Here is a 68990-nt window from a genome sequence, read left to right as displayed (position 1 = left end):
CTACCTACCCCTCCACCTATCTTTGTATCATCTGTAAATTTTGCCACAAGGCCATTAATTCTATTATCTAAATCGCTGACAATGCGACAAGTAGCGGTCCCAATACTGACCCCTGTTACGAACCCACAGGTTTCGTTTACTGTGGACTGTCACTTTAAGAGCGCCTGAGTGAGGCGGGACTATGACGTCAGTCACAGGCTGCTGCGAACTTAAACTCATAGAGAGAGAGAGAGACAGAGAGACAGAGAGACAGCGAGAGAGAGACAGAGACAGAGACAGAGACAGAGGGAGAGAGACAGAGAGGGAGAGGGAGACAGAGAGAGAGAGAGAGAGAGAGACAGAGAGAGAAAGAGACAGGGAGAGACAGAGAGAGCGAGAGACTGAGGAAGCCGGTAGCTTCAGCTTGTCACAGCTGGGGCTTGGAACTCTCTTGTGCCCACAAGGGTGGGTGAAACATCGGCACGGAGTGCATAACGAATGTGTGACTGTCACTGTTTGGGAGTATCTTGTGGGACCATTTTTGTAGCCCTTGCCTGGGTATGTTGTGTGGTAACCACTGGAAGACGATATTCCCGTGACGGGTCACTTTCGGTGATCATTCGGATGTGGATTTGGAACGGCAGGACGGAGAGGATCTGCGGGAACTGTTATCTCGTTTTACCATCGTGGAATCTGTGGAATACTTCGTACTTACCTTGTCTCTGCGTTTCACCGTGGATTACAAATATCTGTCTCCCATCATTTATCACGGGGATTACTGAACTTCCCTACTGTGCCATCTCAAGTCTCTAAACCTTGTTCCACTAAGCTCAATGGTTCGTGAGTTATATTTACACACATATAGACACATAACACTGTTAACTTTTGTTTATCTTTGTTAAGTTACTATATTATAAATAGTTACTGATAAAGATGCAAACACGAGGAAATCTGCAGATGCTGGAATTTCAAGCAACACGCATAAAAGTCGCTGGTGAACACAGCAGGCCAGGCAGCATCTCTAGGAAGGGGTACAGTCGACGTTTCGGGCCGAGACCCTTCGTCAGGAGCGATTTTAACATCAAAACCAGACTCAGTGTAAAATCTCTTGCTGCTGGTTTGTTTCAAAACGTTACAGTTCGTAACACCCCCGAGGAACACCACAATTCACTGACTGCCAACCAGAAAAAGCCCCTTTTATTCCCAGTCTCTGCCTCCTGCCTGTCAGCCATTCTGCTACTCATGCCAGTATATTTCCAGTAATGCCATCGGATTTTATCTTGTTAGCAGCCTCGTGTGGCATGCCAGAATCAAGTGATTCTTGAAAGATCATAACCAACGCATCTGCTCTCACTTCAGCAACCTCTTTCAGAACTCTGACATGTAGTCCATCTGGCCAAGGGCAGATTCCGATATCCGGGACCTTCACCGATCAGAGGGCATCGGCAAGGAGAGAAACACAAACCAGGATTCCGAGGGAAGAGAGAGAGGAAAATGGTTGGCCGGTGAGAATTTTCTTGGGTGTGGAGGTTAGCAGAGACAATTGCATTAATAGTCACGTTAATTATCCAATAACTTCATCTGTTGATAGAATACTAACCTTAACAAACAGTATTTAAAATTATTGTTCAGAAATTGATTTAAATGGATGACTCTACACGGACTGTAGCAGCTGGAGACGCTCATTCCACTCTTTTCAAGGACAATCGGTGGGCAGTAAATGTTGGTGCTGCTGTCGATGCCCACATTCCGTAAACAATGAATTCTTGCCCGTTTTTATACTTTGACAATAAATTTACCCTACAATGGTGCCCCCTGAACTGGTGTGGATGACGTCACTCTCCTCAGCTCTGAACTGATTCCACCAGCTTTCCAGCACTCCAGCATTTATTTATTATTTGTATCTCTGACTGGACGCCTGTGACTAGTGATGTGGCCCAGGGATCGGTGCTGGGTCCATTGTTGTTCGTCTTCAATATCAACGATCTGGATGATAGTGTGGCAACCAGAGTCATCAGATCGGGGCACAGTGGACAGCGAGGAAGAATATCAAAGCTTACAGCGAGATCTGGTCCAGCTGGAAAAAATAGACTGAAAACGGCAGATGGAATTTAATGGAAACAAGTGAGGTGTTGCACAGGCACCACACACAAAATGCTGGAGGAACTCAGCAGGCCCGACACGTCGACTGTACTCTTTTCCATAGATGCTGCCTGGCCTGCTGAGTTCTTCCAGCATTTTGTGTGTGTCACTAGGACTTACAGGGTGAATGTTAGTGCACTGAGGAGTGTCGTATAACAGAGGTATCTGGGAGTACAGATCCGGAATTCCCTGAAAGTGGCGTCTCAGGTACAAAGTTTTTAAAGAAAGTATTTGGCACAGTGTCCTTTTAGAAATCAAAGTACCCTTTGAGTTCTGGAGTTGGGATATTATGTTGAATTTGCATAAGATGTTGGTGAGGCTTAATTTGGAGTATTGTGTGCCCTCCTGGTCACCAACCAACAGGAAAGATATTAATAATATCGAAAGAGTATAAAGAAAATTTAGAAGGATGTTGCCAAGACGTGAGGACTTAAGTCATAAGGAAAGGTTGAATAGACAGGGACATAATTCCCTGAAGCTCAGGTGAATGAGGAATGATTTGATGGAGGATTATGAGAGGAATGGTATATATCGGGAAGTTATGCAGGCATCCCCACTGTTTATGGATGGGACTACAACTAGAGTTCATAGGTTAAGGGTGAAGGGTGAAACATTTAATGGGAAGCTGGAGGGGAACGTGTTTACTGAGAGAGTGGTGCGAGTGCTGAACGAGCTCTCTGTGGAAGTGGTTCGATTTCAATACTTGAGTTTGGGTAAGTTCATGCATGGGAAGGGTATGGTGGACTATTATCCAGGTGCGGGTCAGTGAGACTCGGCAGAATACCAGCTCAACACGGACTAGATGGGCCGAAGGATCTGTTTCTCTGCTGTTGGTGGTGGCATCAGCAGAGACCATGGATCTGCGGCTGGAAAGTCTTGCTTCAGTCTGTGTTGGTAGAGCAGCGTCTGTTGTCTGCTGTAGTGCTCTATGATTCGATGACTATTTGCAGAAATTGTCCTCTTTTGCACATTGATTGCTTGCTTTGTCTATGTGTATTTTCCAGCGAAATTGGATTGTTTTTACTTACTTCACTGTGAACGCTGACAAGAAAATGAATTTTAAGTTAGTACATCGTGACGTGCACGCACTTTGATAATAAATCTGTGGTGGCCAGTGCTATCATGTTTGCTGTGTGTGCTGGGGCAGCATGCTAAGGGTAGCAGACACCAACAGAATCAACAAGCTCATTCGTAAGGCCATTGATGTTGTGGGGATGGAACTGGACTCTCTGACAGTGGCGGCTGAAAAGAGGATGCTGTCTAAGTTGCATGCCATCTTGGTCAAGGTCTCCCATCCACTACATAATGTACTGGGTGGGCACAGGAGTACACTCAGCCAGAGACTCATTCCACCGAGATGCAGCACTGAGAGTCATAGGAAGTCATTCCTGCCTGTGGCCATCAAACTTTACAACTCCTCCCTTGGAGGGTCAGACACCCTGAGCCGATAAGCTGGTCCTGGATTTATTTCATAATTTACATATTACTATTTAACTATTTATTACTATTTTTCTATTAGTATTCTATTACTAGTTATTATTTCCATGACTATTACTATTTACTATTTACTAATAGTAGTATTACTACTACTATTTCTATTACTATTTATTATTTATGGTGCAACTGTAACGAAAACTAATTTCCCCCGGGATCAACAAAGTATGACTATGACTAATTTGACTTTGCTCCAGCAGAGAGTTGCACTTTGAGCCTGCCCTTCCTGCAGTACCGGTTTCCAGCAGCAGGTGGCGATGCCGCGCTGCGAAACTGCACTGATCTTCAGGCTAAGACGTACAAAACGTTGGTGGAACTCAGCAGGTCGGGCAGCATCCGTGGAAACGAACAGTCAACGTTTCGGGCCGAGACCCTTCGTCAGGACTGATCTTCAGACTGCTCCCCATCCCATCCTCACAGTGAATGCAGCACTGTCATAAACTGAACCTCCTCACATCGATCAGCTGGATTGGCGGGATCCTGAATTCAGGACATTTATAAAGATGAACTACCGTTTTACAAAATAGCAGAACATCAGATCGGACAAATTTCCCAACTTCCACACCCATCTTCACTTTCCACACAGGCATGTAATCAGACGCTGCCAATCCCCCATGACTCCAAACACAATCACTGATCCTTAAGGATATCTTTCTATCCCTAGTTTTAGTTTTGCTCTGAACGTGAATCTAAAATCCGCCATGACAAACATTTACAAATCACAGAAACTGCTGGTGAAGGTGCGCTTCCCTGCGTGGCCAGCAGGTGGGAGAATTGCTCCAGTTATTCGCTCTCATACTCTGTTTTCACCCATCCGGGACGGAATGTACTAGCAGATGCTAAGTTCAGCTCTCTAAGGTTGGCGTGTAGAATACTTCGTTCATGAGAATAAAACAGCTCCCAGCTTGAACTGTGCTATATTACTGAAGCCCCCCAGTCACGGTAACACTCTCATGGAGAGGCGACTTTTCCAACTTAGTGATACCTGAGTCTCTGCACCCTGAGATACCGATCTGCGCCAAGGAGCTACCGTGAGGGTCGGGCTTTCGTTGGCATTGGAGATGGTCCAGAGAAGGTTCACGAGAATGATCCAGAAATGAAAAGCTTAGTGTATGAGGTGTACACGCTGGAGATGATAAGGATGAGGGTGGGGGCGGTTTTATCTCAGTGAAACTAGCAAATATTGAAAGGCCCAGATAGAGTGGCTGTGGAGAGGATGTTTCCGATTGCGGGAGAGTCTATGACCAGAGGACACAGCCCCGGAATAGAGGGACAAAGGGCAACAGAGATGAGGAGAAATTTCCTGAGTCAGAAGGTGGTGAATCTCTGGAGCTCATTTCCACAGACTGTCATGGAGTCCGAGTCACTGAGTATATTTAAAGTAGATATGAATAGGTTCTTGGTTAGTCAGGAGATCAAAGGTTATGAGGAGAAGGCAGCAGAATGGGGTTGAGATGAAAAATCAATCGGCAATATTGGAAATGCTGAGCTATTCGATGGGCCGATTGGCTTGCTTCAGTCACTCCATCTTATGGTCCAATTGAGACTCTTTTTCCCTTCCCACTCCCTCTTCCAACATAATAATTATCTGAGACTCGGCCCTGTGGGGTTCTCCGCCCTGAGACTCTGCACCGCGGGGTTCACCACCCTGAGACTCTGCACCGTGGGGTATTCCGCCCTGAGACTCTGCACCGTGGGGTACAATACCCTGAGATCTGCGAGTAGGTTAGGGTAAACTGGGCATCTCGGGTTTGCTGGGATGGTGTGGCTCGGAGGGCCGATCCTACACTGGATTGTTAAATAAATAATGATAAATTAAAATTAATCAATAAATTTCCATCCATTGTAAAGCACATCGCCTGTATGAGGAGTGTTCTGTAAATGTTATTATTATATGGGCGCAATGACCTGTATATCCCCGACACCCCCTGTGACCCCCACCCACTCTTTTCCTTCTCCAGTCCTCAATGCCTCACTCAGGCTACATTCCACACAACCCACACGCTGTCTCCAATCCCCTCAGCTCTCTTCCTCGACACCCAAAGCACCCTGGCCCTGGTTCACTCACCTACAACAACTTGTACCCCTTACTGTCACCCTCATCATAATCCCAACGCGCCCCCCCTCTCAGCATTCTCAGTCTGGCGGTTTGTTAATCTGCTCACTTATCTCTCTCCATGCACTTACCACAGCAAGCAGAAGTGCTACACCTGCCCATTCACTTCCCCTCTCACCTCCAGTCACGGTCACAAACAGTCCTTCCAGGTGAGGCAGCACTTCGCTTGCAAATCTGTTGGGGTCGTCGGATGTGTCCAGTACTGCCGACGCGGCTTCCTGTACACTGACAATTGGGGGGACCACTCTATCGAGCACCTTCCCTGTATCCGTAAAACAGTAGGATCTCCTGGTGACCATGCATTTTAATTCCAATCCGCATTCCCATTCCGACATGTCAGACCATGACCTCCATTTCTGCTATGGTGAGGCCACTCTCAGGTTGGAGGAGCAACACTGATATACCATCTGGGTAACCTCCATCTTGATGGCATAAACATTGATTTCTCTCACTTCTGATAATTTAACAATAAAATAAAATTATTAACAATAAAGGCAGGCGTTGGCTCTAATGCTTTCCCAAATTAACAATTCCACCCACTCCTGCGGCACCATGTTGATTATCTGTCCACACCGCTGATGAGGGTTAGTCTCCTCCCCACCCGACCCCTCACACTCCCGCGGGTGAAGAAACCTTTACCGTGGTCCTTCCAATAAGAACAGATACTTTTTTCCCAAAATAAAGTTATTTACATTTAAGAAAAAACATTCGTTGACTGAGTCCTTATTCAATAAAGTTATTTACAACAAAATTATGCGTTGACTCTCTGTTCATATACAAATGAAAGATGTTTACAATAAACCCTTCATTTACTCTCAACCCTTGGTCGAGAGTTAAGACTTATTAACAATAAAGTTATCAACAATAAAGCCAGGTGTTGGCTCTAATGCTTTCCCAAATTAACAATTCCCAATTTAACAATTCCACCCACTCCTGGGGCACCATGTTGATTATCTGTCCACACCGCTGATGAGAGTTAGTCTCCTCTCCACCCGACCCCTCACCCTCCCACGGGTGATGAACCTTAAACTGTGGCCCCTCCCCACACGCAACGCCTGGTACTCTTCACACTGCGGACGTTTAAGGACGCCAGCTCAAGGTCCACCACCCTTTATAAATCCTCGTCCACTTCGCCATCCAGAGGCCTCATACCCATAGTCCTGGTGAAGTCTTCCACCTGCTGAGGGTTCAGGTACTGCTGGTACTCCCCGCCAGGGAGGGGCACCACCGGTTTGGCACCAAAAGGAACCTCCGGGACTGCCCCTCCATCTGGCTGCAGACCACCAGAAGTATTACTGCTCCCGGATTCCCGGAGCTGAGGGACACTGCTGATCCACCGCCCCCCCCACCCCCCGCGACTGGGAGGTGCCCAGCATACTTTGGCTCTTCCCTGACTCTCCTCCGCCCGATTAACCCGCCTCTTCCTCTGTCGGAGTTTCTGGCCACCCCCACCGCCCTCCTCCTCCGAGGAAGACAAGTGCCCAGAGGACGAGTGATTTTTTTAAAATTTCAAAATATACTTCATTCAAAAATAAATATATACAATAAACCATTCAATAACTTTTAATCCTTTACATACGTTCACATTATAGTCAGTACATATCCGTATTTATAGCCACCCACGTGGCACTCCAGTAGTGCAGCTTACCATATCATTGCATTGTTGAGGGGTATACTCCCCGCCCCCCGACCACTCCCACGGGTGGAAAAACCTATACCGTGGTCCTTCCCCACCGGGCCCTTGCGGTGGCTGCACCGAGTTTCAGTGCGTCCCTCAGCACGTACTCCTGCAGCCGAGAATGTGCCAGTCGGCAGCATTCTCCCACGGACATCTCCATGTGCTGGTAGATCATTAAGTTTCGGGTTGACCAAAGAGCGTCTTTCTGCGAGTTGATGATCTGCCAGCAGCATCGGATGTTGGTCTCCGTGTGCGTCCCCGGGAACAGCCCGTAGATCAGAGAGTCCTCTGTTACGCAGCTGCTGGGGATGAAACGTGACACTAGCCCGTCCATCCTCCTCCACACCCTCTTTGCGAACTGGCAGTGTGCAAAGAGGTGGGTCACAGACTCCTCCTCACTGCAGTCCTCCCGTGGACAGTGGGGTGTGGAGACGACGTTCCGGGCGTACAGGGGGGATCTGACTGGGAGGGCCCCTCTCACCGCCAGCCAGGCGAGATCTTGGTGCCTGTTGGTGAGATCTGGCGATGAGGCATTTTGCCAGATGAACTGGACAGTCTGCTCAGGGAACCACCCCACTGTGTCCATCACGTCCTTCTCCTGCAGTGCCTGCAGGACATTACGTGCTGACCACTGCCTGATGGCCCTGTGGTCAAAGGCGTTCTCCTGGAAGAACTTTGCTACGTAGGACAGGTATGCCGGCAAAGACGACCTGACTGGGGCGTTGCGCGGGAGTGGGGCCAGACGCATCCTTCGTAGCCAGGGCGACAGGTAGAACCTGGGCACATAGTGGTACTTGGTGCCCACATACCTGGGTTCTACACACAACCTGATGCAGCCACATACGAAGCTGGCCATCAGGGTGAGGGCGACATTGGGGACGTTCTTGCCCCCGTTGTCCAGGGACTTGTGCATGACGGTCCGTCTCACCCGCTCCATCTTGGATCCCCAGACGAATCTGAAGACAGCCCGGGTGATTTCCAAGCTGTAGGAGCGGGGGACGGGCCAGACCTGCGCCAAGTACAGCAGCCCTGAGAGCACCTCACACCTGATGACCAGGTTCTTGCCCGTTATCGACAGGGAGCGCCCTCCCCACAGTCCCAGTTTCTGTTTCACCTTGGCAGTCCGCTCCTGCCAGTTCTTGTTGCACGCCTCGGCCCCTCCGAACCAGATCCCCAACACCTTCACGTGGTCAGACCTGATGGTGAAGGGGACGCTGGATCGGTCGGGCCAGTTGCCGAAGAGCATGGCTTCGCTCTTCGTGCGGTTGACCCTGGTCCCCGACGCTAGCTCGAACTGTTCGCAGGTGCCAATCAACCTGCGAACTGACCTCGGATCAGAGCAGAAGACGGTGACGTCGTCCATATACAGGGAGGTTTTCATTTGGGTCCCTCCACTGCCTGGCAGCGTCACCCCTCTTATGCCCTCATCCTTCCTGATGGCTTCCGCAAAGGGTTCTATGCAGCAGACAAACAAAACAGGGGAGAGGGGACAGCCCTGCCTGACTCCAGACCTGATGGGGAAGCTGTCTGTTTCCCACCCGTTGACTTGGACTGCACTACGTATATCTGTGTAGAGCAGTCTAATCCAATTCCGGATTCCCTCCCCAAATTCCATTTTGGAGAGCACGTCCGCCATGTACGTGTGCGAGATCCTGTTGAAGGCTTTCTTCTGGTCCAAGCTGACCAGGCAGGTGTTCACCCCCCTGTCCTGCAAGTAGGCGATGGTGTCCCTCAGCAGCGCGAGGCTGTCCGAGATCTTCCTGCCCGAAACAGCACAGGTTTGGTCCGGGTGGATCAGCTGTCCCAGAGCAGACTTGACCCTGTTGGCGATATTCAGGAGAGAGACGGGTCTCCAATTTCTAATGTCCTCCCTTTCCCCGTTCTGCTTGTAGATGAGGGTGATGATGCCCTTCCTCGGGATTCTGCAGGGAGCGCTCATGGAGTGAGGTCGTCTCTTTGGCTTCGCTCCATTCCCGTTATCCTTTTTTTTAACCTATGATCTCCTTGATTTAATCAACTTTAAGTACACCAGAAGATTTACTTTATCTTCTTGATTTACTGATTAATTGATTTCCTTTTGTCAACTGTAACTCTCGAGCTTAGAGAAATGAGTTGAGATCTAGAACTAAAGATGGGAAAGATGCTGATGGGAACGGAGGAAAGAAGAAAGGGGCTTCCAAACAAACGGAATTAACTTACGAAGTTATGGAGCAAATGTTTGAGCAGCATCGGATAAAACTATCTGAAAGTTTAACTGCTCAATTTGAACAACATCGCCAAAGCCTCAATGAAGATTTAAAATCAATCACGGACTCTTTGAAATCCCTGGATTCTGATGCTCAAAAACACGATGCAAAAATTTCTGAACTGGATACTAAATCTCAGAAGACGGATACAAAAGCTGAGATCTTAGAGAAGAATCTAGCTTCGACTACTAAACAACTCCAACAACTTAAATCCAAAGTTATTGATCTTTAGAATCGATCGGGAAGACAAAAGTTGAGTTTAGTTGGCTTACCCGAGTATGTTGAGGTTGGAGACCCTGCAATATTCTTTGCTCAACTTTTAAAGGATTCGGTCCGTTCAGTTTTTCCCAACGATCCTCCATTACTCGACCGCGCCCATCGTATACCGTGGATAAAGCCGGCAGCGGCTGTTTCCAAACCCAGACCAGTTAATCTTCGTTTCCATTATGTCAATGTTAAAGAACAACTTCTCCAGACTGCTCGTCGACAAGGGATGATCAAGTATCGCTAGCATTCCTTCAGGATAGTTCAAGACTACAGTCCTGAAGTGATGAAGGAACGACTGACTTTTAAACCTCTAATGTCGGAATGTTATCAAAAAAATCTCAAACCGGCACTATTGTATCCTGCACGACTCAGAATCTCTCTTCCCGATGGAAATGGTCGTGTTTTCCACTCTACAACTGCCGCTCGAAGCGTTTTGGATGGTAATTTCCCATCTGATACAGACACCCTCTCTTCATCTGTGTCGGGTGCTTCCAGCACCAATTTTTTTTTCTTTCTGGTGTTTTTTTAAAAAAAAACCTTTTACTACCGTGTGATGAAGGTTTTTTATAAGTCCAAGATTTTTGTTCTTTGTTTAATACTATAGTTGTTATTCTATAACTTATATAGAATACTTATCTCCTGTGAATAATATCATTTCCCTTTAGTTAATCTTTTGTTTTAACTTTTCCTTTTTCGTTATCATTAATGATCTGATCCGACGATCATTTTTAGTTATATGTTTCCTATTTTTGGTTTTCGCATAATTAAAATGGCGACTTGTCTTTCTTTTTGTATAACCTCCTTTGTTTTTTTCGGGACGCCATGTTCTTATGCTTCTTCTTCCCATAATCCTTTTTTTTCCTTTTGGAAGCGATTTTTTATTTACTCGTCTATAACTAATTATACGTGTTGACTAAGTTTTTTAAATTTCATATATTTTAGTAATTTTTACTATGTAGACATTATTATACTGGTTATTTTTTACATATATTAGTCTCTGGGAGGTCACCTATTTAACATATATTTTTAGAGTTGCCCCCTGCAGAAATGGGGTTAGAGTTAGTTTTAGTTAGAGCTTTCTTCAGCCGCCTTTGGCTTAGTTCGGAGTTCTTGGGGTTGGGGGATGGGATAGTCTTTTTCTTTTCTAATTTTTTCTATTGGGCTGATTCAGAACTACAAAGATGTCCGCAGGGTCGAGATTTCCCGTTCCTCTCTAATCATGTATTCCTCTTCCGATTTCATGAGCTCACATTATGGTTAACCCCTTACTCACCAAAGGGTTAATTCTCAATTATGGCTCATACTATTAATTTTGTCTCTTGGAATACAAATGGTTTAATCCATCCAATAAACGGAAAAAGGTTTGCAAAGTGTTTCAAAGACTGAATGCTCATATTATTTTTGCACAAGAGACTCATGTAAGGAAAGAGGACAATCAAGGCTTCTTTAAGTTTTGGAAAGACCAACAATACCACTCAAATGCTCAAGCCAAAATTAAAGGCGATTCAATTTTTATTGATCCTTCAATTACATTTATTCATCAAGACATTATTTCAGATCCTAATGGCAGATTTCTCTTAATTACTGGGGTACTTTTTAATAAAAAGGTCGCTATGGTTAATGTTTACGCTCCGAATGTGGATTATCCTGAATTTTTTAAACACTTATTCACTTCCTTTCCTAACTTAAACGAGTATGTGTTGATAATGGGCAGTGATTTTAATTTATGTTTGAATCCCATGTTGGACAGATCTATAGCTAGTCCGGCTTTACCGAATAAGTCGGCTACTATTATTAACTCTTTTATGTTGGATTCTGGGATTTCAGTAATTTGGAGATTTCTACATCCAAATGATAAGGAATTCTCCTTTTTTTCACATGTTCATCGTTCTTTTTCCCGAATTGATTATTTCTTGATTGACTCTCGTTTGATTCCATATGTAGTTGATCGTAATTATGACATTATTGCTATTTCAGATCATGCTCCAATGAAACTTTCCATCAAGTTAATGGACACCTCTTGTACTAGCAGACAATGGCGATTTAACCCTATTTTGCTTCAAGATCAGAACTTTGTCAAATTTATAAAGGAGCAGATTGATTTCTTCTTTTCAACTAATACTACGGAAGAAGTTTCCAATGGAACTGTTTGGGACGCCTTTAAAGCTTATATCCGTGGTCAGATTATTTCCTATTCGGCTGGTTTGAAAAGACGTGTTAACAATGAAATACTTTTGTTGGTTGATAAAATTAAAGAAGTCAATAAAAAATATGCTATTTCTCCCAGTAAGGAGCTGTACAAACACAGAGTTGAACTCCAATTGGAACATAGCTTATTATTAACATCCTCGATCGAAAATCAATTAATGAGAACTAGAAGTGATTTTTATATTCATAGCGATAAATCGGGTAAATTACTGGCTAACCAACTGAAATTTGATTCAGTTAAACGTCAAATTACTAAGATTCGCAAACAGGATGATACTTTCACAGTTGATCATGCTGGGATAAACCAAACCTTTCAAGAATTTTATACCTCTTTATATCACTCTGATTTTCCTCATGATTCTAATTTCATGCATGATTTTTTAAGTAAATTGAGTTTTCCGAAATTATCACCTGAAGAGCCCCTATCATTATAAACTTCCATTTCGGAGTAAGAAATAATAACTGCAATCTCATTATTGAATTCCGGTAAACCACCCGGTCCGGATGGGTTTACAGTGGAATTTTTAAAATTTTTTTCCTCCATTCTTTCTTCTAAGTTGTCTAGAATATTTAAGGAAGCAATTAGTTTAGGTAAATTACCACAATCGTTTTACAAAGCCTCTATTTCCTTAATTCATAAAAAGAATAAAGATCCTACTGATTGTGCATCATACAGACCGATATCCCTTCTGAATGTAGACTCTAAATTTTTTTCAAAAATTCTAGCTACTAGACTGGAGAAGGTGTTACCTCAAATTATTTCTATGGATCAAACCGGATTTATTAAAAATCGCTATTCATCCTTTAATATCAGGAGGTTAATTAATATTGTTTATACCCCCTCATTTACTACCCCGGAATGTATTATCTCTTTAGATGCTGAGAAAGCCTTTGAGAGAGTTGAATGGCCTTATTTATTTAATGTTCTTGAGAAATTTAATTTTAATTTGACATTTATATCTTGGATTAAATTGTTATATTACTCCCCGGTAGCCTCGGTTTGTACAAATAATTATAGATCTCATTTTTTTCGTCTTTTTCGTGGCACTAGGCAAGGTTGCCCTCTTAGTCCTTTACTATTCAATATTGCTCTTGAACCTTTAGCAATTGCTATTCGCGACTCGCCAAATATTGTTGGTATTACCCGTGGAAATGAAATACATAAATTATCATTATATGCAGATGATTTGTGGTTATACATCTCTAACCCGGAGAAGTCAATTCCTGCTATCTTAGATCTGTTAGCTCAATTTAGTAACTTTGCTGGTTACAAATTGAATCTAATAAGAGTGAATTATTCCCTTTAAATAAGCATGTACCTATTTATGGACGTTTACCATTTAAATTGGTTACTGATTCATTTATATATTTAGGGATAACAATTACGAAAAAATATAAAGATTTATTTAAAGCTAATTTTTTACCTTTAATTGATCAGATTAAACTTTTATTTACCAAATGGTCCCCAATCTCTTTGTCTTTGATTGGTCGGATTAATGTTATTAAGATGATCATTTTGCCCAAAGTTTTGTATATATTCCAATCGGTTCCAATTTTCATCCCAAAATCTTTTTTTGATAACGTAGATTCAAAAATTTCCTCATATATTTGGCAGAATAAAAATCCTAGATTAGGTAAAAGGTATCTACAGAAATCTAAAAAGGAGGGGGGGGCTCGCCCTCCCGAATTTTAGATTTTATTACTGGGCAATTAATATTCGATGTTTAAAATTGTGGTTACGAAATTTGGACGTATCTTTAAACCCTCATTGGGTAAATCTTGAATCTAATTCATTACAAGGGTTTTCCTTGGGTTCGGTTTTAGGAACTTCACTTCCTTTTACTTCTTTTAAATTATATAAACAAATGAATAACCTAATAGTTAAGCATACTTTACGTATATGGTTTCAATTCCGAAGATTTTTTGGGTTTAATCAATTTATTCTAGCAAGTCCCATTATATCAAATTTTCTTTTTCAACCTTCCACGATGGATCAAGCTTACTTTGATTGGAAAAGCAAAGGTATAATATCTTTTCACGATTTATTTTTGGATAATTGTTTTATGTCTTTTGATCAACTCTCTAATAAATATAACTTACCCAGATCTCACTTTTTTAGATATTTACAGATTAGAAACTTTTAAATTACTGTTTCCCCTAATTTTCCACACCCATATCCAATGGACATTTTGGAAAAAATCTTAGATTTAAATCTCTCTCAGAAAAGTGTAGTAGCAATTATATATAATATAATTATGAATTTATGTCCTGATGCTTCCAATAAAATTAAAGCTGACTGGGAAAGAGAACTTGAGATTAATATACCGACTGAAAAATGGGAAAAAATTCTTCAGTTGGTGAATTCATCCTCTGTATGTGCTAAGCATAGGTTGATACAGTTTAAAGTAGTGCACAGGGCTCATATGTCCCAAGATAAACTATCTCGTTATTACTCTTATATTAATCCAATATGTGACAGATGTCATTCCGAGATAGCTTCTTTAACCCACATGTTTTGGTCATGTCCCTTGTTGGAGAAATATTGGAACGATATTTTTGATATTATTTCAACGGTCCTAAATATAGACTTGCAACCTCATCCAATTACTGCTATCTTTGGACTACCAATGATAGACTTAAATAATTTAACCTCTTAATCACGAAGGATGATTGCATTTCTTACTTTAATGGCTAGAAGGTCCATTTTGTTGAATTGGAAAGAGATTAACCCTCTTTAGGTATTTCATTGGTTTTCACAAACTATGGTGTGTTTGAATTTGGGGAAAATTAGAAGTGCAGTTTATGACCCTTCCATTAAGTTTGAAAAAACTTGGAGGCCATTCATTCAGCATTTTCATTTGATGTAATTTGATCATTTCCAAACTTGTTTTATCTCTCTGTACTGTTGTTGGAGGGGAATGGAGTCATCGACACTAAGGTTTTCTTCTTTTCCATTTTTAAGTTGTTAGTTTTGCCCAAGTCTTTTAGTTTAGTTGATTAATTTTGTTTTTCTTTGGGGATGGGGTTTGTTTTTTTTTTTTTGGTTTTTTTTTCATGATTTTTTTTCCAGTTTTTTTTTGATTTGTCTTATCCGTTGTCAGTTCTGCATGATTGGGAGCTTTGTTAGCTTACACTATTTGATTTTACAATTACTTTTCTTAAGTGTAACAATATATCTCCTACTATTTGTATTATTGCTATGTTTTGCTTCTATATTTCGAAATTAATAAAAGATTGAATAAGAAAGATGATGCCCTTCCTCATGGACTCAGACATACTGCCGGTCAGAAGCATAGCGTTGTACACTTCCAGCAGGTCTAGGCCCATCCAGTTCCACAGAGCCGAGTACAACTCAGCCGGTAAGCCGTCGCTTCCGGGAGTTACCCGACCCAAGGGAACGGATGGAGCCTATCAGATCGTCCAGGGTCAGTGGCTGATCCAGACTCTCCCGCTTGCCGTCGTCTAAGACCTGCATGATAGACGACAGGAAGTTGCGGGAGGCTGTGGGTTCTGTGGCCTTTTCGTCGTACAGACCGGCATAGAAGGACTTGCAGATCCTCAGTATGTCGGTCTGCGAGGACGCGACTGAGCCGTCCTCTTCCTTAAGGTTGTGGATCACAGAGCTCCCCCTGTGCACCTTTTGGAAGAAGAAACGTGAGCACGTCTCGTCCTGCTCCACGGTTTGGACCTTTGATCGGAAGATGATCTTGGAGGATTCGGCGACGAGGTGCTGGGCTTGCCGGCCCGTCACCTCTCGCAATTCCTCCCTGACATCCACCTCCTTCGACTGCAGAAGAAGTTGCTGCAACTCTGTCTGGAGTTTACGCAGATCCCTCTGCTCCTGCCTTGCCTTCTGGATACCCTTGCGGATGAAGAACCTCTTAATGTTCTCCTTGGTTGCTTCCCACCAGTGAACCGGGGAATCAAAGAAGTCTTTCAAGGGTCTCCAACCTGTGTACTCCCTCTCTAGTTCCTCGATGTTCTCTGGGGTCAGGAGCTTTACATTCAGCTTCCAAGCCTCCCTGTCGGCCTCCTGGTCCTCCCGTAAGAGACAGGTGGCTCTCAGAAGGCAGTGGTCAAAGAAGAACACCGGCGTGACGTCGGTGGACCTGACCGTGAGGGACTCTGACAGGAAGGGGAAGTCGATCCGGGAGCGGGCTGAGCCGTCCGATCGTGTCCAGGTGGCTTGTGGCTGTGCTCCACCCGTGGGGTTGCCAAAGGCGTCGCGCAGCTTGGCTATCTTCACCGTTTCCCTCAGGAGTCTAGAGGGACTGTCCAGCCTGCCGTCAGCGCTGCCGGATCCTCCAGCCACATCAATGGTGCAGTTGAAGTCTCCGCCAGAACGACCGGCTGGGACGTCGTACATCGTGACGTGTACGCACTTTAATAATAAATTTAATTCGACTTTGCTCCAGCAGAGTTGCATTTTGAACAACACACATAAAAGTTGCTGAGATCTCTTACTATCTCTTCTTTCAGTTAGTCCTGACGAAGGGTCTCGGCCCAAAACGTCGACTGTACCTCTTCCTAAAGAAGCTGCCTGGCCTGCTGCGTTCACCAGCAACTTTTATGTGTGTTACTTGAAATTCCAGCATCTGCAGATTTCCACGTGTTTGCGTTTTGAGCCTGCCCTGCCTGTAGTACCGGTTGCCAGCAGCAGGTGGCGATGCCGCGCCGTGAAACTGCACTGATCTACAATCTAACACGTCCAAAACTTTGGAGGAACTCAGCAGGTCGGACAGCATTCGTGGAAACGAACAGTCAACGTTTCGGGCCGAGACCCTTCGTCAGGACTGATTTTCAGGCTGCTCCCCATCCCATCCTCACTTTGAAAGCGGCACTGTCATAAACTGAATCTTCTCACATCGATCAGCTGGATTGGCGAGATCCTGAATTCAGGGCATTAATAAAGATGAACTGCCGGCTTACAAGACAGCAGAACATTAGATCGGACAAATTTCCCAACTTCCACACCCATCTTCACTTTCCACACGGGCACGTAATCAAACCTCGCCAATCCCCCACTGGTCCACACACAGACACTGATCCTTTAGGATATCTTTCTATCCCCAGTTTTAGTTCTGCTCTGAATGTGATTCTAAAATCCTCCATGACAAACCTTTACAAATCAAAGAAACTGCTGGTGAAGGTGCACTTCTCTATGCGGCCACCAGGTGGGGGAATTGCCCCAGTTACTCGCTCTCACACTCTGCTTTCACCCATTCGGGACGGAATGTACCAGCAGATGCTCAGTGCATGTCTGTAAGGCTGGAGTGCAGAATACTTAGTTCATGAGAATAAAACAGTTCCCAGCTTAAATTGCGCTATATTACGGAAGCCCTCCAGTCACGGTAACACTCTCATGGAGAGGCGACTTTTCCAAATTAGTGATACCTTGAGTCTCTGCACCCTGAGATGCCGATCTGAGCCAAGGAGCTACGGTGAGGGTCGGGCCTTCGTTGGCATTGGAGATGGTCCAGAGAAGGTTCACGAGAATGATCCAGAAATGAAAAGGTTAATGTATGAGGTGTGTAAGATGGCCCAAGCCCTGTTCACGCTGGAGATGATCAGGATGAGGGTGGGGGAGGTGTTATCTCAGTGAAACTAGCAAATATTGAAAGACCCAGATAGAGTGGCTGTGGAGAGGATGTTTCCAATAGTGGGAGAGTCTATGAACAGAGGACACAGCCCCGGAATAGAGGCAACAGAGATCAGGGGAAATTTCCCGAGTCAGACGGTGGTGAAACTCTGGAACTCATTTCCACAGACTGTCATGGAGTCCGAGTCACTGAGTATATTTAAGGTGGAGATGAATAGGTTCCTGGTTAGCCAAGACATCAAAGATTATGGGGAGAAGGCAGCAGAATGGGGTTGAGATTAAAAATCAATCGGCCATATTGGAAATGCTGAGCTACACGACGGGCCGATTGGCCTGCTTCTGTCACTCCATATTACGGTCCAATTGAGACTCTTTTTTCCTTTCCACACCCTTTTCCAACATAATCACTGCCTGACACTCTGCTCTGTGGGGTATTCCACCCTGAGACTCTGCACCGTGGGGTATCCCGCCCTGAGACTCTGCACCGTGGGGTACTTTACCCTGAGACTCTGCACCGTGGGGTATTCCACCCTGACACTCTGCTCTGTGGGGTATTCCGCCCTGAGACTCTGCACCGTGGGGTTCACCACCCTGAGACTCTGCACCGTGGGGTTCTCCACCCTGAGACTCTGCACCGTGGGGTCCTCCACCCTGAGACTCTGCACCGTGGGGTATTCCACCCTGAGACTCTGCACCGTGGGGCTCACCACCCTGAGACTCTGCACCGTGGGGTTCTCCACCCTGAGACTCTGCACCGTGGGGTATTCCACCCTGAGACTCTGCACCGTGGGGTTCACCACCCTGAGACTCTGCACCGTGGGGTTCTCCACCCTGAGACTCTGCACCGTGGGGTTCACCACCCTGAGACTCTGCACCGTGGGGTTCTCCACCCTGAGACTCTGCACCGTGGGGTATTCCACCCTGAGACTCTGCACCGTGGGGTTCTCCACCCTGAGACTCTGCACCGTGGGGTTTTCCACCCTGAGACTCTGCACCGTGGGGTTCACCACCCTGAGACTCTGCACTGTGGGGTACTTCACCCTGAGACTCTGCACCGTGGGGTACTCCACCTTGAGACTCTGCACCGTGGGGTATTCCACCCTGGGACTCTGCACCGTGGGGTATTCCACCCTGAGACTCTGCACTGTGGGGTACTTCACCCTGAGATTCTGCACCGTGGGGTTCACCACCCTGAGACTCTTCACCGTGGGGTTCACCACCCTGAGACTCTGCACCGTGGGGTTCACCACCCTGAGACTCTTCACCGTGGGGTATTCCACCCTGAGACTCTGCACCGTGGGGTACTCCACCCTGAGACTCTGCACTGTGGGGTACTTCACCCTGAGATTCTGCACCGTGGGGTACTCCACCCTGAGACTCTGCACCGTGGGGTACTCCACCCTGAGACTCTGCACCGTGGGGTTCACCACCCTGAGACACTGCACCGTGGGATACGCCACCCTGAGACTCTGCACCGTGGGGTATTCCACCCTGAGACACTGCACCGTGGGGTTCACCACCCTGAGACTCTGCACCATGGGGTTCACCACCCTGAGACTCTGCACCGTGGGGTACTCCACCCTGAGACTCTGCACCGTGGGGTTCTCCACCCTGAGACTCTGCACCGTGGGGTATTCCACCCTGAGACTCTGCACCGTGGGGTTCACCACCCTGAGACTCTGCACCGTGGGGTTCTCCACCCTGAGACTCTGCACCGTGGTAATGCTGGTTGGAAGTCTACACTGTGAGGTACAACACCCCAAGTCTCTGCACATGGGGTACTGCTGATTGGGAGTCTACACTGTGGATTACTTCACCTTGCCACGCAGTGCCAGTGAGGGACCAGCCTTTGTGCATTGTTCTGACTGCTTATTTCCAGGCTGCACCATCCCTTCCTGACTCTACCCAACTACACTAACCCTAAAATTAGAAGTTACATTTTCATCAGGGGGACCCAGGAGCTACTCGTAGATGAGAATGTCAGCAAACTTCGTCAAGGAGGTCATTCGAAGTTAATTAGTGCAGAAGGGTAGCCGCATTTTTAAAATGGAAACCGAAAGAGGAAACTGCAGCTGCTGGAAATCTGAAATAAAATCAGAAACTGTTGGAAACACTTAGTAGGCCAGGTAGCCTCTGTGGAGGGGGAGGGGGGGACCAAGCTAATGCTTTAGGCCAATGCCAGTTTTTACTGGAATTATTGATTGCGTTTTGTTTTCTCATCAAAATGTGTGTGAAGAAACAAATCTCGGTGGAAACTGGCCAAAGTATTACCAGCACCTGCCGAACCCCATCAAGGCACATCGACAGAAAGGGAGCTGGAAAAGGGCTGATAACTTCATGAAGGATCCCACCCTCCCTGTTGATGGACATTTGCTCCACACTCTCACCAGGGAGGAGGCACGTAGCATCCACGCCCGGACAGCTAGACCCAAAAATAGTTACTTTCCCCAAGCAGTAAGTCTGATCAACCCCTCCACACCCCATCCACCACTACATCATCATTTCCTGTCGGTCACTTTCTGCCTGTGGTCACTTTATGGACACACAATCAATCTGTGTCGATAAGCTATCCCATGTAGTTACATTGATTGTGATGTTTTATTATTATTGTGGTGTTTATCTCATTGTGGGTTGTTCTGGTGCTGTATTGGATCCAGACTAACAGTCGTTTCATTCTCATTTATACTTGTGCACCAGAAATGTCTTTAAACACTTAAATCTTTATGCTGGTTATGTGGTTTTTTCAGAAAACTTTCCGTGTGTTTCCACGTGAACAGATAGGAACTGAAGGATGACTGAGCGGTGCGTGGGCGTCAGCGAGTTAGGCCGGCGGGAAGAATTTAAAAGGAGAACATTTTTTCTTCAGCGGTTTGATCGAGGCACAACTGCACAGGCGCATGGACGTCAACGAGTTAAACCGCTGTGAAGAATTTAAAAAGAAGACAGCTTTATAGAGCGGGTGCCGGTGTAGAGGGAGTCAGAGAAGGAGGGCTTTAGCTCAACAGGTCCTCGGTGATAACAGGTCGATGCGAGGCAAGTTACTTGTGAAGAATCGCAATAGTAAGTATGTCTGTGAGGCTGGAGTTCTTTACTGGGTGGTAGATGTCGGAAGTCCGGGAGACTCCCAGGCTCCCGGACGGCCACATCTGCACCAGGTGTGTCGGGCTGCAGCTCCTTGGGGACGGGGTTAGGGAACTCCAGATGCAGCTCGATGACCTTCGTCTAGTCAAGGAGAGTGAGGATGTGATAGAGAGGATATCTAGGCAGGTAGTCTCTCCGGGGCCTGGGGAGACATATAAGTGGGTATCCCGACGGGAATCTGATGTTCCGCTGTCACGCAAACATTTGGCAGTCAAGTGGATCTTGGAATCGCTTTATATCACCAGCGATCACTGATCAGAGTTCGATTCCCGACACTGTCTGTCAGGAGTTTGTACGTTCCACCTGTGACCATGTTGGTTTCCTCTGGTTGGGACCGTTTTCTCCCATTGGATTATGGGCAGATTCCGATGTTTGGTGTCTTCAACAGCTTGGGATCACCGACGGGAACAGAAGTACAATACAGGGTCGAGAGAGAGAGAGAGAGAGAGAGAGAGAAAGAAAGAGAGAGAGACAGGGAGAGAGAGAGAACTCCAGAAGCCACCTCCCTGAAGAACAGGGATATCACTGTGGATACTGTGAGGGGACGGGGCGTGGGATGACCGAGCAGTAGAAAGTGACAGCGGTCAGGTCTCTGGCACTGAGTCTGGCTCTGTGACTCTGAAGGAAAGGAGGGGGGAATGGTGAGCTGTGGTGATGGGGATTCATTAGTTCGGGGAACAGAAAGGACGTTCCGTGCTCAAGAATAAGATTCCCGGATGGTTTGTGGCCTCCCAAGTCCCAGGGCACGGAGATCTCAGAGCAAGTCCCGAGTGTTGTTAAATGGGAGGGTGAACAGCCAGACATCGTGGTCCGTGTAGGTACCAATGACACAGGTAGGAAGAGTGACGAGTTTCTGTGAAGTGAGTTCAGGGAGTTCGGTGCTGAGTTAAAGGACAGGACCCAGGGTTCTGATCCCAGGATTGCCACCCATACCACCTGCTGGAGAGGCCAGAAGTAGGAAGATCAGACAGTTTCACGCCTGGCCAAGGAGCTGGTGTAGGAAGGAGGCCTTCAGATTTCAATGTTTAAAGTACATTTATTATCAAAGTATGCCTACCTTATGGAACCATGAGGTTTGTCTCCTTACAGGCAGCCACAGAACAAAAACACAACAGAACACATTTTAGAAAAAGACATTGAACACCCAATGTGCAGAGAGAGAGAGAACAAATCATGCAGACAACAATAGTATTATTTACGAGTGATGAGGCTCTGCACAGGGAGTTAGCTGATGAGTTAAAGGGCAGGAGCTCCAGTGTTGTGATCTCAGTATTGCTACACATGCCACGTGCTCGTGAGGCCAGAACTAGGGAGATTATGCAGTTTAATACGTGGCTAAGAAGTCGCTGTAGGAAGGAGGGCATAGATTTTTGGATCATTGGGCTCTCTTCCAGGGAATGTGGGACCTGTACAGAAGGGATGGTTTGCACGTGAACTGGAGGGGGAATAACATCCTGGCAGGAAGGTTTGTTAATGCTGTACTGTGGGGTTTAAACTAGAGTTGCGGGGGAATGGGAACCAGAGTGCCAGAACAGTTCGTGGAGAGGTTGTGGAGGCAGATGTTGGTAAGAGCTCAAAGTTGGGAATGAGAGGTTGAGCACTGTGCGCCCAGTGCGCTGAGTTGTCTCTATTTCAATGCAAGAAGTGTCAGAGGAAAGGCAGATGACAGTGCTGAAGATGAGGTCGCTGGTTCACAAACAGAGGCAATGTATAGTGAGGAGAGGCTGTTGATAAGGCAAAACTAAAATCAACTGGATGAGTTGTCATGTAAAAGGCGGACAAAATTGAAAAGGATACAAGACTGAAAGTGTCATATTTCAATGTGTGCAGTATACGGAATAAAGCAGATGAACTTGTAGCACAGTTACAGATTGGCAGGAATAATGTTGTTGGCATCACTGAATCACGGCTGAAAGAAGATTATAGCTTGGAGCTGAATGTGTAAGGATAAATATTGGACAGACAGGAAGGCAGAGGGGGTGGGGTCACTCTGTCGTTAATAAAAACTGACATCAAATCATTAGAAGGAGGTGACATGGTGTAGGAAGGTGTTGAATCAGTGTGGAAAGAGCTAAGGAATGGCAAGAGTAAAAAGACCCTGATGGGAGCTGTATTCAAACCCCCAAACAGTAGTAAGGATATAGTCTATGAATCACAAAAAGAGGCTGAAAAAGCATGCCAAAAGGGTAATATTACAATCGTCAAAGGAGTTTCAATATGCAGGTATATTGGTGTTGGATTCCAGGAGGGAAATTGCTAGAGTGCCAGTGAGATGATTTTTTTTACAGCAGCTCATGGTTGGGATCAGTAATTCTGGATTGGGTGTAGGGCACTGAAGCAGAATTGATGTGAGAGCTTCAGATAAAGTGATCATAATATGATCGAATTCACCCTGAAATCTGAGAAGGAGCTAAAGTCAGATTTATCAGTAAAAGCCAAAGAGAGGGTATAATAGTGAGAAAAGTGGGAAGAGTATGAAAGCGAGCAGAGTTTAAAAGGTGATGGTTATTTCTTCAGCGGTTTGAATGAGGTGCAACTGCGCAGGTGCGAGGAGGTCGGCCAGTGAGAACAGCAGGAAGAGTCTAACAAGAAGACAGCTTTACAGAGTGGGCGTCATATTAGAGGGAGACAGATTAGCAAGGCTTTTGACCAACGGGGCTCCGGCGATAAAGTTCCGAGGTGAGGTAGGTTATCTGTTTAGAATACAGCAAGTATTGTGTGAGTCTGGTTTTCTGTGCTTGGTGTCAGATGTGGGAGATCCCGGACACTCCCAGCCTCCTGGACGGCCACATTTACACCAGGTACGTCGAGCTGCAGCTCCTTGGGGATCGGGAAACGGAACTGGAGGTGCAGCTCGATGACCTTCGTCTCGTCAGGGACAGTGAGGGAAACTGGTCCAGGAGCCCGATGGCTGCATGCCGTAACCACGCCGTGAGTTCAGTGCTGAGGAGAGTGTCGATGGTTGTAACTTGTTACAGACAGCGGCAGGAATTGAACCCCGGTCACTGCCACTGTAAAGCATTAACACTAACCACCATGCTACCATGCTCCCCGTACTAAAATCATTCTATACTCTAAAATCAGCTCGTTGAGAGGATTCAGAGGGTGATAGTGGAGGTTTGAGTTTCAGACTAGAAGCCTGTACCACTGCGATCAGTTCCGGGTCATTGTTGTTACTCGTGTCCTATATATTAATGATGAGAGTGAGAATGCAGATCGTCTGATTAGTAAGTTTGCAGATGACACCAAATCAGCTGCACATCATCAATTAGTCTGAGAGTTGATTCTGAAGTTCAAAGCCCAAATGGTCTTTGGGAAGTCCGGAAGTTGCAACTGGATGGCCAACTGCTGGACAGGAGGCCCAGAGGCCTGTCCTGTAGTTGTAGGGATTTGCGTGTGAGAGGGTGAATAGGAGAGCAACAAGGGGCTTGTTTTCCTATTGTTGTTTGTTGTGTAGTGTTGTCTTTGTGGTCTGTGTAGCTTTACTGAACATTGTGGACACGCAAATACCATGTTGGTGCTGGAATTTGTGGTGACACTTGCGGGCTGCCCCCAGCACATCCTGGGGTTGTGTTGGTTGTTAACACGAACAATGCATTTCACTGTGTGTTGTCTTGTAAATGTGATAAATAAATCTCAATCTGAATCTGAAAAAAATCTTCAGATCTCAGTCTGAAACATTGACTCATTATTCCTCTCCGTGGATGCTGCCTGACCTGCTGAATTCCTCCAGCATTTTGTGTGTGTTGCTCTGGATTTCCAGCCTCATCAGAATTTCTGATGACTCTGATCCAACTGCTATTCCAAAATCCCGAACCCCCCCCCCCCCCCACCCAAACCATACACCACCAGGGCAAATATCCTCTCAGCATTTAACCTGTCAGGTCAACACAGCATCTGAAATGTTTCAACAAAGATTTCCTCTCAAATTCAAGTTTATTGTCATCTGACTGTCCATATATAGAACCGAATGACACAACATTTCTCCAGACCACATGCACCCACAAAGCATGTATCACACACGGAACATAAAACGGCACATATTACCATAAATAAGGTAATACAATATAATTAAAATGTGCGTAGGCAGTGGAGAAGCGCCCAGTGGGCCCGGAGGCACAGGAGTTGGTGGAATGCTCACCTTCCTCTCACTTCTGCTTTAACCATTCCTCCCCATCTCTAATTCTGTCCCGTTCCTCCTCCAGTTAAATCCTCATTCCCAAATCCCAGTAGAAGCTTCACCGGTACACTGGTCCATTGGAGAGACTGATGGCGGGAGAGCTGCATTGCACTGGTTACGGGGAGGTCTAGGCCGAGGCCGAGGCCGAGGCTGCGGGGTGGCCTGTGGCAGTCGCTCAGGGGAGGAGACGCTGAGGCGGTGCTGCCCTCCTGTGTTCGCTTATTGCTGTCCTACCCTGTGGTGTTCACTTTTGCTGCCCTCCGGCCAGAGAGGGAACCATCTCTGGCTTCTCCTGCTAAGCCAGTGTTGATCGAATTTCTTACTTCATCCTGAATGCGTTCTAATTAAACTGTGGATCTCATTATCCCGTTGGCCCTTGTTTCTCCATCTGAATTCAGCCTCCATTATCTCACTGACGTCTAACTTGTACCATATTCCATCCCTATAAAGCAGCTTTCAAATACTTCCTTGCAACAGTTTTAATTTCTTTGGGTCAAACGTTTTTCATTGCAGTCTCTTGTCAGTCAGAGCGTTGAGCACAAGCCAAGGTTACACATCAAATAACACATAATGCACAATCAAAACTCCGTTAACAAGGATATTTGGGAAACCTGTAAGATGAATCACCCTCTCTGGTCGGGTCAGCCAGAAAGTTCAAACATTCAAAGTAAATGCATTAACAAAGTCTGTCTGTGTCACCAAATTCTATCCTAACCTGAGATTTATGTTCTTGCGGGCATTCACTGTATGTACACGGAAACACAATAGAATGAAAATCCACACAAAGCCTGGTAAACAACCGATGCATTGTGAAAATAATAAATGAATAAATAAATAATCCTGAGCGCATGAGTTGTCGAGTCATTGAAAGTGAGTCCAGAGGTTGTGGAATCGGTTCAGCGCCGAGGTGAGTTCATTCCATTGCCGTTTGTAACCAGACGGTGGCGATAGCGAGCGGCCCAACGATCTGTGCAGATTCACGTTGCAGGATCGCCACCTGCTGCTGGACACTGGTACTGCAGGAAGAGTTAAAAACAAAATGTTGCAGGCAGGAGATTGTGCAGTGTGACGGTGGAAAAGGGATTCGCGTAGAGAGAAATCCCTATAGTTAACTGATGTTCGGCTGTTGTGTGAACATTTATGATAGTTGGACACTGTAACCTGGCGGTAGTGCAATCGCTTTACCGATTGTCTGTAAGGTATTTGTTCCCGTTACCGTGGGGAGTTCCTCTGTGTGCACCGGTTTCCTCCCATATTCCGACCACGGATGAGAGACAAGCTCAGTTCTTGGCGACTGCGGATTTTTTAGCGAAACTAAACAAAACAAAAGAGGTGGTTGTTGACTTCAGGAGGATACGGAGCGACCACTCTCTGCTGAACATCGACGACTCCCCCGTAGAGAGCGTTAAGAGCACCAAATTTCTTGGTGTTGACCTGGCGGAGAATCTCACTTGGTCCCTCAACACCAGCTCCATAGCAAAGAAAGCCCAGCAGCGTCTCTACTTTCTGCGAAGGCTGAGAAAAGTCCATCTCCCACTCCCCATCATCACCACATTCTACAGAGGACCGAAGCATTCGGGCTCTCACGACCAGACTATGTAACAGTTTCTTCCCCCAAGCCATCAGACTCCTCAATACCCAGAGCCTGGACTGACACCAACCTACTGCCCGATACTGTGCATATTGTCTTGTTTATTATTTATTGTAATGCCTGCACTGTTTTGTGCACTTTATGCAGTCCTGGGTAGGTCTGTAGTCTAGGGTAGTTTTTGTGTTGTTTTACATAATTCAGTGTAGTTTTTGTACTGTTCATGTAGCACCATGGTCCTGAAAAACCTCTCATTTTTACTGTGTACTGTACGAGCAGTTAAGGTCGAAATGACAATAAAAAGTGACTTGACTTGAAAAAAAACTCAGGGGACTGGGGCCTCAAGCCGCGGGGTCGCTTGCGGCTGCGTAGTGCATTTGTGGCGACTGAAGATTTAAAATGGACTGAGTAGTTTGGACTATATAAATATATATTTGTCTGCTTCTGTTTTTACTAGTATCTTATATGTGCTTGCATATGGGAGAACTGGGCCTCAAAGCCACGGATTCGTCCAGCAGGAGTCGGGCATCGGGCGAGGACTGAGGCTCAAAGCTATGATGTCGCCTCGCGGGCGTCGGAGGCCAGGCGACAGATGATATCCATAAGACGACAAGACGGAGGAGCAGGATTAGCCCATTTAACCCATCGAGTCTGATACACCAGTCCATCCTGACTGATCCCGAATCTCACTCAACCGCACACACCTGTCTTCTCGCCATATCCTTTGATGCCCTGACCGATCAAGAAACTATCTATTTCCGTCTTAAATATCCCCACGGACTTGGCCTCAACCACAGTCTCTGGCAGAGTATTCCACAGATTTACTACTGTGGCTAAAAAAAGATCCTCTTTGCCCTTTTTCAAAAGGGTTCCCCTCAATTTTGAGGCTGTGCCCCCTAGTTCTGGATACCCCGACCATAGGAAACATCCTCTCAACATCCACCCTATCTCAGCCTTTCAACATTCCGTAGATTTCAATGAGATTCCCCCGCCCCACCTTGCATTCTTCTAAGTTCCAGTGAGTTCAGGCCTAAAGCTGCCAAACGCTCCTCATATGTTAACACCTTCATTCCCGGAATCTTCCTGGTGAACCTCCTCTGGACTCTCTCCAATGACAACACATCCTTTCTGAGATAAGGGGCCCGTTACGTCAAGTGCAGCCTGACTAGAGTCTTATAAAGGCTGAACATTACTCCTTGTTTTTATCTTCTATTTTCCTTGAAATTAATGTCTGCATTGCATTTGCATTCTTTACCACAGATTCAGCCTGTAAAATTACCTTCTGGCAGTCTGACACGAGGACCCCAAAGTCTGTTTCCAACTCTGATGTTTAAATTTTCTCCCTATTTAGATAATAGTCTGCACCTTTTTTCCTTTTACCAAAACGTATTATCATACATTTTCCAACACTGTATTCCAACTGCCATTTTTCTGCTATTTGTCCAAGTCCTGCTGCAATCGCATTGCTTTCACTACATACCCCTCCACCTATCTTTGCATCATCTGTAAATTTTGCCACAAAGCCATCAATTCTAGTATCTAAATCGTTGCCAATGCGAAAAGTAGCGGTCTCAATACTGACCCCTGTTACGAACCCATAGGTTTCGTTTACTGTGGACTGTCACTTTAAGAGCGCCTGAGTGAGGCGGGACTATGACGTCAGTCACAGGCTGCTGCGAACCTAAACTCATAAACAGAGAGACAGAGAGACAGAGAGAGAGAGACAGAGAGAGAGAGAGAGAGAGAGAGAGAGAGAGAAAGAGAAAGAGAAAGAGAAAGAGAAAGAGAAAGAGAAAGAAAGAAAGAGAGAGAGAGAGAGAGAGACTGAGACTGACTGACTCTGGGGAAGCCGGTAGCTTCAGCTTCTCACAGCTGGGGCTTGGAACTCTCTTGTGCCCACAAGGGTGGGTTAAACATCGGCGCGGAGTGCATAACGAATGTGTGACTGTCACTGTTTGGGAGTATCTTGTGGGACCACTTTTGTAGCCCTTGCCTGGGTATGTTGTGTGGTAACCACTGGAAGACGATATTCCCGTGACGGGTCACTTTCCGTGATCATTCGGATGTGGATTTGGAACGGCAGGACGGACAAGATCTGCGGGAACTGTTATCTCGTTTTACCATCATGGAATCTGTGGAATACTTCGTACTTACCTTGTCTCTGCGTTTCACCGTGGATTACAAATATCTCTCTCCCATCATTTATCACGTGGATTACTGAACTTTCCTACTGTACCATCTCAAGACTCTAAACCTTGTTCCACTAAGCTCAATGGTTCGTGAGTTATATTTACAGACATATAGACACATAACACTGCTAACTTTTGTTTAACTTAGTTAAGTTAGTATATTATAAGTAGTTACTAATAAAGATAGTGGTTTTCACATCAAAACCGGACTCAGTGTAAAATCTCTTGCTACTGGTTTGTTTCAAAACGTTACAGTTCGTAACACCCCCAAGGAACACCACAATTCACTGACAGGCAACCAGAAAAAGCCCCTTTTATTCCCACTCTCTGCCTCCTGCCTGTCAGCCATTCTGCTATCCATGCCAGTATATTTCCAGTAACGCCGTCGGATTTTATCTTGTTAGCAGCCTCATGTGCGGCATGCCAGAATCAAGTGATTCTTGAAAGATCATAACCAACGCATCTGCTCTCACTTCAGCAACCTCTTTGAGAACTCTGGGATATAGTCCATCTGGCCAAGGGGACTTATATTCAGGACCTTCACCGATCAGAGGAGAGAAGCACAAACCAGGATTCCGGGGGGAGAGAGAGGAAAATGGTTGGTCGGTGAGAATTTTCTTGATGTAGAGGTTAGGAGAGACAATTCCATCCATACTCACGTTAATTGTCCAATAACTTCATCTGTTGATAGAATACTGACCTTAATAAACAGTATTTAACATTATTGTTCAGAAATTGATTTAAATGGATGACTCTACACGGACTGTAGCAGCTGGAGTCGCTCACTTCGCTCTTTTCAAGGACAGTCGGTGGGCAGTAAATGTTGGTGCTGAAGTCGACGCCCACATTCCGTAAACAATGAATTCTTGCCCCTGTTTTTATACTTTGACAATAAATTTACCCTACAATGATGCCCCTTGAACCGGTGTGGATGACGTCACTCTCAGCTCTGAACTGATTCCACCAGCTTTCCAGCACTCCAGCGTTTATTTATTATTTGTATCTCTGACTGGACGCCTGTGACTAGTGATGTGTCCCTGGGATCGGTGCTGGGTCCATTGTTGTTTGTCTTCAATATCAACGATCTGCATGATAGTGTGGCAACCAGAGTCATCAGATTGGAGCACAGTGGACAGCGAGGAAGAATATCAAAGGTTACAGCGAGATCTGGTCCAGCTGGAAAAAATAGACTGAAAATGGCAGAGGTAATTTAATGGAAATAAGTGAGGTGTTGCACAGGCACCACACACAAAATGCTGGAGGAACTCAGCAGGCCGGATATGTCGACTGTACTCTTTTCCATACATGCTGCCTGGCCTGTTCAGTTCCTCCAGCATTTTGTGTGTGTAACTGGGAATTACAGGGTGAATGTTAGTGCACTGAGTGTCGTATAACAGAGGGATCTGGGAATACAGATCCAGAATTCCCTGAAAGTGGCATCTCAGGTACAAAGGTCATAAAGAAAGCGTTTGGCACAGTGTCCTTTTATATATCAAAGTACCCTTTGAGTTCTGGTGTTGGGATATTATGTTGAAGTTGCATAAGATGTTGGTGAGGCCTAATTTGGAGTATTTTCTGACCTCTTGGTCATCTACCTGCAGGAAAGGTATCAATAAGATCTAAAGAATACAGTGAAAATTTACAAGGATATGCCAGGACGTGAGGACCTAAGCCACTGGGAAAGGTTGAATAGGTGAGGACAATTCCCTGGAGCTCAGGTGCACGAGGACCGATTTGATAGAGATCTACACAATTATGAGTGGAACAGTGTATATCGGGTAAATACATGCAGAGTTCTCTACTCTGTTTGGATGGGACGACAACTTCAGTTCACAGGTTAAGGGTGAAGGGTGAAACATGTCAGGGGAAGCTGGAGTGTTTACTGAGAGAGTGGGGCGAGCGCGGAACGAGCTGCCTGTGGAAGTGGTTCGATTTCAAAATCTAAGTTTGGGTAAGTTCATGCATGGGAAGGGTATGGTGGACTATTATCCAGGTGCAGATCAGTGAGACTCGGCAGAATAACAGCGCGCACAGACTAGATGGGCCGAAGGGTCAGTTTCTCTGCTGTAGTGCTCTGTGATTCGATGACTATTTACAGAAACTGTTCTTTTACACATAGTATTTGTCTATCTATAACAAACAAATTACCCAAAATTCTATTGTATTTACTTATTTCGCCGTAAACGCTGACAAGAAAATGAATTTCAAGGTGATACATCGTGACGTCTGCGCACTTTGATAATAAATTGACCGGTCCTGCAGAGTCGCGGCATTTCGAGCCTGCCGTTCCTGCAGTACCGCTTCATAGCAGCAGGCGGCGATCCTGCGCCGTGAAACTGCACCGATACTGTATCGAAACCATAGAAAAACTACAGCACAGAAACAGGCCTTTTTCAGTGGAAAAAGCCTGCTTGCATTCACTGTATCTATACTCATAATAATTTTATATACCTCTATCAAATCTCCCCTCATTCTTCTACGTTCCAAGGAATAAAGTCCAAAACCTATTCAACCTTTCTCTGTAACTGAGTTTCTCAAGTCCCGGCAACATCCTTGTAAACCTTCTCTGCACTCTTTCTACCTTATTTCTATCCTTCCTGTAATTTGGTGACCAAAACTGAACACAATACTCCAGATTCGGCCTCACCAATGCCTTAGACAACCTCATCATAACATTCCAGCTCTTATACCCAGAACTTTGATTAATAAAAGCCAATGTACCAAAAGCTCTCTTTACCACCCGATCTACCTGTGACGCCACTTTTAAGGAATTTTGTATCTGTATTCCCAGATCCCTCTTTTCTACTGCACTCCTCAGTGCCTTACCATTTACCCCGTATGTTCTACCTTGGTTTGTCCTTCCAAAGTACAATACCTCACACTTGTCTGTATTAAGCTCCATCTGCCATTTTTTAGCCCATTTTCCCAGCTGGTCCAAATCCCTCTGCAGGCTCTGAAAACCTTCCTCACTGTCTACCGATACCAATATTTTAAATACATCTGCCAAGGCCCATGCAATTTCAACACTAGTCTCCTTCAAGGTCTGAGGGAATAGCCCTGTCAGCTCCTGGGGATTTATCCACTTTAATTTGCCTCAAGATAGCAAGCACCTCGTCCTTTTCAATCTGTACAGTTTCCATGATCTCATTACTTGTTTCCCTTGATTCCATAGACTTCATGTTAGTTTCCCCAGTCAATACAGACGCAAAAAACCCATTTAAGATCTCCCCCATTTCTTTTCGTTCCGCACATAGCCGACCACTCTGATCTTCAAGAGGACCAATTTTATCCCTTACAATCATTTTACTCTTAATATACCTGTAAAAGCTCTTTGGATTATCCTTCACTTTGACTGCCAAGGCAACCTCATGTCTTCTTTAAGCACTCCTGATTTCCTTCTGAAGTATTTACTTGCAGTTTTTATACTCCTCAAGCACCTTATTTACTTCCTGTTTCCTATACATGTCATACAACTCTCTGGTCTTCTTTATCAGAGTTGCAATATCCCTTGAGGACCAAGGTTCCTTATTCCTTTTCACTTTGCCTTTAATCCTGACAGGAACATACAAGCCTTCCACTCTCAAAATTTCTCCTTTGAAAGCTTCCTACTTACCGATCACATCCTTGCCAGAGAACAACCTGTCCAATCCACGCTTTTTAGATCCTTACTCATTTCTTCAAATTTGGCCTTCTTCCAGTTTAGAACCTCAACCCCAGGATCAGTTCTATCTTTATCCATGATCAAGTTGAAACTAATGGTATTATGATCACTGGACCAAAGTGTTCCCCTACACACACTTCCGTCACTTGTCCTAACTCGTTTCCTAACAGGAGATCTAATATTGCATCCTCTCTAGTTGGTACCTCTATATATTGATTTAGAAAACTTTCCTGAACACATTTTACAAACTCTAACCCATCTAGACCCCTGACAGTATGGGAGTCCCAATTAATATAAGGAAAATTAAAATCCCCTACCACCACAACTTTATGTTTCCTGCAGTTGTCTGCTATCTCTCTGCAGATAAGCTCCTCCAATTCTCGCTGACTACTGGGTGGTCCATAATACAAGCCCACCAATGTGTCCATACCTTTCCTGTTTCTCAGCTCCACCCATAAGGACTCAGTAGAAAAGCCCTCTAATCTGTCCTGCCTGAGCACTGCTGTAACATTTTCCCTGACAGGCAATACTGCCCCCCCCCCACACCCCCAGCTTTCATTCCTCTGCCTCTATCACATCTGAAACATCGGAATCCTGGAATATTAAGCTGCCAGTCCTGCCCCTCCTGTAGCCAAGTTTCACTAATTGCTATAACGTCGTAATTCCACGTGTCAATCCACGCCCTCAACTCGTCTGCCTTCCCCGCATTGAAATATATACACCTCAGAAGATTTTTACCATCACTCGCAACCTTTCTATCTGCGGCTTTGCTTGAACTTTTAACATCATTTATTTTCCCCCCAGCCCCACTGTCAGCTCTGGCACTCTGGTTCCCATCCCCCTGCAAATCTAGTTTAAAGCCTCCCCAATAGCACTAACAAATCTCCCGTTTTGAAACCATAGAAACCATAGAAACTACAGCACAGAAACAGGCCCTTTGGCCCTTCTTGGCTGTGCCGAACCATTTTCTGCCTAGTACCACTGACCAGCACACGGACCATATCCCTCCATACACCTCCCATCCATGTATCTGTCCAATTTATTCTTAAATGTTAAAAAAGAACCCGCATTTACCACCTCGTCTGGCAGCTCATTCCATACTCCCACCACTCTCTGTGTGAAGAAGCCCCCACTAATGTTCCCTTTAAACTTTTCCCCCCTCACCCTAAACCCATGTCCTCTGGTTTTTTTCTCCCCTTGCCTCAGTGGAAAAAGCCTGCTTGCATTCACTCTGTCTATACCCATCATAATTTTATATACCTCTATCAAATCTCCCCTCATTCTTCTACGCTGCAGGGAATAAAGTCCTAACCTATTCAACCTTTCTCTGTAACTGAGTTTCTCAAGTCTCGGCAACATCCTTGTAAACCTTCTCTGCACTCTTTCAACCTTATTTATATCCTTCCTGTAATTTAGTGACCAAAACTGAACACAATACTCCAGATTCGGCCTCACCAATGCCTTATACAACCTCATCATAACATTCCAGCTCTTATACTCAATACTTCGATTAATAAAGGCTAATGTACCAAAAGCTCTCTTTACGACCCTATCTACCTGTGACGACATCTTTAGAGAATTTTGTACCTGTATTCCCAGATCCCTCTGTTCTACTGCACTCCTCAGTGCCTTACCATTAACCCTGCATGTTCTACCTTGGTTTGTCCTTCCAACGTGCAATACCTCACACTTGTCGGTATTAAACTCCATCTGCCATTTTTAAGCCCATTTTTCCAGCTGGTCCAAGTCCCTCTGCAGACTCTAAAAACCTTCCTCACTGTCTACTGCACCTCCAATCTTTGTATCATCAGCAAACTTGCTGATCCAATTAACACATTATCATCCAGATCATTGATATAGATGACAAATAACAGTGGACCCAGCACTGATCCCTGTGGCACACCACTAGTCACAGGCCTCCACTCAGAGAAGCAATTCTCTACCACCACTCTCTGGCTCCTTCCATCGAGCCAATGTCTAATCCAATTTACCACCTCTCCATGTATACATAGCGACTGAATTTTCCTAACTAACCTCCCATGCGGGACCTTGTCAAAGGCCTTACTGAAGTCCATGCAGACAACATCCACTGCCTTCCCTTCATCCACTTTCCTGGTAACCTCCCCGAAAAACTCCCATAGATTGGTCAAACATGACCTACCACGCACAAAGCCATGTTGACTCTCCCTAATAAATCCCTGTCTATCCAAATGCTTGTAGACTCTGTCTCTTAGTACTCCCTCCAATAACTTACCTACTACCGACGTTAAACTCACCGGCCTATAATTTCCCGGATTACTTTTCGATCCTTTTTTAAACAACAGAAAAACATGAGCCACTCTCCAATCCTCCGGCACTTCACCCATAGACAGCGACATTTTAAATATTTCTGCCAGGGCCCCCGCAACTTCAACACTAGTCTCCTTCAAGGTCCGAGGGAACACTCTGTCAGGTCCCGGGGATTTATCGACTTTAATTTTCCTCAAGACAGCAAGCACCTCCTCCTTTTCAATCTGTACAGTTTCCATGGTCTCACTACTTGATTCCCTCAATTCCATAGATTTCATGCCAGCTTCCTTAGTAAATACAGATGCAAAAAACCTATTTAAGATCTCCCCCATTTCCTTTGGTTCCGCACAAAGCCAACCACTCTGATCTTCAAGAGGACCAATTTTATCCCTTACAATCCTTTTGCTCTTCATTTACTTGTAAAAGCTCTTTGGATTATCCTTCACTTTGACTGCCAAGGCAACCTCATGTCTTCTTTTAGCCCTCCTGATTTCTTTCTTAAGTATTTTCTTGCACTTCTTATACTCCTCAAGCACCTGATTTACTCCCTGTTTCCTATACATTTCATACAACTCCCTCTTCTTCTTTATCAGAGTTGCAATCTCCCTTGAGAACCAAGGTTCCTTATTCCTATTCAATATGCCTTTAATCCTGACAGGAACAGACAAACTCTGCACTCTCAAAATTTCCCCTTTGAAGGCTTCCCACCTACCAATCACATCCTTGCCAGAGAACAACCTGTCCCAATCCACACTTTTTAGATCCTTTCTCATTTCTTCAAATTTGGCCTTCTTCCAGTTCAGAACCTCAACCCTAGGACCAGATCTATCCTTGTCCATGATCAAATTGAAACTAATGGTGTTATGATCACTGGAACCAAAGTGCTCCCCTACACAGACTTCTGTCACTTGCCCTAATTCGTTTCCTAACAGGAGATCCAATATTGCATCCCCTCTAGTTGGTCCCTCTATATATTTATTTAGAAAACTTTCCTGAACACATTTTACAAACTCGAAACCATCTAGACCCCTAACAGTATGGGAATTGTCGCCAAACAATTGATACTAGAACGTAGAATCATCACAGCGATATTTGATTCTGCGCTACCCGTTCCCTGGATCTACCGGCTGTTCATCATCCTCATCCTCACAGTGATCGCGGCACTGCAATGAAGAGAACTTTCTCACATTAATCAGCTGGATTGGCGGAGTCCTGAATTCAGGACATTCACAAAGGTGAACCATGGTTTTACAGATTGTAGAACATCAGATGGGACAAAAAGCGGATGTTGGAAAAATCAGTAAACTTCCCACTTTCCACACCCATCTTCACCTTAAGCACAGGCACGTAATCAGACCTCGCCAATCACCCTTGGCTCCACACACAGACACCGATCCTGAAGCGGACCTTTCTATCCCCAGTTATAGTTTTGATTCAAATCCTCCATGACTCACCTTTACAAATCTGAGAGGCTGCCGGAGAAGGTGCATTTCCCTGTGCGGCCAGCAGGTGGGGGAATTGCTCCAGTTATTCTGCCTTCACCCTGTCGGGACGGAGTGCGTCAACAGATGCCAGGTACACACTCGCTGCTCCCCACTGTCCAGCAGGAGTTGTGGAGAATTACTCTCCTTGTTCTCAGTGTGGGAATGTCAATACCGGGAGTAAACACTGCTCGGGGAGAAGGGTCTGCACTGCGCAGGCGCGTGACGTAGCGCGCCAAGGTTTAAAAGCAGACCTCCATATACAGCGGCCATCGTCGGAGTGGACTGAGTCAGAGTGGGACGGCTTTGGCTCAACAGGCTTCAGTGAGAACAGGCAGAGGCCAGGGTAGGTTCCGGTAAGTTTTTTGTTCAGATTGTTTAGAGTAGAGAGAATGCCAGGCAGGATGTCGGAATGCTCCTCTTGCAGGATGTGGGAAGTCAGAGAGCCCTCCAGTGTCCCTGACAATGACACCTGCAAGAAGTGCATCCAGCTGCAGCTCCTAACAAACCGCGTTAGGGAACTGGAGCAGGAGCTGGATGACCTGCGGATCATTCGGGAGAATGAGGAGATTATAGATCGTAGCTACATGGAGGTAGTTACGCCAAAGGAGCAGAGCACAAGAAATTGGGTCACTGTCAGGCGAGGGAAGAGGAAAGGGCAGGCAGAGCAGGGTTCCCCTGTGGCCATTCCCCTCAACAACAAGTATACCGCATTGGATACTGTTGGGGGGGATGACTTACCTGGGATAAACTGCAGTAGCCGGATCTCTGGCACTGGGTCTGGCTCTGCAGTGCAGCAGGGAGGGTGGAAGAAGAGGAGAGCGGTAGTGATAGGGGACTCGATAGTTAGAGGTGCAGATAGGAGGTTCTGTGGTCGTGACAGAGAATCCAGGATGGTTTGTTGCCTCCCAGGTGCCAGGGTCAAGGATGTCTCTGATCGATTGCATGACATTCTGAAGTGGGAGGGTGACCAGCCAGATGTCGTGGTGCACATCGGTACCAATGACATAGCAAGGAAGAGTGAGGAGATCCTGGACAGTGAGTATAGAGAGCTTGGTAGGAAGTTGAAAAGCAGGACCTCAAGGGTGGTAATCTCAGTATTGCTACCTGTGCTAGGTGCCAGTGAGGTAGGAATAGGATGCTCTGGAGGAGGAACAAGTGGCTGAGGAACTGGTGTAGGGGGCAGGGTTTCAGATTTCAGGATCATTGGGACCTCTTCTGGGGCAGGTGGGACCTGTACAAGAGAGACCGGTTACACTTCAACGACAGGGGGACCAATATACTTTCAGGGAGGTTTGATAGTGCTATTGGGGAGGCTTTAAACTAGATTTGCAGGGGATGGGAACCAGAGTGCCAGAGCTGACAGTGTGGCTGGGGTGAAAATAAATGATGTTGAAAGTTTAAGCAAACCTGCTGATAGAAAGGTTGTGAGTGGTGGTAAAAATCTTCTGAGGTGTATATATTTCAATGCTAGGAGTATTGCGGGGAAGGCGGATGAGTTGAGGGTGTGGATTGACACGCGGAATTATGATGTTATAGCAATTAGTGAAACTTGGCTACAGGAGGGGCAGGACTGGCAGCTTAATATTCCAGAGTTCCGATGTTTCAGATGTGACCGAGGCAGAGGAATGAAAGGTGGGGGAGTAGCATTGCTTGTTAGCGAAAATATTACAGCAGTGCTCACGCAGGACAGATTAGAGGGCTTGTCTACTGAGTCCTTATGGGTGGAGCTGAGAAACAGGAAAGGTATGACCACATTAGTGGGATTGTATTACAGACCACCCAATAGTCAACGAGACTTGGAAGAGCAAATCTGCAGAGAGATAGCAGGCAACTGCAGGAAACATAAAGTTGTGGTGGTAGGGGATTTTAATTTTCCATACATTGATTGGGACTCCCATACTGTTAGGGGTCTAGATGGTTTAGAGTTTGTAAAATGTGTTCAGGAAAGTTTTCTAAATCAATATATAGAGGGACCAACTAGAGGGGATGCAATATTGGATCTCCTGTTAGGAAACGAGTTAGGGCAAGTGACGGAAGTCTGTGCAAGGGAGCACTTTGATCCAGTGATCATAACACCATTAGTTTCAATTTGATTATGGACAAGGATAGATCTGGTCCTAGGGTTGAGGTTCTGAACTGGAAGAAGGCCAAATTTGAAGAAATGAGAAAGGATCTAAAAAACGTGGATTGGGACAGGTTGTTCTCTGGCAAAGATTGATTGGTAGGTGGGAAGCCTTCAAAGGGGAAATTTTGAGAGTGCAGAGTTTGTATGTTCCTGTCAGGATTAAAGGCAAATTGAATAGGAATAAGGAACCTTGGTTCTCAAGGGATATTGCAACTCTGATAAAGAAGAAGAGGGAGTTGTATGAAATGTAAAGGAAACAGGGAGTAAATCAGGTGCTTGAGGAGTATAAGAAGTGCAAGAAAATACTTAAGAAAGTAATCAGGAGGGCTAAAAGAAGACATGAGGTTGCCTTGGCAGTCAAAGTGAAGGATAATCCAAAGAGCTTTTACAAGTATATTAAGGGCAAAAGGATTGTAAGGGATAAAATTGGTCCTCTTGAAGATCAGAGTGGTCGGCTATGTGCGGAACCAAAGGAAATGGTGGAGATCTTAAATAAGTTTTTTGCATCTGTATTTACTAAGGAAACTGGCATGAAGTCTTTGGAATTGAGGGAATCAAGTAGTGAGATTATGGAAACTGTACAGATTGAAAAGGAGGAGGTGCTTGCTGTCTTGAGGAAAATTAAAGTGGATAAATCTCCGGGACCTGACAGAGTGTTCCCTCGGACCTTGAAGGAGACTAGTGTTGAAATTGCGGGGGCCCTGGCAGAAATATTTAAAATGTCGCTGTCTACGGGTGAGGTGTCGGAGGATTGGAGAGTGGCTCATGTTGTTCCGTTGTTTAAAAAAGGATCAAAAAGTAATCTGGGAAATTATAGGCTGGTGAGTTTAACATCGGTAGTAGGTAAATTATTGGAGGAGGTACTAAGAGACAGAATCTACAAGCATTTGGATAGACAGGGATTTTTTAGGGAGAGTCAACATGGCTTTGTGCGTGGTAGGTCATGTTTGACCAATCTGTTTGAGTTTTTCGAGGAGGTTACCAGGAAAGTGGATGAAGGGAAGGCAGTGGATATTGAAGGCATGGAGAGGTGTTAAATTGGATTAGACGTTGGCTCAATGGAAGAAGCCAAAGAGTGGTGGTAGAGAATTGCTTCTCTGAGTGGAGGCCTGTGACTAGTGGTGTGCCACAGGGATCAGTGCTGGGTCAATTGTTATTTGTCATCTATATCAATGATCGGGATGATAATGTGGTAAATTGGATCAGCAAATTTGCTGATGATACAAAGATTGGAGGTGTAGTTGACAGTGAGGATGGTTTTCAGAGCCTGCAGAGGGACTTGGACCAGCTGGAAAAATGGGCTGAAAAATGGCAGATGGATTTTAATACAGACAAGTGTGAGGTATTGCACATTGGAAGGACAAACCAAGGTAGAACATACAGGGTTAATGGTAAGGCACTGAGGAGTGCAGTAGAACAGAGGGATCTGGGAATACAGATACAAAATTCCCTAAAAGTGGTGTCACAAGTAGATAGGGTTGGAAAGAGAGCTTTTGGTACATTGGCCTTTATTAATCAAAGTATTGAGTATAAGAGCTGGAATGTTATGATGAGGTTGTATAAGGCACTGGTGAGGCCAAATCTGGAGTATGGTGTTCAGTTTTGGTCACCAAATTACAGGAAGGATATAAATAAGGTTGAAAGAGTGCAGAGAAGTTTTACAAGGATGTTGCCAGGACTTGAGAAACTCAGTTACAGAGAAAGGTTGAATAGGTTAGGACTTTATTCCCTGGAGCGTAGAAGAATGAGGGGTGATTTGATAGAGGTATATAAAATTATGATGGGTATAGATAGAGTGAATGCAAGCAGGCTTTTTCCACTGAGGCAAGGGGAGAAAAAAAACAGAGGACATGGGTTAAGGGTGAGGGGGGAAAAGTTTAAAGGGAACATTAGGGGGGCTTCTTCACAGAGCGTGGAGGGAGTATGGAATGAGCTGCCAGATGAGGTGGTAAATGTGGGTTCTTTTTTAACATTTAAGAATAAATTGGACAGATACATGGATGGGAGGTGTGTGGATGGTCCGTGTGCAAGTCAGTGGGACTAGGCAGAAAATGGTTTGGCACAGCCAAGAAGGGCCAAAAGGCCTGTTTCTGTGCTGTACTTTCTATGGTTTCTATGGTGAGAGGAGAGGTTTAGAGGAGATTGATGAGGTACACAGAGAATGGTCGGTGCCTGTAACGTGCTGTCAGGGGAGGTGGTGGAAACAGATACAACAAACAACATTTCAGTGACATTTACACAGACACATGAACAGACATGGAATGGAGGGTTGTGGACCAGGTACAAGCAGATGGGATGGGATTGAATTGGCACAATGTTCAGCACAGACTTATGGGCCAAATGGCTTTTCCTGTGTTGTATTGTTCAATGTTCTATGTTCAGCAGTGTGTACGCAGTAGTCAACAACAACTGGTATTTAGGTACAGTCACTGTGTAAATGCAGTAAAGTGTCCCGGGTGCTTACACAGACGTGTTTCTCACTGGATACAAATACAATGAATACAACAAACTCTGCATACTGTTACATGCATTGGGGACAGTGGACTGAATACAGTCAACACGGGGTACAGAGGATGCTCTACACAGAGTGCATTGGTTACCACTCCCCTGTGTAATCCAACAGACTGAAGAACAAAAAATTAATAAAAGACAGAAAGATCAATTTGTGTTTCATGAAAGTAAGAAACAGGACAAGAAGTGGCCATTCGTCCCCTTTCACCTGTTCTACTCTTCACTCAGAACTTGGCTGATCATTGACCTCTGTGCCAATTTCTTGCAGCATCCCACCTTCGCTGTGCCCTTTAAATCCAGAAATCTTTTGTAGAGAATTCCACTGCACACTGGGAGAGGAATTTTTGCTCATCTCAGTCCTGCTGAGGCAACCTCTGATTGTGAGTCTGTGACCCCTGGTTCCACACCCCATCCAGGGAAAACATCATTCCTGCCTCTACCCTGTCAATACTCAGTGAGACTGTGTCTGTGCCAGTGAGACCACCTCTTATTCTTCGAATTATGAGACAGTCTGAGTCAGTGTCATCTCCCTGAGGACCTAAGTAAAGGGTAAAGCCTTAAAGTAAGAGAGTCAAAGTTGAACCGGGATGTTCAAGGCATGTGTACGGACACAATGGGTGATATCTTCCTGGAATGTGCGGCCAGGATGGGGAGTGGTGAAAGCAGATACAATCGTGATGCTTAACAGACATTTAAACAGGGAAATGAACAGACAGGAAATGGAGGATATGGATCATTTTCAGACAAATGTGATGACATCATGGTCAGCATAGAGAGCGTGGGCAGAATGGCCTGTTCCTGTACTGTACTGCTCTGTGTTCAGTGTTTGAAATATCACAGCCAGGGACCCAGCAATTTCTTCCCTGGATTCCCACCATGTCAGAGGATACACTGGGTCAGACCCTGGGATTTATTCAGCTTTATGTGTTTAAGCTGGGCAGCTTCCTTTGTAATGTCAGTATGTTTCAGGACATTCGTATTCTCCTCCCTGAATTCCCCAGCTTCCATCACCTTCTCCACAGTAAGTAGAGATGAGAAGTATTTATTTCAGACCTCACCATCTGCTGTGTTTCCACACATAGATGACCACACTGATCCTTTAAGGGACATATTCCATCACCAGTTACCCTTTTGTTTTCCACAGACTCAAAGAATATTTTTGGAATCACCTTTATCTGATCTGCTAAAGCTATCTCGTGTCCCCCTTATGACCATCTGATTTTCTCCTTTTAGTGTTCTCCTACACCCCTTCTCCTCCTCGAGGACCCCAGCCTCTTTCCCCTGACACACGACTCCATCCTGACCAGAGCCTCAATGACCCTCGTCAGCCAGGGTTCCCTCATCCCTCCAGTCTCGCCATTCACTCTAACAAGGACATGCTGATCCTGAACCTTTACAGACTCAGTTTTAAAGCCGCTCACTTGCCAGATGTCTGTTCACTTGGGACCACCCTCCCGTTCTACACCTCTATTCATTCCCCGACCCCTTCTATCCTCCCTCAGTTCAGTCTGTTCACTGCTCTGAACATCAGAAATAGCAGCAAGAGGAGGCTGTTCAGCCCCTCACACCTGCTCGCCCACTGAATAAGATCTAAACCACCTCACTGAGCTACAGATGCGAAGGATGTGGCAGATGTGGAGGTGAGAGAGGAGGGGAGTTGTGATGTTGATTCGGGAGAACATCACCACAGCACTTAGAGAGATCCTTGTGGGGATAAACGTTTGTTTGTGATAGGAGGTAGAGGGTGATGCCATGGTCGGTAATTTTATGGATGCGAGGTGAGAGTAGAAAACATTTAAGAAGAGCTGAAGAGAAACATTTTCCACAGGGAAATATGGAAAAAGCTGCAAGTGGATGTGAATTTGAACAGAAATCTTGCTGAAATCATATTCACCTCATTATCAAACAATCAATCGCATTTCTTTTATATTCTGATATATAGACTGATACATTAATGATTTGGATGAGAATGTGGTGAGCTGATCAGTAAACTTGCAGATGGTGGACAGTGAAGGTGTTTAATTATCATTTGAACATACCATATGACCATAACATAGAACATAGAATAGTACAACACAGTACAGGCCCTTCGGTCCACAATATTGTGCCGACCCTCAAACCCTGCCTCCCATATAAGCCCACACCTTAGATTCCTCCATTTTCCTGTCTAGTAGTCTCTTAAACTTCACTAGTGTATCTGCCTCCACCACTAACTGAGGCAGTGCATTCCACGCACCAACCACTCTCTGAGTAAAAAAACCTTCCTCTAGTATCCCCTTGAACTTCCCAACCCTTACCTTAAAGCCATGTCCTCTTGTATTGAGCAGTGGTGCCCTGGGGAAGAGGCACTGGCTATCCACTCTATCTATTCCTCTTATTATCTTGTACACCTCTATCATGTCTCCTCTCATCTTCCTTCTCTCCAAAGAGTAAAGCCCTAGCTCCCTTAATCTCTGATCATAATGCATACTTTCTAAACCAGGCAGCATCCTGGTAAATCTCCTCTGTACCCTTTCCAATGCTTCCACATCCTTCCTATAATGAGGTGACCAGAACTGGACACAATATTCCAAGTGTGGCCTAACCAGAGATTTATAGAGCTGCATCATTACATCGCGACTCTTAAACTCTATCCCTCGAGTTATGAAAGCTAACACTCCATAAGCTTTCTTAACTACCCTATCCACCTGTGAGGCAACTTTCAGGGATCTGTGGACATGTACCCCGAGATCCCTCTGCTCCTCCACACTACCAAGTATCCTGCCATTTACTTTGTACTCTGCCTTGGAGTTTGTCCTTCCAAAGTGTACCACCTCACACTTCTCCGGGTTGAACTCCATCTGCCACTTCTCAGCCCACTTCGGTATCCTATCAATGTCTCTCTGCAATCTCTGACAGTCCTCTACACTATCTACAACACCACCAACCTTTGTGTCGTCTGCAAATTTGCCAACCCACCCTTCTACCCCCACATCCAGGTCATTAATAAAAATCACGAAAAGTAAAGGTCCCAGAATAGATCCTTGTAGGACACCACAAGTCATAATCCTCCAATCTGAATGTACTCCCTCCACCGCGACCATCTGCCTTCTGCAGGCAAGCCAATTCTGAATCCACCTGGCCAAACTTCCCTGGATCCCATGCCTTCTAACATTCTGAACAAGCCTACCGTGTGGAAACTTGTCAAATGCCTTACTAAAATCCATATAGATCACATCCACTGCACTACCCTCATCTATATGCCTGGTCACCTCCTCAAAGAACTCTATCAGGCTTGTTAGACACGATCTGCCCTTCACAAAGCCATGCTGACTGTCCCTGATCAGACCATGATTCTCTAAATGCCTATAGATCCTATCTCTAAGAATCTTTTCCAACAGCTTTCCCACCACAGAGGTAAGGCTCACTGGTCTATAATTACCCGGACTATCCCTACTACCTTTTTTGAACAAGGGGACAACATTCGCCTCCCTCCAATCCAACGGTACCATTCCCGTGGACAACGAGGACATAAAGATCCTAGCCAGAGGCTCAGCAATCTCTTCTCTTGCCTCGTGGAGCAGCCTGGGGAATATTCCGTCAGGCCCCGGGGACTTATCTGTCCTAATGTATCTTAACAACTCCAACACCTCCTCTCCCTTAATATCAACATGCTCCAGAACATCAACCTCACTCATATTGTCCTCACCATCATCAAGTTCCCTCTCATTGGTGAATACCGAAGAGAAGTATTCATTGAGGAGCTCGCTCACTTCCACAGCCTCCAGGCACATCTTCCCACCTTTATCTCTAATCAGTCCTACCTTCACTCCTGTCATCCTTTTTTTCTTCACATAATTGAAGAATGCCTTGGGGTTTTCCTTTACCCTACTCGCCAAGGCCTTCTCATGCCCCCTTCTTGCTCTCCTCAGCCCCTTCTTAAGCTCCTTTCTTGCTTCCCTATATTCCTCAATAGTTCCATCTGATCCTTGCTTCCTAAACCTCATGTATGCTGCCTTCTTCCACCTGACTAGATTTTCCACCTCACTTGTCACCCATGGTTCCTTCACCCTACCATTCTTTATCTTCCTCACCGGGACAAATTTATCCCTTACATCCCGCAAGAGATCTCTAAACATCGACCACATGTCCACAGTACATTTCCCTGCAAAAACATCATCCCAATTCACACCCGCAAGTTCTAGCCTTATAGCCTCATAATTTGCCTTTCCCCAATTAAAAATTTTCTTGTCCTCTTTGATTCTTTTCCATGATAATTATAAAGGTCAGGGAGCGGTGGTCACTGTCCCCCAGATGCTCACCCACTGAGAGATCTGTGACCTGACCCGGTTCATTACCTAGTACTAGATCTAGTATGGCATTCCCCCTGGTCGGCCTGTCCACATACTGTGACAGGAATCCATCCTGGACACACTTAACAAATTCTGCCCCATCTAAACCCTTGGAACTAATCAGGTGCCAATCAATATTAGGGAAGTTAAAGTCACCCATGATAGCAACCCTGTTATTTTTGCACCTTTCCAAAATCTGCCTCCCAATCTGCTCCTCTGTATCTCTACTGCTACCAGGGGGCCTATAGAATACCCCCAGTAGAGTAACTGCTCCCTTCCTGTTCCTGACTTCCACCCATATTGACTCAAAGGAGGATCCTGCTACATTACCCACCCTTTCTGTAGCTGTAATAGTACCCCTGACCAGTAATGCCACCCCTCCTCCCCTTTTTCCACCTTCTCTATCCCTTTTAAAGCACTGAAATCCAGGAATATTGAGAATCCATTCCTGCCCTGGTGCCAGCCAAGTCTCTGTAATGGCCACTACATCATAATTCCATGTATGTATCCAAGCTCTCAGTTCATCACCTTTGTTCCTGATGCTTCTTGCATTGAGGTACACACATTTCAGCCCTTCTACCTTACTGTCTTTACACTGTTTATTCTGCTTCTCTTTCCTCAAAGCCTCTCTGTATGTTATATCTGGCTTTACTCCATGCACTTCTTTCACTGCTCTATCGCTCTGGGTCCCATCCCCCTCACAAATTAGTTTAAACCCTCCTGAACCATGCTAGCAAACCTACCTGCAAGGATATTGCTCCCTCTCGAGTTCAGGTGCAACCCATCCAATGGTTTCAACAGACCATAGAACCTTCTTCCAGCTGACTTCAGAGTCACCCACATGCCTACTGGAAACTCTTGCCAAGATTTCATGTTGGCCATTTTCAACAGTGGCTTTCTCTTTGCCACTGTCCCATAAAACTGTGTCTGGTGAACAATTGTTGAATATGTAGTCTCTCCCATCTCAGCCACTGAGGCTTGTAACTCCTCCAGAGTTGTCATAGGTCTCTTGGTGGCCTCTCTGACCAGTCCCCTTCTTGCACGGTCACTCAGTTGATGGCCTGTTCCAGGCATATTTACAGCTGTGCCATATTGTTTCCATTTCTTGATGATTGACTTAATTCAGTGACTTGGAAATTTTCTTGTGTCCACCTCCTGACTTGTGCTTTTCAATAACCTTTTGGTGGAGTTGCTTGGAGTATTCTTCAGACTTCATGGTGTAGTTTTTGCCAGGCTACCGACTCACCAGCAGTTGGACCTTCCAGATACAGGTGTATTTTTACTACAATCAATTGAAACATTTTGACTACACACAGGTCTCTGGAAATGGATCTCCATTTAACTAATCAGGTGACTTCTAAAACCAATTGGCTGCACTAGTGATAATTTGGTGTGTCATATTTAAGGAGGTGAATTCTAATGCAATCAATTATTTTGTGTTTTATATTTGCAATTAATTTAGATCACTTTGTGGAGATCTGATTTCACTTTGACAAGAAAGAATCTTATTCTTTTGATCAGTGTCAAACAAGCCGAATTAATTCCACTGTGATTCAATTTTTTAAAACAATAAAAAATGAAAACTTCCAAGGGGGGTGAATACTTTTTATACACACTGCATATCAGCTTGTAACAGGTTCATTGTTTTAGAGACCTTTCTTTTTCAGGTATATTCTTCATCAGATTATATCCCATTTTACATCATAGACAGGTCTTTCAACCCTTCTTCTCATCTCAATTTCCCACTTCAGAAGCAACCTTCCACCTATCACCACACCCAGCAACAGTGCCCAGAACTCCATAAGAACATAAGAATTAGGAGCAGGAGTAGGCCTTCTGGACCATCGAGCCTGCTCCTCCATTCAATAGGATCATGGCTAATCTGACCATGGACTTATCTCCACCTACCTGCCTTTTCCCCATAACCCTTAATTCCTCTACTATGCAAAAATGAATCCAACCTTGTCTTAAATATATTTATTGAGGTGGCCTCTACTGTTTCATTGGGGAGAGAATTCCACAATCTCACCACACTCTGGGAAAAGCAGTTTCTCCTCATCTCTGTCCTAAATTTACTCCCCTGAATCTTGCGGCAGTGCCCCCTAGTTCTAGTCTCACCTACCAGTGGAAACAACTTTCCTGCCTCTATCTCTTTCATGATTTTATGTTTCTACAAGATCTCCTCTCATCCTTCTGAATTACAGCGATACAGTCCCAGGTGACTCAATCTCTCCTCATATCTAACCCCCCTCATCTCTGGAATCAACCTGGTGAATCTCCTCAGCACCACCTCCAAAGCCAGTATATCCTTCCTCAAGTGAGGAGATCAGAGCTGCAGGCTGCACTCCAGATGTGGCCTCACCATTACCCTGTACAGTTGCAGCATAACCTCCCTGCTCTTGAATTCAATCTCTCGAGCAATGAAGGCCAACATCCCATTTGCCTTCTTTACAGCCTGCTGCTCCTGCAAAGCAATCTTCTTGCGACTCATGCACAAACACTCCCAAGTCCCTCTGCACAGCAGCATGCTAAAAACCTTTACCATTTTAGTTATAAGCTGATAATCCACTTTTCCTTCTAAAGTAGATGACCTCACACTTACCAACATTGTACTCCATCTGCCAGGCCCTTGCCCATTCACTTAACCTATCTATATCTCTCTGTAGACTCTCCGTATCCTCTGCACAATTTGCTTTTACGCTCAATTTACTGTCATCAGCAAAATTAAATACACTAATTCTGTCTTCCAGTTCGTGGGTGTATATGGTGAACAGGTGCAGGCCCAGCACTGACCCCTGCAGCACACCGCTCACCACTGATTACCAACCATGGAAACACCCATGTATCCCAACTCTCTGCTTTTTGTTGGTTAACTAATCCTCTAGCCATGCTAATAGATCACCCCAACTCTATGCATCCTTATCTTATGGATAAATCTTTTATGTGGCACCTTATCAAATGCCTTTTGGAAGTCTAAGTAAATAACTTCTATCTGTTTTCTATCCACTGCACACATTATAATCTCAAAGAACTCCAGTACATTTGTCACACAGGAGCTGCCTTTGTTGAATCCATGCTGCTCTGTCTGGTAGATTCATTTCTTTCTAGATGCTTCGCAATTTCTTTTTTAATGAGAGCTTCAAGCATTTTCCCAGTTACAGACGTTAAACTAACTGGCGTATAGTTGTCTGCCTTTTGCCTACATCCTTTGTTGAACAGTGGCGTGACTTTCGCTGTCTTCCAATCCTCCGAGACCTGCCCAGAATCTGGAGAGTTTTGGTAAATTATCACCGAAGCCTTTGCCATTTCTTTCAGTATCCTGGGATTCATTCCAGAACCTACCGATCTTTAGGCTCACATGTTTGCACAGCGCTACCTCTTTAGTGATAGCTATTGTGTTGAGGTCCTCACCTCTTATCGCAGTCATATACTTTCTCTTTGGCATGTTAGATGTGTCCTCCACCCCAAAGACCGAAATAAAATAGTCATTCAAAGCCTTGGCCATTTCCTCATTACGGAATATCAATTCCTCTTCCTCATCCTACAAGGGACCTACGTTCACCTTGGCCACCTTTTTCTGCTTTGTGAAATTATAAAATCTTTTACAATCCATTTTTATATTTTGTGCTAGTTTATTTTCATAAGCTATCTTACCTTTCTTTATTGTTCACATTGTGGTTCTTTGTTACTTTTTAAAGTTTTCCCAGTCTTCCAGTTTCCCACTAGTCTTGGCAACGTTGTACGCATGAGTTTTCAGTTTGATGCCTTCCTTTACTTCCTCAGTTATTCATGGCTCTCCCCACCCTTACTGTTCTTGTTTTTAACTGGAATATACTTTTGTTGAGCACCATGAAAAATCTCTTTGAAAATCTTCCACTGTTGCTCAACCGTCCCACCATACACCGTGTTCCTAGTCTACCACATCCAGCTCTTCCCTCATCCCTTTGCAGTCTCCCTTGTTTAGGCATAATACACTGGTTTTAGATCAAACTATTGCACCCTCCATTTGTATGAGAAACTCAATCATACCATGATCAGTCTTTTCAAAAGGATCCTTAACTGCAAGATCACTAATTTTACCTGCTTCATTGCACAAGACCCAATCTAAGTTAGCACATTCCCTTGTAGGTTCAGTGACATGCTATTCAAGAAAGCTATCACGTATGATTCTATGAAGTCCTCCTCAAGAATGCCTCGACCAACATGATTCACCCAGTTAAAGTACCCACTATAACTGCTCATGCCTCAGATAGTTCCCTGTTTATTGCCTGTGCCACTGTAATGTTATTATTCAGTGGCTGATAGACAACTCCCAACAGTGATTTTTCTCCCTTTACTATTCCTAATCACTACATTCTGCTCCTTAGATCTAATATCGTCTCTCACTATCGCCCGGATCTCATCCTTAATTAACAGCGCTACACCACCTCCTTTACCTTCCTGCCTATCCTTCCGTATTACCTGATATCCTTGGATATTTCATTCCCAAACCACTCCACCCTGCAACCATGTTTCTGTAATGGCCACTAAATCAAACCCCTTTATACTGACTGGTGCCACAACTTCACTGACCTTGTTATGAATACTACGGGCATTCAGGTGAAGTGCCCTTACAATCTAGTGATCTTTGTGTCTTTTGCACTTGTCTTTTCTGCACTCCACCCTTACTTTTCTCTTTCGTCACTTTTGCTTTTCCTATATTTTTATCCATGCTTTTCTCTTTTACTTTATCCAGACATCTCCAATCTGTTGATCCCACCCCCCATCTATTTAGTTTAGAGCCCTATCCACAGCCCTAGTTATGCCATTCACCAGGATCCGGGTCCCATCATGGTTCAGATGGAGCCCGTCCCATTAGAACAGCTCCCTCCTTCCCCAATACTGGTGCCAGTTTCCTATGAATTCAAACACACTTCTCCCACACCAATCGTGGTGCCACACATTGAACTCTCTGAACCTTCTTAACCCTGAGCCAATTTGCACGTGGCTTAGGTAGTAATCCAAAGAAGACCACCTTTTTGGTTATGCTTTTTAATTTAGTCGCTTGCTGCTCAAATTCCCTCAGTAGAACCTCTTTCCTCATTCTTCCTATGTTGTTGGTACCCAGACGGACCATGATAACTGGATCTTTCCCCTCCCAGTGCAAATTCCTCTGCAGGTCAGATAAGATGTCCTGAACCCGGGCACCAGGGAGACAACACAGCCTTCGGGACACTCTATCCCTGCGACAGAGAGCTCTGTCTATTCCCCTGACTATACCATCCCCAATTACCACTACATTTCTCTTCTCTCCCACCATCCCCTCGATTGTCTCCCTGAATCACAGTGCCACAGTTAGGTTGCTCATTCTTCCTACAGACCCCACTCTCATCCACACAGGGAGCAAGAATCTCAGACCTGAGACCCAAGAACTGAGTCTCCTCCAGTACTCTCTTGGGTCCCACTATCCACCTCACCCACAGTCAGACCCTCTTGTCCCAGACCACAGACTGAAACTCAGGCAGCTAGACTAATGGATGTGCCTACCTCCCGAAACAGAGAATCCAGGTAACTCTCCCCCTCCCCGATGTGCCTCAGTGTTTGAAGCTCAGATTCCAGGTCATCAGCTTTGAGCCTGAGTTCCTCAGCAGCCAACGCTTGCTGCAGATGTGGTCACCAGGAACCACAATGGGGCCCACCAGCTCCCACACCATGCAGCTACAGCACACCATCTCATCCTGCATCATCCCTACTTGATTTAATTAGTTGTAGTCTGGTGACTTTTTATTCAACCACAATATTTAAGCTTTACCCAATACTCAACTGTGCTCCCTCACAGAAGCTTCTTGAGCCAAAACCGGTAAACTATACCATGAAGCAACGGTAAGTCCAGCCTTGTTGGTCCGACAATAACTTCATCACTATTCTAATTATTGGTTTGCTTTCTCTCTTTGCAAAACACACTAAGTGCCTCTATTACCGCGGGCGCTAGCAAACGGCTTATGCAAAGGCGAGAAAAATGGCCTCTCAAAACAAGGGATAGGCTATAAAAAATCCTTTGTGGCCACTGTAAGGTGACCATACACAAGTTATAGAAGCAGTCATTTCTGTAATTTAAAAAAGAACAAAAGAATGCTACAGGGCAAACCAACCAAACCTCTTCCTCACGCACACACTAACTCACTCTCACTCTCCTGAACAGCACGCAGAGTTGGACTGGAGTTTGTATGTGTTTATCCAGCTTCCCCATTACATTCAGTCCCGGCTGTTCCACTTGAACCACTCCTGTGGCAGTGAGTTCCGCATTCCCTTCACTACATTTCAAGCAGAGATACGTTCTGTACCCACACCCAATCCAATCCACCACTAATCTTAAATTTCGGCATCTGATCCTCCCTGACATGATATCCCTATAAAAATTGGACAGCCTGTCCAGTCTTTCCCATCAGTTCCATCCTCTCAGTTATGGGATAATTATCAGAAACATTCCTTGTACTTTCTCCCGGGTTCTGTGTCCCTTGTTGCAGTATCCCCTTTCTCCGTGTGTGAGCTGAGAAGTGGGAAATTTCAATAACTTGGCTCAAATTCCTGCTGTCAGGATGTACACAGTCAGTGAATTGAGATCTGTGTTTTATTTATTTCAGGAGGAAGCTCGTCGGAAGAGGAGGTAGGACATGGTCTTTACTGAAACACAGTTGGATTTGTAAAATAGTTCAAATATCACTGATGCTCAGTTTATAACCAGCTGTGTAATATTTACAGGACTAGTGATGATGGCTATGTGCTGTCAGTGACACATGGCACCCTACCTGTCGAAAAATTCGATCAGCCCTTTTTGTTGAACACAACGTTGAGAGAAATATCTGATACAATTAAGCGAGGTAAACATTTACAGTTTCCTTTCTCCATGTTTGTGAACAATTTTAAGCAATACTTACTCGCAAAGACTGTCTGTAACTCTGGGTGAAGGCATCACTGTCACATGGTCAGGGGGAGATAGAAACATAGAAACATAGAAAATAGGTGCAGGAGTAGGCCATTCGGCCCTTTGAGCCTGCACCGCCATTTATTATGATCATGGCTGATCATCCAACTCAGAACCCCGCCCCAGCCTTCCCTCCATACCCCCTGATCCCCGTAGCCACAAGGGCCATATCTAACTCCCTCTTAAATATAGCCAATGAACTGGCCTCAACTGCTTCCTGTGGCAGAGAATTCCACAGATTCATCACTCTCTGTGTGAAGAAGTTTTTCCTAATCTCGGTCCTAAAAGGCTTCCCCTTTAACCTCAAACTGTGACCCCTTGTTCTGGACTTCCCCAACATCGGGAACAATCTTCCTGCATCTAGCCTGTCCAATCCCTTTAGGATTTTATACGTTTGAATCAGATCCCCCCTCAATCTTCTAAATTCCAACGAGTACAAGCCCAGTTCATCCAGTCTTTCTTCATATGAAAGTCCTGCCATCCCAGGAATCAATCTGGTGAACCTTCTTTGTACTCCCTCTATGGCAAGGATGGCTTTCCTCAGATTAGGGGACCAAAACTGCACACAATACTCCAGGTGTGGTCTCACCAAGGCCTTGAACAACTGCAGTAGTACCTCCCTGCTCCTGTACTCGAATCCTCTCGCTATAAATGCCAGCATACCATTTGCCTTTTTCACCGCCTGCTGTACCTGCATGACCACTTTCAATGACTGGTGTATAATGACACCCAGGTCTCGTTGCACCTCCCCTTTTCCTAATTGGCCACCATTCAGATAATAATCTGTTTTCCTATTTTTGCCACCAAAGTGGATAACTTCACATTTATCCACATTAAATTGCATCTGACATGAATTTGCCCACTCACCCAACCTATCCAAGTCACTCTGCATCCTCTTAGCATCCTCCTCACAGCTAACACTGCCACCCAGCTTCGTGTCATCTGCAAACTTGGAGATGCTGCATTTAATTCCCTCATCCAAGTCATTAATATATATTGTAAAGGACTGGGGTCCCAGCACTGAGCCTTGCGGTACCCCACTAGTTACCGCCTACCATTCTGAAAAGGTCCCATTTATTTCCACTCTTTGCTTCCTGTCTGCTAACCAATTCTCCATCCACATCAATACCTTACCCCCAATATCGTGTGCTTTAAGTTTGCACACTAATCTCCTGTGTGGGACCTTGTCAAAAGCCTTTTGAAAATCCAAATTTACCACATCCACTGGTTCTCCCCTATCCACTCTACTAGTTACATCCCCAAAAAATTCTATGAGATTCGTCAGACATGATTTTCCTTTCACAAATCCATGCTGACTTTGTCCGATGATTTCACTGCTTTCCAAATGTGCTGTTATCACATCTTTGATAACTGACTCCAGCAGTTTCCCCACCACCGACGTTAGGCTAACCGGTCTATAATTCCCCGGTTTCTCTCTCCCTCCTTTTTTAAAAAGTGGGGTTACATTAGCCACCCTCCAATTCTCAGGAACTAGTCCAGAATCTAACCAGTTTTGAAAAATTATCACTAATGCATCCACTATTTCTTGGGCTACTTCCTTAAGCACTCTAGGATGCAGACCATCTGGCCCTGGGGATTTATCTGCCTTCAATCCCTTCAATTTACCTAACACCACTTCCCTACTAACATGTATTTCGCTCAGTTCCTCCATCTCACTGGACCCTCTGTCCCCTACTATTTCTGGAAGATTATTTATGTCCTCCTTAGTGAAGACAGAACCAAAGTAATTATTCAATTGGTCTGCCATGTCCTTGCTCCTCATAATCAATTCACCTGTTTCTGTCTGTAGGGGACCTACATTTGTCTTTACCAGTCTTTTCCTTTTTACATATCTATAAAAGCTTTTACAGTCAGTTTTTATGTTCCCTGCCAGTTTTCTCTCATAATCTTTTTTCCCCTTCCTAATTAAGCCCTTTGTCCTCCTCTGCTGAACTCTGAATTTCTCCCAGTCCTCAGGTGAGCCACTTCCTCTGGCTAATTTGTATGCTTCTTCTTTGGAATCGATACTATCCCTAATTTCTCTTGTCAGCCACGGGTGCACTACCTTCCTTGATTTATTCTTTTGCCAAACTGGGATGAACAATTGTTGTAGTTCATCCATGCAACCTTTAAATGCTTGCCAATGCATATCCACCGTCAATTCTTTAAGTGTCATTTGCCAGTCTATCTTAGCTAATTCACGTCTCATACCTTCAAAGTCACCCCTCTTTAAGTTCAGAACCTTTGTTTCTGAATTAACTATGTCACTCTCCATCTTAATGAAGAATTCCACCATATTGTGGTCACTCTTACCCAAGGGGCCTCTCACGACAAGATTGCTAATTAACCCTTCCTCATTGCTCAAAACCCAGTCCAGAATACCCTGCTCTCTAGTTGGTTCCTCGACATGTCCGACCCCTGAACACACCAGCACTGGGACACACTACACCCAATACACGGGACTGTTAGATTATCCACTGTATCCTGAACCAACTCACACTGTACAAACACGCCAAGACATTACCAGGTAATAAAAGCTGGTATCTGTCCTGTGAGTGGGATTGTCATGAAAATACATACGAGTCCTTCAGAGAAGGAAATCTGTTTCACTCAGCCTGTCTGACCTGTCCGTGACTGCAGACTCTGACTGACTCACGTCAGCCCCCTGCTGGACTCGCAACTCTCACTATTATCAAACCCCCACATTGAAGCATTGTCAGACTGAGCCCGGACCCACCTCCCAGCATTGACCTCGGTCAAGATTTCATCTTGGGAGAAGCTCACACATCATTCCCAGCCTGGCAAAACTCCCTCACATACATACACAGAAGAATCGGCAGATCATTCCCCCTCTCCACCTCCATCTGCCTTCTCCCTCACCTGGACTCACCTCTCAACCGACAACTCTTGCTCATCCCCCTCTCCTATTTCTTATTCTGCATCTTATTCTTATTCTCCATTATGTTGCCTTCCTTTCCAGTCCGGGTGAATGGTCTCAGCCTGAAGTGTCAACTCTTTCATTTCCCTCCGTAAACCGTGCGTGACTCCAGTTCCTCTGGCATTTTGTGTGTGTGACCGGCAAGATTCCGGTTGTGAATCAACCCAGTGACTGAGATTCCAGAGCCACCAGGATAGAGAGTTCCAAAGATTCACACCCCTCTGCACGAAGAAAGTTCTCCTCTTCTCAATGCGAATTGACATTTCCCTTATTCAGAGTCTGTGAGCTCTGGTTCCAGACTCATCGGCCAAGGGAAACATTCTCCCTGCATCCAGCCTGTTGAGCCTTGTTAGAAGTTTATAACTTTCCATGGAATTCATCAACACAGCCAGGCTCCAGGGAGAGATTCCTCGGGAAGATGATCTGGGAATGGGTTTCGCCGATGTTTATTCACAGGGATTTCAACACACATTTGTGGCCAGTAAACGGTGAATATTCTGTGGTTGTTCACTGAGGCTCCAGTTACAGCTTTAGTTCACTTTATTTCTCCTCTCCCCACAAATCTGACTGCACTGAGATTTGATCATTTCAGAAGCCGGCACCTCCCTACACTGAATCCACAGGGTTTCTGCGGTTGTCAGATCCTCGTTCCCTCCCCTCGGGTGGCTCTTTTATCGAGTTGAGAAACAGGACATTCAGTGAAAAGCTGCAGTACCAAAGGCAGCAACACCCCCACATCCTCTGTCGATATCTCATTCGAATCATTGAGATATAAACAGGGAGTCAGGCCCTTCGGCCCATCTTGTCCATACTATAATTATAAATAATGAGAAGTATAAATAACATTATAAATAATCAAAAATGTTTCAATGATCCTGTAGTAATCTAGATAAACACCTCCACTGTTCACTATATGACCAATTTTGCCATCATCTACAAACTTACAAACCATGCCATCTATATTTTCTTCCAAATCGTAGTACCAATGAACAGTGGACCCTGAACCAATCCACACGTGCACGACTGGTCACAGTGCTCCAGTCTGGACAGCAGCTCTCCACCACCACCCTCTGTCTCCTGCCCCCAGGCAATTTTACATCCAATTGGATAGCTCACCCTGGATCCCAAGTGATCAAACCTTCTCTTCGAGCCTTTCTCATGGAAGCTTGTCAAAGTCCCTGCTAAAGTTCATGTGGACAATGTCTATCACCCTATTCTCAGCAGTCCTTTCTGTCACCTCAGCAAAAAAAATAGTTAAGTTTATGAGTCACTATTTCCCAGGCATAAAACAGAGTTGACTATCCTGAGTCAGTCCCTGCCTTTCCAAATGCTGGTAAATCTGTCTCTCAGTCTCCATTCCAGTAATTGCCCCACCACTGATGTTAGACTCAGCGGCCTGGAGTTCCCTGGCTTGACCTTCCAGTCCCTCTTAACTCAAGACAACACCTGAGCCACCCTCCTGACTTCCAGCAGCTCACCTGTGGTGAAATGTGAAGCAAATATATCTGCCAGGGCCCTGAATTTGTTCCCTGGTCTTAAGGTACTCAGACAGAGTAGATCATGGTCTGGGGCTCATTCACCTCTGATACTTCCAGCACCTTCACTTTTGCACTGTGATATGTTCCAAGACGCTACTGTTCATGTTCCTTAATTCCTTAGTTTACATGCTCTCTCCCATCTCCTTTTCTCGATGACCACATTGATCCTGAGGGTGACCTGTTCGAGTCAGGTTGTCATACATTTGTCCCAATGTCCATGCTGTCTGTGTTGCCCAGTGAGCTGGTGCAATCTGCTTACGTTTGGTCCAGAGCCCCATAAAACTCTTCAATCCATGTACTACCTACTGTAGATTCCTTTAAATGTTGCTTATTTCTAGTAGGGCATTCCAAATATGCACCACCCTTTGTGTGAAGAAAATATTTCTGAAGTCCCTTTTAAATCCATCGGCTCTGATCTTAAACCTTTGCACTCTTGTTCCTCACACACCCTCTCTGGGGAAAATCCCTAATTTGGAAGGGGTTGGGGACCAGAGTGATAGGACTGAGGATGGGGCAGTTGATATACAAGTTGATGCATTGTGTAGTGGGACGGTGAGGAAGAACAGACAGATGATGGGACTGAAATGCAGTCGGTGGGATGAGTTGCAGTCAACAGGGGGCAAAATCTAAAAGAGTGACCAATACAGGACTGAAGGTGCTATATTTGAATGCACGAGGTGCACAGAATAAGGTAGCTGATCTTGTAGCACAATTAGAGACCGGTAGGTATGACATCGTGGGCATCACTGAATAGTGGCTGAAAGAAGATCATAGTTGGGAGCACAGAGCAGATCTGGAAAGGCTGTTTCCCCTGGTGGGTGAGTCCAGGACAAGAGGCCACAGTCTTAGAATTACAGGGTACCCATTTGAAACAGAGAAGAGGAAAAATTTTTTTAGCCAGAGGGTTGTGTATTTATGGAATTCGTTGCTACATACAGCTGTGGAGGCCTGATCATTGAGGGTGTTTAAGGAGGAGATTGGTAGGTATCTGATTAGTCAGGCTATCAAGGGATATGAGGAAAAAGCCGGAAATTGGAACTAGATGGGAGAATAATTTAGCTCATGGTGGAGTGGCGGAGCAGACTCGATGGGCCGAATATCCTACTTCTGCCCCATTGTCTTGTGATCTTAACATTCAAGGATACTCAGGGTATCGAAGGGACCAGCAGGTAGGCAGAGTGGGTGCATTGGCTCTGTTGGTAAAAATTGAAATCAAATCCTCAGAAAGAGCTGATACAGGATTGGAAGGTTTAGATTCTTGTGGGAAGAGCTAAGAGCCTGCAAAGGTGAAGACACCCTGTTGGGAGTTAGATGCATTCTTCTGAACAGTAGCCAGGACATGGGATATACGTTACAATGGGAGATAGAAAATGCATGTAATAAGGGCACTGTTCCGATAACTATGGGGAATTGCAATATGCAGGTGGGTTGGGAAAATCTGGTTGAGCTGAAGCCTGAGAAATGGAATTTGTAGGGTGGCTTTTTAGAGCAGCTTGTGCATGAGCATACAAGGAGATCGGGGTTCTGGACTGAGTGTTGTATAATGAACCGAATTTGATTAGGGAGTTTAAGGTGAAGGAACCCAGAGTAGATAGTGATCATAACATGGGAGAATTCACCCTGCAGATGAACAGGGAGGAGATACAGTCAGATCTATCAGCATGACAGTGGAGTAACGGGAATTACAGAGGCATGAGACAGTAAATGGCCAAAGCTGATTGGAAGGAGACACGATCAGGGATGATTCAAAGGTCAAAGTAATTTTATTGTGGAAATACAATTGTGCTAAAAATGGCAAATGCAATGTTGGCATTCATTTCAAAGGAATTCGAATATAAAAACAATGAGATAATGCTGAGTCTTTATAAGTCACACGTCAAGCTGCACTTGGAGTACTATCCACAGTTTTGACCCGATATCTCAGAAAGGATGTGTCGTCATTGGAGAGAGTCCAGAAGAGGTTCACGAGGATCATTCCAGGAATGAAGGGGTTAACATATAAGGAATGTTTGACAGCTTTGTGTCTGTACTCACTGGAATTTAGAAGAGTGCGGGGAGATATCATGAAACCTACTGAATATTGAAAGAACCAGATAAAGTGGAGGTCGAGAGGATGTTTCCTATAGTGTGGGTGTCCAGAACTAGAGGCACAGACTCAACATTGAGGGGAGACCCATTACAACAGAGTAAGGAGGAATTTATTTAACCAGAAAGTAGTGAATCTGTTCAATGCTCTGCCAAAGACAGCTGTGGAGACCAAGACCGTAGGTATATTTAAAGTGCAAACTGATAGTTTTCTGATTGGTCAGTTTATGGACAGAAGGCAGATATAGTGGGTTTGAGTGGAATCTGGGATAAGCCATGATGGAATACTCAATGGGCTGAATGGCCTAATTCTGCTCCTATATCTTATGGTCCTATGGTCTATTCATTACTCATTATCTTCCATACCCATGTCTCCAGGAAACACACTGAGGGCCTCTCCCATCTCCTGTGGCTCCAGGTGCAGTGGCACGGTAGCGTAGTGGTTAGCACAACGCTTCACAGTACAGGTGACAAGGGTTCAATTCCCACCACTGCCTGCACGGAGTTTGTACGTTCTCCCTGGACTGTGTGGGTTTCCTCCGTGTGCTCGGGTTTCCTCCCACAGTCCAGAGATGTACCGGTTGGTAGGTCATTGTAAATTGTCCCATGATGCGTCTAGGATTAAATCAGGGGATTGCTGGGTGGTGTAGTTCGAAGGGCTGGAAGGGCCGATTCCCCTCTGTATCTCAATAAATTTATCATTAATGATGGAAACCCTGCATCAGGACAGAGAGTGGAGTGTGTGGGTGATCAGGGGCTGTGAGGGGAGTGGGTTTGTGGGAAGGGGGACAAAGATCCCTTATAAATCATTCCCCTCTCACATTAAATCTACACCCTCCAGTTTTGGACACCTTATTCTGGGAAAAAAATGGCACCTTACCTTTGCCCCCTCATGATTTTATATACCTTGACAAGGGGTCACCCCTAAACTCCAGGGAAATAGCCCCAGTTTATACAGTCTCTCATTTTAAACCAAGCCCTCCAGTCCTGGTAACATCCTCCTGAAGCTTCCTGTCCAGTGTAATGACATCCATCCCACAGTCCGGGAACCAGGAATGCACATAGTACTCCGAGTGTGGTCTACCATCGATGTCAACAGCCTTGGTGAAGTTCATGTGGACAATGTCAATCACCCTGTCCTGGTTAATCCCCTCTGTCACCTCTTCAAGAACCTCAGTCAAATTTGTGAGATGTGATTTTGCGAGCACAATGTCGTCCTCACCTTTCCAAATGCTGCTCTATCCCATCTCTCAGAAACTTTCCAACCACTGATGTTAGGCTCAGTGTCCTGGAGTTCCCTGGAGTCATCTGCCAGCCCTATTAATGAAATGCACAACCTCAGCCGCTTTCCAATCATCTGGGACATCAGCTGTGGCTAAACGTGAAGCAAATAAATATGCCAGGGTCCCTGTAATTTCATCCCCTATCCTAATGAGTGTCTGAGGGGGTTGGGGTGACAGAAAGAGGCAAAGAGACCCTCACAACCCAACTTCATCCGCCAACACTTTCGAGTTGCCCCGAAACACACAGTTCACCCACAGGCTTTCCACCCCTCCCCCACCTGGTTCTGGTTCCATCTGTCATTCATCTCTCCCCCAATGGTTCCCATTATCAGCTCACACTCCCCACCCTCCCCCAAAACTTCACACCATCTCCCACTCACCGTTTTGTCTCTGTGTCTGTCTTTGTCTATCATTCACTTCTCAATGTCTCCCAACTCCAGCTCACATCCTCACCCCGCCCTACCTGGGGCAACCTGCTCGTCATCCTTCACCCCTCCTCAGTCCACAGTCCCCTCAGACTCGTCTCATCATCCATCACCCCTCCTCAGTCCACAGTCCCCTCAGACTCGTCTCATCATCCTTCACCCCTCCTCAGTCCACAATCCCCTCAGACTCGTCTCATCAACCTTCACCCCTCCTCAGTCCACAGTCACCTCAGACTCGTCTCATCATCCTTCACCCCTCCTCAGTCCACAGTCACCTCAGACTCGTCTCATCATCCTTCACCCCTCCTCAGTCCACAGTCACCTCAGACTCGTCTCATCATCCTTCACCCCTCCTCAGTACACAGTCACCTCAGACTCGTCTCATCATCCTTCACCCCTCCTCAGTCCACAGTCCCCTCAGACTCGTCTCATCATCCTTAACCCCTCCTCAGTCCACAGTCACCTCAGACTCGTCTCATCATCCATCACCCCTCCTCAGTCCACAGTCCCCTCAGACTCATCTCATCATCCTTCATCCCTCCTCAGTCCACAGTCACCTCAGACTCGTCTCATCATCCTTCACCCTTCCTCAGTCCACAGTCCCCTCAGACTCATCTCATCATCCTTCATCCCTCCTCAGTCCACAGTCACCTCAGACTCGTCTCGTCATCCTTCACCCCTCCTCAGTCCACAGTCACCTCAGACTCATCTCGTCATCCTTCACCCCTCCTCAGTCCACAGTCACCTAAGACTCCTCTCATCATCCTTCACCCCTCCTCAGTCCACAGCCACCTCAGACTCGTCTCATCATCCTTCACCCCTCCTCAGTCCACAGTCACCTCAGACTCGTCTCATCATCCTTCACCCCTCCTCAGTCCGCAGTCACCTCAGACTCGTCTCATCATCCTTCACCCCTCCTCAGTACACAGTCACCTCAGACTCGTCTCATCATCCTTCACCCCTCCTCAGTCCACAGTCCCCTCAGACTCGTCTCATCATCCATCACCCCTCCTCAGTCCACTGTCACCTCAGACTCGTCTCGTCATCCTTCACCCCTCCTCAGTCCACAGTCACCTCAGACTCGTCTCATCATCCATCACCCCTCCTCAGTCCACAGTCCCCTCAGACTCATCTCATCATCCTTCATCCCTCCTCAGTCCACAGTCCCCTCAGACTCGTCTCATCATCCTTCACCCCTCCTCAGTCCACAGTCCCCTCAGACTCGTCTCATCATCCTTCACCCCTCCTCAGTCCACAGTCCCCTCAGACTCGTCTCATCATCCTTCACCCCTCCTCAGTCCACAGTCCCCTCAGACTCGTCTCATCATCCATCAGCCCTCCTCAGTCCACAGTCCCCTCAGACTCGTCTCGTCATCCATCACCCCTCCTCAGTCCACAGTCCCCTCAGACTCGTCTCATCATCCATCACCCCTCCTCAGTCCACTGTCACCTCAGACTCGTCTCGTCATCCTTCACCCCTCCTCAGTCCACAGTCACCTCAGACTCGTCTCGTCATCCTTCACCCCTCCTCAGTCCACAGTCACCTCAGACTCGTCTCATCATCTGTCATCCCTCCTCAGTCCACAGTCACCTCAGACTCGTCTCGTCGTCCTTCACCCCTCCTCAGTCCACAGTCACCTCAGACTCGTCTCAACATCCATCACCCCTCCTCAGTCCACAGTCACCTCAGACTCGTCTCATCATCCATCACGCCTCCTCAATCCACAGTCACCTCAGACTCGTCTCGTCATCTTTCACCCCTCCTCAGTCCACAGTCCCCTCAGACTCGTCTCATCATCCTTCACCCCTCCTCAGTCCACAGTCCCCTCAGACTTGTCTCATCATCCTTCACCCCTCCTCAGTCCACAGTCACCTCAGACTCGTCTCATCATCCTTCACCCCTCCTCAGTCCACAGTCACCTCAGACTCGTCTCATCATCCTTCACCCCTCCTCAGTCCAGTCACCTCAGACTCGTCTCATCATCCGTCACCCCTCCTCAGTCCACAGTCCCTTCAGACTCGTCTCATCATCCTTCACCCCTCCTCAGTCCAGTCACCTCAGACTCGTCTCATCATCCTTCACCCCTCCTCAGTCCAGTCACCTCAGACTCGTCTCATCATCGTTCACCCCTCCTCAGTCCACAGTCACCTCAGACTCCTGTCTCATCATCCTTCACCCCTCCTCAGTCCACAGTCACCTCAGACTCGTCTCATCATCCTTCACCCCTCCTCAGTCCACAGTCACGGCAGACTCGTCTCATCATCGTTCACCCCTCCTCAGTCCACAGTCACCTCAGACTCCTGTCCCATCATCCTTCACCCCTCCTCAGCCCACAGTCACCTCAGACTCATCTCATCTTCCTTCACCCCTCCTCAGTCCACAGTCACCTCAGACTCGTCTCATCATCCTTCACCCCTCCTCAGTCCACCGTCACCTCAGACTCGTCTCATCATCCTTCACCCCTCCTCAGTCCACCGTCACCTCAGACTCCTGTCGCATCATCCTTCACCCCTCCTCAGCCCACAGTCACCTCAGACTCGTCTCATCTTCCTTCACCCCTCCTCAGTCCACAGTCACCTCAGACTCGTCTCATCATCCTTCACCCCTCCTCAGTCCACCGTCACCTCAGACTCGTCTCATCATCCTTCACCCCTCCTCAGTCCACAGTCACCTCAGACTCGTCTCATCTTCCTTCACCCCTCCTCAGTCCACAGTCACCTCAGACTCATCTCATCATCCTTCACCCCTCCTCAGTCCACAGTCACGGCAGACTCGTCTCATCATCGTTCACCCCTCCTCAGTCCACAGTCACCTCAGACTCCTGTCGCATCATCCTTCACCCCTCCTCAGCCCACAGTCACCTCAGACTCGTCTCATCTTCCTTCACCCCTCCTCAGTCCACAGTCACCTCAGACTCGTCTCATCATCCTTCACCCCTCCTCAGTCCACCGTCACCTCAGACTCGTCTCATCATCCTTCACCCCTCCTCAGTCCACCGTCACCTCAGACTCCTGTTGCATCATCATTCACCCCTCCTCAGTCCACAGTCACCTCAGACTCGTCTCATCATCCTTCAACCCTCCTCAGTCCACAGTCACCTCAGACTCGTCTCATCATCCTTCACCCCTCCTCAGTCCACAGTTGCCTCAGACTCGTCTCATCTTCCTTCACCCCTCCTCAGTCCACAGTCACCTCAGACTCATCTCATCATCCTTCACCCCTCCTCAGTCCACAGTCACGGCAGACTCGTCTCATCATCATTCACCCCTCCTCAGTCCACAGTCACCTCAGACTCGTCTCATCATCCTTCACCCCTCCTCAGTACACAGTCACCTCAGACTCGTCTCATCATCCTTCACCCCTCCTCAGCCCACAGTCACCTCAGACTCATCTCATCATTCTTCACCCCTCCTCAGTCCACAGTCACCTCAGACTCGTCTCATCATCCTTCACCCCTCCTCAGTCCACAGTCACCTCAGACTCGTCTCATCATCCTTCACCCCTCCTCAGTCCACAGTCACCTCAGACTCGTCTCATCATCGTTCTCCCCTCCTCAGTCCACAGTCACCTCAGACTCCTGTCGCATCATCCTTCACCCTTCCTCAGTCCACAGTCACCTCAGACTCGTCTCATCATCCTTCACCCCTCCTCAGTCCACAGTCACCTCAGACTCGTCTCATCATCCTTCACCCCTCCTCAGTCCACCGTCACCTCAGACTCCTGTCGCATCATCATTCACCCCTCCTCAGTCCACAGTCACCTCAGACTCGTCTTATCATCCTTCACCCCTCCTCAGTCCACAGTCACCTCAGACTCGTCTCATCTTCCTTCACCCCTCCTCAGTCCACAGTCACCTCAGACTCATCTCATCATCCTTCGCCCCTCCTCAGTCCACAGTCACGGCAGACTCGTCTCATCATCGTTCACCCCTCCTCAGTCCACAGTCACCTCAGACTCCTGTCGCATCATCCTTCACCCCTCCTCAGTCCACAGTCACCTCAGACTCGTCTCATCTTCCTTCACCCCTCCTCAGTCCACAGTCACCTCAGACTCATCTCATCATCCTTCACCCCTCCTCAGCCCACAGTCACCTCAGACTCGTCTCATCTTCCTTCACCCCTCCTCAGTCCACAGTCACCTCAGACTCATCTCATCATTCTTCACCCCTCCTCAGTCCACAGTCACCTCAGACTCGTCTCATCATCCTTCACCCCTCCTCAGTCCACAATCACTTCAGACTCGTCTCATCATCCTTCACCCCTCCTCAGTCCACCGTCACCTCAGACTCGTCTCATCTTCCTTCACCCCTCCTCAGTCCACAGTCACCTCTGACTCGTCTCATCATCCTTCACCCCTCCTCAGTCCACAATCACTTCAGACTCGTCTCATCATCCTTCACCCCTCCTCAGTCCACCGTCACCTCAGACTCCTGTCGCATCACTCCCCTTCTCCTCTCTCTCCCGGCCATCACCCTCCCCACTCTCAGTCCTGATTTCGACATGAAACGCCAGCAGTCCCTTTCCTCCACAGGCGCTGCTCGACCCACTGAGTTCCTGCAGCTGATTGTGTGAGTCCTGATTGTTGCGTATATATTTAAGGTGCAGTTAGAAAACTGTTGGAAGATCAAGGAATTAAGGTTTTGGTGAACTGGTACAGAAGAGGAATTAATGCTGGCATGGGTATGTCACTGTCATGTTGAATGAAGGGCCGGTTTCTGTGTTGTACTGTTCTATGTTCTCTGTTCTCTGTTTAGAGGAATGAGAGGAGATCTCAGGGAAACACAAAACCCATCCCAGGCTCAACAGGGAGGATGCACGGAGGAAGTTTCCCTGGTCTGAGGGTTCGAGTGTCAGAGGTTACTGTCTCAGGATGGTGTGAACCCTCAAAGGATAGTGTATATCTGGAACTCTCTGTACCGGAGGACTGTGCGTCTCAGTCATTTAGTCTATTTCATGTCACAGAGTCATCATCGTATCGCTCAGAAATGGGCTCTTCGGCCCATCACCTCTGTGCTGAACTATTTACCATCTACACTCATCCCATTGGTTGGCATTAGGTTTGTCTCCTTCTGTACCGTCCCTATTGAAGTGTCTTTCTGAGTGTCTCTTCAACACAGTGATTGTATCAGATACCGTCACCTCCTCTGGCAGCAAGTTCCAACATCAACCACTCACTGTTCAGTACCCTCACCCCTCAGATCAGACCATATGAGCATCAGACACAGGACCAGAATTAGGCCATTCGGCCCATCATCTGCACCACTATTTCAGCATGCTGACCCAATTTTCCTCTCAGACCCACTCTCCTGCCTTCTCCCCGTATCCTTTGGTGCCCTGACCAATCAAGGGTCTATCAAGCAACACACACAAAGGGCTGGAGGAACTCAGCAGGCCAGGCAGCATCTATGGAAAAGAGTACAGTCATGGTTTTAGGCTGATACCCTTCCGCAGGATCTATCAACCTCTGCCTTAAATATACATAAAGATTTGGCCTCCACAGCAATCTGTGGCAAAGAATTCCACAGATTCACCACTCGTTGGCTGTAGAAATTCCTCCTAATTGCCATTCTAAAAGGACACCCCTCTATTCTGAGGCTGTGTCTTCTGGTGTTAGACTCTCCCACCATAGCAAACATCCTCTCCACATCCACTGTAACCATTCGACAGGTTTCAATGAGACCTCTCATCATTCTTCTGAATTCTAGTGAATACAGACCCAGAGCCATCAAACACTCTTCATATGACAAGCCATTCAATTCTGGAATCATTTTTGTGAAACCCCTTTTGAACACACTCCAGTTTCAGCACATCCTTTCTAAGATATTGAAACTAAACCTGCTCACAGTACTTCAAGTGAGGCCCCACCAGTGCTTTATAAATTTTAACATTACATCCTTTCTTTACAAGGACACCTAAGTCCCTTTGCACCTATGTTTTCTGTATTTTCTCTCGATGAGAATCAGAGAGAGACGGCGTGAGTGGTTTTCTTTATTGGTCAGAATACTGAGTACAGGAGCTGGGACTTCCTGTTACGAATGTACAAGACCTTGGTGCTGCCACGTTTGGAGCAGTGTGTACTGTTCTGGTTACCTTGCTACAGGAGGGATGTCATTCAACTGGAGAGGGTGCAAAACAGATTTACAAGGATGTGACTGGGACTGGAGAGCTTGGGTTTAGAGCAGAGGCAGGACAGGCTGGGACTTTCTCCCTGAAGCCGAGGAGGCTGTGGAGGTGGGTGCAGTTTTAAAATACATCTTGTCAGGTACCTGGATAAGAAAGGTGTGAAGGTAGAATGGGAAAATGCAACTAGGTCTTTAAAGCAAGTTGGGCTGAAGAGCTTCTCTGACCGTCTCTTTAAGTCCCTGCAGCATTCACTTTGTGTGTGTTGTTCGGGGAAATCTCCGTTCTCCATACCGGATGAGAAACCTCGGGAAGTTGCTGGTTGTCCATTCGCTGTGTTTGGGTTAAAATCCCGGGAACGGGTCTCGTCGGCCACTCGACTGAGCCTGAGGCCCAGCGGCCTCTCCCCCGGTCCTGTCCCGGGGCCGCGCTGCCCGAGTCTCCCCCCGATCCCCGGGGACTCTCTAATTCTCTGCTTCTCCCCCCAGTCTCTGTCACCCTGGATGTGGAAACGGCGCATCCGCTGCTCGAGGTGTCTGAGGATCGGAAGAGTGTGAGACGGACCGGGACCCGGAGGGATCTCCCTGACACCGGGAAGAGGTTCACAGTCGGGGCTTGTGTGCTGGGATCGGAGGGATTCACATCGGGGAGACATTACTGGGAGGTGGAGGTGACGGGGAATCGGCTCTGGTATCTGGGAGTCGCCGCAGAGTCTGTGGAGAGGAAGAGATTGTTCACACTGAGTCCGGAGACCGGATTCTGGATCATCGAGCGGATTAATGACGAGATGTGGGTCCACACCTCCCCTGAGTCCCGTCTCCCTGCCGGTTCCATCCCCGGGAGGGTTGGAGTTTATCTCAGTTACCAGTCCGGGACAGTTTCATTTTACAACGCGGAGACCAAGTCCCATCTCCACACCTTCACTGGGAATAAATTCACGGGGAAACTTTATCCTTTCTTCGTGACTGGAAATGTAAACGAGTGGCTGAGAATCTGCTCCGGTTCCGCTCCGGGTCTGTAAACGGGTCGGGTCCGGGACCGGCGTCGGGAGTAAGTCAGTGTAAATATAAATGTGCGGAGAGTGAAATAAACACGATGTGAGAATTATCGATCCATTAATTTTAACTCGTTCACCGCATCCGTCAACGGAACAGAAACACCGCGGATTCAGCAGCAGCCGCGGGCGGCGGGTCCTGAGCTCCCCGGCTCCCCCGGGTGCTAAAGTCCACCCGCACCGGGACAGGTGAAGCGGGACAAGTGGTGGTGGTGCTGACTGGGAGAGGGAGGTCAGGGTGACTCTTGGGGAGACGGGACATGTGATGGTAACAGGCTGGAGAATCTCAGCGTGTCAGGCAGCATCTACAGAGGAAAATGGAAAATTGACGTTTTGGCTCGATGTCCTTCCACTGGACTGAAAGTGAGAGCGGAGGTGACCGTTGTAGGACGGTGGAGGGAAAGCCAGGGTAAGAGCTGGCAGGTGAGGGGGTGATAGACACCTGAGGAAGGGGTGAAGTGAGGAAATGTGACAGAAGCTGGGAGGTGAGAGGTGGCAGTGACAAAGATGATGGGCAGATGGAGAGGGTGGGTGAGGAGGGTAAAATGCCGGAAGCTTTCAGCCGGTCAGTCACAATCCATGGAGTTCGTATTCCGTTGGTTTCAATGAGATTCCGCCCTCGCCCCCCGCCACCCGCCCCACCTTGCAGTCTTCTAAATCCCAGTGAGTTCAGGCCAAAAGCTTCGAAACGCTCACCATATGTTAACAGCTTCATTCCCGGAATCATCCTGGTGAACCTCCTCTGGACTCTCTCCAATGACAACACATCCTTTCTGAGATAAGGGGCCCAATACGTCAACTGCAGCCTGACGAGAGTCTTATAAAGGCTCAACATTACTCATTGTTTTCATATTCTATTCTCCTTGAAATTAATGTTCACATTGCATTTGCATTCTTTACCACAGATTCAGCCTGTAAAATTAACCTTCTGGTAGTTTTGCACGTGGACTCCTAGGTCTGTTTGCGCCTCTGATGTATAAATTTTCTCCCCATTTAGATAATAGTCTGCACCTTTTTTCCTTTTACCAAAATGTTGTATCGTACATTTTCCAACACTGTATTCCACCTGCAGATGCTGGGATCAAAGCAACACCTTCTCCTTCCCACCCTCCCCCAGCTCCTTTATAGGGCCTCTACCCCTTCCCTCTATAGTCCTGACGAAGGGTTCCGGCCCGAAACGTCGACCGATCTTTTCCACGGATGCTGCCTGACCTGCTGAGTTCCTCCAGCGTGTTGTGAGTGTATTCCATCTGCCATTTTTCTGCCATTTGTCTTAAGTCCTGCTGCAATCGCATTGCTTTCTCAGCACTACATACCCCTCCACCTATCTTTGTATCGTCTGTAAATTTTGCCAC

At 46.2% G+C, this 68990-nt stretch overlaps 1 protein-coding gene across 1 annotated transcript; it reads left to right on the top strand.

Annotated features, from left to right (window-relative positions):
* Positions 1–19265: 19265 nt before the first annotated feature.
* LOC140198486 (butyrophilin subfamily 1 member A1-like) lies at positions 19266–68060 on the top strand. The gene is made up of 5 exons (XM_072259573.1): positions 19266–19448; positions 23619–23717; positions 51852–51874; positions 51970–52088; positions 67070–68060. Exons 1-5 carry the CDS (start codon positions 19266–19268, stop codon positions 67600–67602), a joined length of 957 nt encoding a protein of 318 aa, XP_072115674.1. The 3' UTR covers positions 67603–68060.
* Positions 68061–68990: the final 930 nt, after the last annotated feature.

This window comes from Mobula birostris, chromosome 5 (assembly GCF_030028105.1).
Source record: "Mobula birostris isolate sMobBir1 chromosome 5, sMobBir1.hap1, whole genome shotgun sequence".
NCBI lineage: Eukaryota > Metazoa > Chordata > Chondrichthyes > Myliobatiformes > Myliobatidae > Mobula > Mobula birostris.
The sequence above is the reverse complement of the archived record's forward strand: the minus strand, read 5'-3'. Positions and strand labels throughout refer to the sequence as shown.

Coding starts and splice junctions, on each gene's coding strand:
- LOC140198486 (XM_072259573.1), top strand. CDS start 19,266: ATGGGGTTCACCACCCTGAGACTCTGCACCGTGGGGTACTCCACCCTG. Junction 19,449..23,618: donor CCCTGAGACTCTGCACCGTG/GTAATGCTGGTT, acceptor GCTTGGTGTCAG/ATGTGGGAGATCCCGGACAC. Junction 52,089..67,069: donor ATCTGATACAATTAAGCGAG/GTAAACATTTAC, acceptor TTCTCCCCCCAG/TCTCTGTCACCCTGGATGTG.